Consider the following 72,089-nt stretch of genomic DNA (forward strand, 5'->3'; position numbering starts at 1 on the left):
TCAGAAGACTTACAACCATGCCAAATTATCGCTCGCGTTGCCTTCTGCTTGGCCTACAGACGCTCGAACACCGTTTTAAGATCAACCAATGTGTATTAGTAGCCAAAATAAAAAAAAAACAGATTAGATGTCCTTTATTTACTAGAGAAGATCAATATCTACGCGCCATCGAGACCTCGTTCTCGCTCTCGTAACTTACTTGTCGGCCAGAACAGGCGTACCTTATATGGATACAACGAACCGTTACTAGCTATGACAAGGCAATTCAATACATGATCCCATTACTTTGATTTTAGTTGTGTCATAACGCCTGACAGATTGACCCTACCTGGCTGTAGTTGATAAATGTCATTGCTTACATCTTATTAACTCAATTTGTTACTTTCCTTTGCATCAACTCCTTAAAAACCTCGTGTAAACTTTTGGGACTAAGTAAAGAGAACTCAATACATAATAGCATATTTTCGCTCGCCTTGACTATAATTCAGGATAATTGACGACGGTAAAAAGTACCTATAACGCAGGAAGAACGCAATTGCCAAACTTGCATGAAAAATACCTGAAAATTTCGGCAGATGTTGACCACGAATATCGAATAACTGTTTATATAATGTTCAATCGTTTTAATTTTAATCTACTCAGTATAATCTATTTAATTTTAATCGTCCTGGACGACTCCAGACTGCCTAGGACGACTCCGGACGGCTTCGGACCATTCCTACTAACAAAGTAATAAGGCACACAGAGTGAGGACATGCTAATTTCACTCCGAGGACATGAAGCGCCACGTATGTCGTGATAATTGTGATCATAAAATTCACAAAATGTCATCTTCAAATTCAAAAGGTCATAATATGACCAACATCTTGTCGAAAAAAGTCATTAACTTGATCACACGTCACATTGTCTAAGTGACTCACACCTGTGATCATTACAGTAGAGTACGCGACGCTGTCACAGATTTTGTTTCAGTCATGAGATTTGATGGTAGTGACATTTTGCAGCTTTGGTCAAAGTCAGAAAAGGTGCTGGCAAAGTAAGTGACAGTGATTTGTTGTAAATGTCTACCTAGTTTTGCCACTAATCACGCGAACAATGTGAGTATCTGATCATCACAATGAGTGCGTAATACTGACATAAATTTAGTTGCAGTCAGAGTTTTTTATGATATTGAAGGTGATATTTTGAGACATTGGTTCCTTAGAGGTAAATTCCTAGTTTCTCGAAGCGTTTTCTTCAAATACCTTAAATAAGGTTATTCCGATGCTATAAACCAATCACCAACTAGAGAAAGTATATAAATAAGCGAGAACACCGGTCAAAATAGTAGCCATTCGTTATGCTATTTTCGATCGGCGCTAATGAGGCACTTCGCGAACCCCAATATCTTGCCAATAGTTGGACATCTTTAATCAACAAAAAGTGGAAACACTGATATGACATCGTTCAGGAATAGATGAGATATTCTATGGAATTACAAATATCAATTGTTGAATGGAAAATGGCTTAAACTATTAACTAGTCCCTCAAAAAATACTGGGGTCGTGGACTATTCGCGGAGTAATTTCCTAAAAGGAAGTTCTAGACTGTTGTTCTGTAAGCTGGAGCAACGTCAGCTGTTAGTGCGTGATATTTCAATAATGCTTTAGATGCTGCATTCTACGATAGATTACAAGCGCCGCTTACAATTTGTAAATTCATGGCTGAAAGAACTGTCGTTATATTTGGCCTAGAATTGGTTTATGTACGTACCATGATGTGGAAAGCATCAGGATATGTTAAAATACTATAAACCTCTTCAATTTACAACGTTTTTTATAGGTATCTATCTTATCTTTCATGGTGTCCATCTTTCCCATATCAAAACACCTTCCAAAACTGGAAAATCATGTTTTTCATTCTTGAAAAAAAAACGCAAAAATTTATGAAAACTTAAAAGTTTCAACACATTTAACGATAAAACATGAGTGAAAGATAATGTATGAACATTTTTATAATCGTTGCACTTATATATACTTATATATACCATTTCCTATAACGTGTCCGTCTTTACCTACCTTCCCCTATGTCTTTTTTCAGATAACTTAATACAATACATCGCGCTTCATCTCCTAACCTTTACGATGATCCTAGTTTGGATGTACTGCCTGATGGTCTTACTGGCAGCACACACCAGTGCCTATGACCAGTGCACCGCAACAAAAAAGAATGAAGCTATCTCGATTTGGGAATGTCCAAGAATGAAAATTAAGCTTACGTATGCGAACGTAATCCAGCACCTGTCAGTGGCATGTTCCGATCAGCCCAATTTTGAGCTGCTTCGGGACTATCCTGAACTACGCCGGCTCACGTTCAAGATACTGGTCTATAGGTACTGCCCCCTTCCAGTCGGCAATCAGTCGCTTGTGGAGCTGCTTTCGGTCTTTCTCAACCGCACCCAACTGTCATCCATCAGATCGATAGCTTTCGATGGCAATGCGAAACATTCCGACAAAATGACGCTTGATCCGCATCTATTTTCCGGACTTCAAAATCTAAAGCTTCTAAACATCAATAAACTAACTACGAACGCGTTCGATAATCCACACCTGTTCAAGCACTTTCTTCATCTAAAGAAACTACAATTTACGGGTAACAATCGTATTCCTGGAAAATGTTCACACCAACTAAAGCAACTCGAGACATTTTCCATAGAAGATTCTGAAATATCAATACTTCCAATCGAATTGGTTTCCAATCTGACTCATCTTGAAAGTTTGAGTGTTCGCAATAATAGCCTCAAGCAAGTCGAACGGTTTGCCATGCTATCGAGTTTGACTCATCTCAACTTCGGTTATAACCAACTGGTATCACTACACAATGACGTGTTCTATGGATTGCCAAAACTCAAAGAACTCGACCTGTCATCAAATAAACTAACCAGACTATCCGCCGAGTTGTTCGGAAAGAACAAGAACCTGATGGACTTTCTGGCAGATAATCAGCATGGTTCCGGACTTGTACTACAAGATAAACTTTTCGCAGGGCTAATAATGCTTCAGAAAGTGTCTCTATCTAACTGTAACATAACAGTGCTACCAGAAAAACTCTTCGCTGGAGCCAACGAGATTAAAATTATCAATCTCAGTAACAACAAGCTTCGAAGTCTGCCAGAGAATTTGTTTCGTAATTTGTCCAACTTGGTGGAACTTAATTTACAGAAAAACAAATTAAAAAGCATGCTGCCAGATACCTTGCTGGCAGATGCCACTCAGCTACAAACTCTTAATCTTTGCCATAACAAACTAACCACGGTGAACAAGTAAGTTCAATGAATACTCCCTTACTGACCATACATCTAATTAATTTAATTATATCTCGTCCGTTTCTTTCAGGCATCTACTGCAATCTTTAGGCAATTTGAGAACGTTACAGCTCGGCTATAACCTGTTGTATTTGATTGATGTGGATGCGTTCAAGTCTCAGTCGAAGTCTCTAACATCGCTAAAGCTCGATCACAACCGACTTACATTGCATGAAGAGAACAAGAATGCCTCTTTTGGCAATACAGAAATCAACAGTTCATCCTGGATCCTTTTTAGCACTTTGAACAAAGTTAGACGTCTGGATCTTTCTTACAATGCAATCGACCACATATTTGTACCGTTTCAAAATTTCATGGAAAGCCTCCGCACGCTTATCCTGTCGCATAACTTGATCACACATATTGGCTATGCAGAACTCTCATTTCTTTTTAACATTGAGGATGTCAACTTGAAGTCAAATAAGATAGCCCATCTCGACTTCAACCTTACCTCCATTCCATCGCATCATCTCTTCAATGGTCCAATCCAGCTAAATGATAATCCATTCAATTGTGACTGCATGTCCTACCCGCTAGTAACATATCTTAAAGCAGAATCGTACTCCAGTAAATTCGACATGCTAGAGGGACTTCAATGCGCTCAGCCGTTAAAACTGCTTGGACTCCAACCGCATGAAGTGCAACTGGAGGATCTTATTTGTGCCATGGATACTTCCTCTGGATTCTGTCCAACTGAGTGTAAATGCTCCAAACGGGCCGTGGATCAATGTGCCATTGTAAATTGCACCGCGTCTAACCTTACCCGCGTGCCCGTCATCCACAGTCCCTCGATCATGGAGTGCAATTTTATCGAGCTGCATCTGACACAGAATAATATCCGTTACCTATCCAACGAGGGTGAAGGATGGAATTCCGTTCGTTGGCTTAACGTATCAAACAACAGGCTTATCGCTCTGTCTGCAGAAAGTCTGCCCAAAAACCTTGAGCTACTCGATGTATCTGGCAACCAATTAACTGAGATTGATGCGGTCTTCATACAGAAGCTGAAGTCTTTCACCCTGCTTAACATCACCCTGTCGTCAAATCCTTGGAAGTGTGACTGTGCAAACCCACTGCTTACATTTGCTGTTGATAACGCAGCACGCATTACCGATTACGTTGCCCTTCAGTGCACCGACGGGCAACCGATCAACTCGGCTACACTGAAAGAGTTGTGTGCGTGGTTAACATTGTTTCGTTTGTATATCGTTAGCGCAGCAGTTGCGGTGGCGTTCGTTGGCTGCATACTCACCATATGGTTGTACGTTAAATATAACCTAGAGATCAAAGTGTGGCTCTTCAAGCATAACTTGCTACAGTGGTTTGCCACGGAGGAACAAATTGATATGAATAAGAGGTACGACGCATTCATCTCGTACTCACACAAGGATGAGGAGTTCGTCACAAAGGAACTGTTGCCGAAGCTTGAGAGCAAAGAGCTCAACTTCAAAATCTGCTGGCACGTGCGTGACTTTATGCCGGGGGAGATGATCGCCAACGAGGTTAGTAACGATCGGCGTTTTCTATTCACTTGTGACTGTAATGTGACTTCTTCTAGATTACAAAAGCTGTTGAAGAATCGCGACGCACCATTATCATCCTCTCGCTCAATTACCTTGAGTCCGTTTGGGGCCAAATTGAGTTTACCACCGCGTACTTACAGTCGTTGGCGGACAAATGCAACCGCGTCATTCCCATCATTTATCAAGATATTGGCGACATCGAACAACTTGATCCACAGCTCCAGGCGTACCTAAAGACCAACACGTACGTCCGCTGGGACGATCCGTGGTTCTGGGACAAGTTGCACTACGCCATGCCTCATAAGCGTCGATCGAAGGGTGTGCAGGGAACCAACAACATGTGCATGGAATCCGTGGACAAACGAAATTCACTAAAAACACCAACTACCACTGCAGCGCTCAGCAACGTGGTTGAAAAAGACGATGCCAACGGTGTAGAGACGGGATCGATTTCGGATCTTTCAAGTGAAAGAGAATGAACTGAGCTGTTCATCGCTGATCTTTTGTAGTTTAACAAATAGCGATACTTGGAGAGAGGCGGATTATCTGGGACCTAGGTGTAAGAGTTGAGGCCCCTTGTGTTCGTCTAGTCATACTCGATAATCTGGAAACAGTAAACATACTCGATAAACGATCCCCGGAGCCCGCCTAGTCCACCCAGATCCACCATTGCATAAAAAGTTTGTGAATCGGTACAGTATTCGAAAAAATCGGTAGAACTACAGATCAGGTGGCTTAGTCGCCTGAACAACAAGCCAAGATTGATTATTGGAGCCAATATCTATTATTTGACGCTAGAACGCATCGAGCTTACAGGGTTTCTCACTTTATCTCAAGATCGCGGGACCCCTTCCCGAATCTGTCTTAGCCAATGCCAAGACTACGGTATGATGATTGAAACCGTTGATGATACCTGAATTCATCGGATGCAATGCTGAATCTGCGGCACACTTCTCGAACACACTGTTCCGCGCCGAGGTCATGCGGTCGAACAATTTTTTACATGTATAACTTTTGTTTACATCAGTGTATTGGAAACACCCAATTATTCTTTTGTGTTTCTACCAAAAAAGAGTATTTAAACAGTTGATACTACTCACTTAACACCTTTAAATATTTATTTATAATTATTGAAATATGCATTCATTAATTTAATTAAATTGTCTTTTGTGGTAAAAACATAAAGTATAGTTGGGTGTTACCAGTACACTGATGTACACAAAGATTATACATGTGAAAAATTGTTCGACCGTATGTCTTCGGCGCGGCACATTGTGTTCGAGAAATGTACCACAGATTCAGATATCATCAACGTTTTCAAGCATCATACCGCAGTCTTGGCATTGGCTAAGACAGATTCGGGAAGGGGTCCCGCGGTCTTGAGTGAAACCCTGTAAAATCTCCCATTTCTTGTTTTACATACTGTTATGGAGGCGTTTAGGGCGAAATGCGATAAGTGAGCCAACCTGCGCAAACAGTTCGGCTCCGACTGGCTGGTCACTCAGCGAGCCGAGAGGCCACTCAGCACGATCGAAAGGACGATCGTGCTCTCTTGGATTAAGGCGGCCGAGCGGGACGGTCACACACAAAAAGGGCTTAGGATTAATAAATTATATATTATTGTATTGTTTTAAATAAGTACAGCGTCCTTTTAGACAAGCCCCACAAATATCACAAAAGTGGCGACGAGAAAAGTTAATGTGATCGTTTCGTGTTGTAAAGTGCTGACCAAATTTTAATTCGTTTTTGTTCGTTTTCTTCCGTGTCCCGCTCACACACATACACCCACACAATTGCGCCACCACGTCCCAAGAAGCGCAAGATGAACCCCGCTGATGCAACGATGGATTTACCGACGGAGGAGGAGCAGCGACGTGCATCCTTAGGCCGGCCGGGATTTTTCAACCCGGCGGTGATGCAGCAACCCGGAGCATCGCAGCCGCACGTTCCCTCCGTGCACGAAGTAGCGTTCCATCATCAGGTGTCCCCAAACGGGCACCTCTATCCGCCATCGCAATTGAGACCTGCATCAGCGCAGCCGGTATCAGCGCCATCGCAATTTGTGCAACCGCCATCGCAAACGGGCTCAGCTGTAGTGGATAACGCCATACTCCTGCAAACGCTGAAAATGATGCAGCAACAAATGACCCAGCAACAGCAGCTTATTAGTAAAATAATGTCCCAGCAAATAAGCCAGCCCGCATTTACGCCAAATTTCAATCCAGAGCAAGCAACGGAAGCATTAGCCAATACTATTATGGAATTTCGGTTCGATCCTGAAGCTGGCATCACCTTCAGAACATGGTTTTCCCGGTACGAGGAGCTGTTCAACGAGGATGCTTGTCGGCTGAGTCATGCAGCAAAAGTGCGACTGCTTTTAAGGAAACTAGGTGCAGCCGAGCATGATCGGTATTTGTCGTTTATCCTGCCCCTACGTTCAAGTGAATTTTCATTCAAGGAGACGATCGCAAAGCTCGCTGTGCTGTTCGACGTGCAGGAATCTTTGATAAGCAAAAGGTACAAGTGTTTGCAGCTTACAAGGAAACCTGAAGAGGATCTGCTTACCTACGCATGTCGTGTAAATAAATCATGCGTAGAGTTCGAGCTCAGCAAGCTCGACGAGCAGCAGCTAAAGTGCCTCTTATTCGTTTGTGGATTAAGAGAAGAACGAGACGTCGAAGTGCGAACTAGATTGTTGGCGAAAATCGAGGATCGAGAGCAGATTACGTTGCAGCAACTGTCAGAGGAATGTAGTCGCATTGCCGCGCTAAAAAGAGACAGCGCAATGATTCAAGAAAATGAACGGCAAGTACTCGCATTGCATAACAATAACATAAAAAAAATATTTAACAATCATACTAAAGCTAAAAATTCGAGTTTTCAGCACCGGCAATTCCCCAGAAGAAATAATGTCCAAAGATATGATAAGCAGCGTCCTCCAGCACGGAACACCCATCCCAGTCGACCATGCTGGCTTTGTGGCGACAGACATTGGGTGCAATATTGTGGCTATAAATCGCACAAGTGCCAAGATTGCGGACGAATAGGACATCGGGAAGGCCACTGCAATACCGCGAACCAAAAAGGAAAATTTCGTCAGAGCCCATCGGTGGAGACACGTATCGTCACGGTGAATGCATGTGCCGTCGCGGTAAACCGTAAGTACGTTAACGTACTAATAAATGGGAAAAATGCCAGGTTACAACTCGATACGGGGTCCGATATTACGATCATAAATAGATCTCTGTGGCAAAGCTTAGGCGAACCTCCTCTAAATGCATGCGAGATACGAGCAAAAACAGTTTCAGGGGCTAGCCTTCACTTAGACGGGAAATTCGAAGGAATTGTTACGGTTGGAGAGAAAACAAAAGCAGCTACCATCTGCGTAGCTTGCGTAAATCTCTTATTATTGGGTGCAGATATCATCGACGCATTTGATCTCGGATCGTTACCGATGAATGCATATTGTGGAGCTGTTTCGACAGCGACACCAATTGCAAAACAATTAGAAACCAAGTTTCCCAGTGTTTTTAGGGGATCAAGCTTATGCACCAAGGCACGTATAAAAGTGCAAGTTAAAGAGAACACCCAACCAACCTTTTGTCCAAAGCGCCCAGTCGCTTATGCTATGCAAGAAGCTGTGAATAAGGAACTCGACAGATTAGAGCAACTTGGAGTTATTACGCCGGTAGACTATTCGGAATGGGCGGCTCCAATAGTGGTTGTTAGAAAGGCAAATGGAACTATATGTGAAATATATTCACTAAAGTACTGGATTGTGATATTAACTTGTGTAAATTTGATGAGAATGAAAAGAATATTCCTTAATCGCCGGTCTGTTTGCAACTGTGTATTCGTTTGTCCTATAGTTCATTACATAATTCATTACAAAGTTCTTTCGTGTAGTTCGAGCAGTTCATTTCGTGCAGTCCTAATTAGTCAAGTAGTTCTATCTATATCCTATGGTTTAGTTTCTTCTAATTCCTGCGTGTTTTCCTATTTGAATTCATATTTGAAATATTAATAATAATCCAAAATCCAACATTACCGGCCACCAAAGAAGGAACTTCTTTAAAATTCAAGACTAATTGAAAAATGAAAATAATAAGCAAACTGCTAACCAAGCGTAGAGCGAACGCGTTGATTCTAGCTTCCGTTTCGTATGTACGTGTGTGTATGTGTGTATGTACGTATCCTGTTCTGCTATCACTGACAAGTGTCAAACGTAAACAAGTGCGGAATAAAGTGTGGTGTGTACAAAAACAATGTAGTGTAGTTCACGGCAGTTTACGTTACTCAGTGCCAGTGTCTCCTTTCTTCTCCAAATTGTTGAGTACGTCGGGGTTTGGTAGAATTGCCAAACGATTAGCTGCGCGTACGATTTGTTTTCCGGCAGCTGTGCGCAGTGTAACCACGTGAACGACTCCGTCCTTGCCTGGGTGAACTGCAACGATGCGACCCATCGGCCACGAGGTAGGATGCATGTTGTCTTCCTTGATGATCACAAGCTGGTTTTCTTGCAGTGACACCGATTGCCCGTTGCAATGTTTGGCTCGCGCTTGCAGTTGTTGCAGATACTCCGGATACCATCTAGCCCAAATGTTTTGCATGTGTTTCTGCACCAACTGGTACTCTTTCAATCGATTGTCTGGCGTTCCGGTGTGATCGACGTCTGGTACCGCTTGCATGTTAGAGCCGATGAGAAAGTGTCCCGGCGTCAACGGTTCTAAATCAGAAGGCTCATCAGATAAAGGCGTTAATGGTCGAGAATTTAAACATTGTTCCACTTGTGCCAGCAGGGTAAGCATATTCTCCTGTGTTATGCTTATCGTTCCAATGGTTCTTATTATGTGTTTTTTAGCTGCCTTCACCGCTGCCTCCCATAAACCTCCGAAGTGTGGTGCCCGTGGAGGGATAAATTACCATTGGATTTCGTTCGTCGCGCACCAATTAAAAATAGTAATACGATCATTCTCATCGCATTTGAGCATTTTGTAAATGCGGTTCAGCTCGTGCGATGCTCCCTTAAATGTAGTGGCATTATCTGAGTGTAGCTCACTAATTTGTCCGCGACGTGCAACTAAACGGCGTAGTGCATTTAAAAATGATGTGGTGGTGAGATCGGCTACGAGTTCAATATGAACGGCTCTTGTAGAAAAGCATACAAATATCGCAATATATGCCTTGATTGGACTCTTGTTGCGTATGGTTGCCTTTAGGTATATTGGTCCACAATAGTCTACCCCGCATACCGAAAAAGGCCTCGTTGGAGTGACTCTTGACGTTGGTAGATCAGCAATGCATTGTTTGACGAGGGTAGGTTTAGCTTTAAAACAAGAGTGACAACTGTGGTAGACCAATTTGCACAAATTGCGACCTCCTATGAGCCAAAATCGTTGGCGTAGCGTTGTAAGAAGCATTTGAGGCCCGGTGTGTAACTTCTTTAGATGCAGTGAAACTGCCAGTAGTGCTGATAATGGATGCTTTGCAGATAATATAATGGGATGCTTAGTTGAATCTGCCAGCTGTGCGTTGCTGAGCCGGCCACCAATGCGTAGGATACTTTGACTATCGATGAACGGTGATAGCCATTTCAGTTTAGACTGTTTAGGGATCTCTTTGCTTTTTTGTAGACAATGTCTTTCTTCGGAAAACGAGTCTAATTGTGACAAATAGCACAATTTCAATTCTGCCTGTGTGAGCTCTTCGACCGTGAGTAGTGGAACAGATTTAGCATTTGATTTAGTTTGCTGGCGGTGTTTTGTGTTATGAATGAAGCGCAGGCAATATGCAACAACCCGTTGAAGCTTGTGGTAAACCGAATACCGTGAAAACAATCCGTTGCGAAACTCGCAGATTGTTGATGTTGTTGCAATCCGTGATGCCAACCTCTCCTCTTCCGCGTTCGCTGACTCATTTAGTGATGGTGGATCTTGTGGCCATTCTTCCATGCCTCGCGATAACCAATGTGGCCCGTGCCACCAGCGCTCACACACTAATAGTTTTTCCGGCGTCAGACCGCGCGAAATATCATCAGCTGGATTATCGATGCCAGGAACATGTTTCCAGCACTGTATGTTAGCTGTCTGTTGTATTTTAGCGACCCTATTCACTATGAATGGCTTCCATCGATTGGGGGCAGAGTTTAGCCAGTGTAGTACCGTCATAGAGTCCGTCCAGCAGATAGTAGTAGCAGAAATTTTAAGTGATTGTTGCACCTTCTGATGAAGGACTGTTGCCAATCGTGCTGCACACAATTCCAATCGAGCGATCGAATGTGAATTAGATAAAGCTACTACCTTTGATTTGGCCGTTAGCAATCGAACACTGACTCCCTTTATGCTTTTAGCACGAATATAGCAACAAGCACCATATGCTAATTGTGAAGCGTCTGCGAATATATGTATTTGCACGTTTGTAGCTGTGCATTGGGAAATATAACGTTGAATGCGTATATCACGGAGTGATCCCAAGGTTGAATGAAATTTTAACCATTCACGTTGTAGGTGCGGTGGTAGCTCGCTATCCCAGTCAAATGACTTTCCATCCTTTTTTAGCGCCCATAACTGTTGCATAAACCAGGGTGGCCACTCAACCGGGAAAACCGGGAAAACCGGGAATCAGCCGGGAATTTTATTTATCCGGGAAAAACCGGAAAAAACCGGGAATTTCGTTAAAAAAAACGGGAATATATCACAGCTCTCGTGTACCAAGTGTATTTTCAGCCACCTGCTTTCTTATGTGTTTTCTTCCCAACCTACCGCGGGCTTACCTACATCGTCGCACCAATGTCTATGGAAAACACAGTCTGTTTCATCGTCATATGGTACGAATTGATTGTACTTCTCATTCGCACTGGTGCAAACTTTACGTTCGCCGAATCGGGTACACGCTATTCCGTGCGTCTGTATTTTGTTCAACACACCGTAGGTTGTGGCAGTGGCGGATTTAACGGTGGGTGGAGTGGGCGATCCACATTACGCCCCGTATTTGTCCAGGCGATATGTATTATTTTTTGGGAACTTGTTATCCTCCCTCCCCCCTTAAACAATTTCAACGTACCAACCACATATCACCAGTACATTGGAATTTTACGTTTCGGTTTGGATGGTCTTTACCATCATTCCGCCCGATTGTGTGGAGTCCCAGAAATCGTGCGCGCACGTTGATCTGTCTTTTCTCCCACAGTCCAATTGTTGCTCTTTTGTTTTCACGGGGTTTTGCTCTAGCCTATGCAGAATGGGTGCTCTAGTAGTATGGATGAGTCTTACGTCGTTTCCGTTCCCGAGAATCGAAGAACAACCGTTTCAACAGCGCAGCCGTGATCGTGTAATGGTATGTGTATAGAATGATATCAAAAGCTTAAGCTGCAACAGAATAAATGATGGAGTAAGTAAGAGTGGGTGGGGGGGGGGGGGTTGTCGTGGTTGTGGACACTTTTAGTTCATTTTGCAGTTTGAGTTGAACAGAACAGCATCGAATGTGATGTGATAAGATTTAAAATTGGATTCTCGAAGTGCAAGTGCAAATCACGGTATCGTTTGAATTGGTTGATATTCAGTTTATTGAAGTGTGTTTTTCAAATTACTTAATTTGCTATCAGGTAAGTTTTATACAGCACTGGCTGCAAATTGGTTGATTTATTAATTATTAATAATAGTCTCCCATAGATTGTCTGCTATGCCTACCACATACAATCCAAACTATGAAAATTCATTTCCATGGTGTTCTCCTGACCCGAAGGACGTATATGCAGCGGTTTGCAAATGGTGTAACAAAAAAATAAAAATCAACACTATGGGTAGAGTGGCTTTGTTAAGTCATGAAAAAAGCAAAGCACATCATCATCAAGTGTTGGTTCGAAAAACTAACCTTCCAATCAGCCATTTTTTACCAAGTAAGTAAATAACCGTTTGGCGGTAGTTACATTTTTAATGTTTGGTTTTTGGTATGTGTAAAAGTTATAACGTGTTTATAATTTTAAAGTAGCAAAGTTAGGATGGTGTTCTATATAGAAGTATTAAAAAGAGTGTTTGTAGTAGATTAACCCTTTCCGACCGATGCTGATTTTTATTAACTTTCCGTTCCGCTGGCATCACCAACGCAAGCAGTTGATTTTGAACCAAATATGCTGCAGCAAAATTGAGTTTTTTTTTGTATTACGATTTAAACTCTTCAAAGTACATCAATACTGTTATGTGTGCGATGAGATTTTGGCCAACCGCAATAATTCTTAGAAAAACATTCTTTGATCTGCGCTTCGCTGCTATTCTTGTGAGTAGAGTACAGTTCTTGACGATGATTGTTGTTACTCCCGCAAAACGCTAATGCCGGTCACCAAGGAAAGGACCACCAGTAATCATTTCCGTATGCCGTTGGCATTCTTGGAAGTTTTGATTGTTTTGAGAATAAAAACCAAAATGTGCAAAAAGGTTTTCAAATTTTTTTTAAAAACTGCCTAACAGCCTTACCCATAAAGTGAATATAGATTCAAAGCTAATCCGATGAGACAAAAGCTAGATCAGATCACAAAAACCTCAACAACGTAATGATTTTAATCATAACCTGATTTTTTTTTCATCTCACTACCCACTTCATCTAGACCGCTATAAAGACGCCCACAGCCGGCCGTTTTTAAAGTTTCTTTGTGTATGAGTATAAATAATAGCTGGATGTTGGTGATATTTTATTTACAAGTATTAATAAAGTATTTGTGATATTGGTTGTAGTACTGATATGCGGCATAAAATATTCTGCAAATCATATAGTTACAGCAGTGCTCTCCAACTATTTTAGGATCGCTGACCACTTGGCTTTGGAAATATATTTGATGCGGCCCACATCTTATTTTATATACTTAGTTCAACGTTTTTAAGCATTTGTGTAAAATCATAAGAACGAATTAGACTTTGCGTGAAAGTAATGTGCAATTTTAGATATTTTGCTATATTTCATTTAATATTCATGAGAATATGGCCTATCACACACCAAAAGAAAGAATATTCAATTCCCCAACTTTTTCGACTGTTAAATATTAAAATGTAGAATTAAATACATTTCGTTATGATTCTCCGCTGACCATTATTGTTTCACCGTGAACAAATCTGGGAGTTACAATGAAAAGCATTAGATTATTAATTCAATATGATTTCTAGTCTAGATACTTGGGGAATTTAATTTCCTTTCTTTTGGTGTAGAATAAGCCATATTCTAATAAAAAAATATGCAATATAGTCGAAAACCCCAAAATTTCACGTTCAATTTCACTTTATTCTATACGTAACTGTTGTAAATTTTATCTTGATGGTGTGAAAACAATTGCACTATGTGTATGGTAATAAGCTATTCTTAGAAAAACATTTTTTTTCGCGAACCGTTAATGCAGCGGATCACAGGTTGGAGATCACTAATTTACAGTTATGGTAGTTGGTGTATAACCCGATAACTAGCAATTAATTTACACTTTCACGAATTCTGTAACTTCAGCTTAATGATTAAATTTATGTAGTGTTATATAATGGTAGTGCTATGCACGCAAAAATATGGTTATTGATTTTTAAGAGAGTTCCTTTCTTCTTTTTTATAGATCAAATCGTTGGTAATAACCTGTTGTCGTCATCTCCGTCACTTTCTTCAATTTCCACTGCAATGGCTACCCAAATCTCAGCTTCAGATTCTTCCACGAACACTGATAATCAACACTCTAAGGCTTCCAACGTCTTGAATAGATTCATGCTAAACGAGCAAGTTACAAGTGCTGAAATTGTGTGAGCTCTGGAAACTATTGCCACTCATAACTCCTATCGCAGTGCTGGGGCTAACACTAATTTGTTCAAAACTATGTTTCCGGACAGCCAAATTGCCGCCAAGCTCGAGATGGGACGCACAAAACTTGCGTATCTAATAACTTTTGGTCTGACACCTTATTTCACAAACGAAATATTTAAGCAACTTGATGTATGTTCCGAAATAGTAATTGGTTTCGATGAAACATTGAACAAAGTTTCACAACGCCAACAGATGGATGTTAGTGTGAGATTTTGGAATGAAAATAAGGAACAGGTAGAATGTCGATACATTGGATCAGCGTTTTTAGATTCTTCTCGTGCAGTTGATCTCCTTAACGGATTGAAACAGTGCACAGAAAGAAAGCCTGCTCTACTGAATAACGTGATTCATCTAAGCATGGACGGACCGAATGTAAATTGGCGTTTAATGAAGGACTTATGCGAAGAACTTCGAAATCTGCGTGGGGTACCATCTTTTGATTTATTAAACATAGGTAGTTGCGGCTTACATGCTATTCATAATGCTTTTAAAAATGGTATGAAGCACACTGAATGGAACATTGACGAGTTTTTGACATCCCTCTATTATTTGTTCAAAGACTTTCCGTTGCGCCGTGCAGATTATAAAGAAACTACCGGATCCAATTTATTCCCACTGAAATTTTGTCCTATTCGATGGGTTGAAAATTTGAATGTGGCTGAGCGTGCATCTAAAATGATTCCTTATTTGAAAGTCTATGTGGCTGCGGTCAAAAACCAACGTGACAAAAAACTCAAGGAAGGTCACCATTCTTTCAAAAGGAGTTTTGCTGCAGTTGCTCAGTCTAGGCCATTCGCTTTAATAGAAAAGACCATTTCTGATGAAATGTTGAGCCCAAAACTTGCCTTTTTTATTTCCTCAGCTGGATGTGTGGAACCCTTTTTGCGAGAATTTCAATGTGATGCTCCTATGGCGCCATTTTTGTTTGATGAGTTATCTTCAATTACCCATTCTATAATGAGTAAGGTTTTAAAATCGGAATACTTAAATGTAAAAGCTAAAGCGATTACCAATATTGAGCTCAAAGATAACAACACACTACCGACATCGCAAGTTGATATAGGCTTTGGAGTCAAAGCGGCAATTAAAACAATAATGACAAGTGGAAAAATATCTGAAAAGGTGATCCTTCAGTTTAAGAACGATTGTAAAGCTTATTATATTGCATTTTTAACAAAAAATTGTGACCGTTCTCCACTGTGAGACCATCACAAAATCGCTTGATATTGCCTTGAAAAGGTTGGAGTACTGCCTAGATTACATGGTCCAAAGAGACCATTTAGGGGGTAATGTAGCGGACAAAGTTCGTCAGGAATTCACAAATGCGGTAGAAATTTTTAGCATAAAGTCATCTCTAGCTGCCTACAAGCGACATGAATGTCGACTAGATAATTTTTGGTTTAAAGTTCTTGCGGATTCGAGAAAAGAATTCTCAAACTTAAGAATTTTTTTTAAAAAATTTTAATTCTATCACATGGCAATGCAACACTGGAGCGAGGATTTTATATAAACAAAGAGTGTCTGATAGTTAATTTAATCGACGAAAGCTTAGTGGCGCAGCGAATAGTATACGACGCTATTTTGAACGCCGGTGGTGTTTTAGGGGTAGACATAAATAAATCACTCATCCAGTACGCCCGAAACGCGCATGGACGATACGTCGAGAGCCTGGAGCAAAAGAAGAAGGAAAGGGCACAAAAGGACGATGCCAGTGCTAGAAAAAAGACAACGAATCAAGCACTTAAGGAATTAGAATTAGTTAAAGCCAAAATTCTCGCAGATGCTCAGAAAGAAGTAGCCTTGATCGAAGAGAAAATGAGTAATTTGAATAAATAAGCTGTTTCAGCAATCTTATAAAAAACGTTTATAATGCTTAATAGTTTTATTTTTAAATAATAGTTTAAGGTTATTTTATTTAATTCTTGTTACATCGATAACAAGCAGCTTTGCACTGTCATACTAATTATAGACGAAGTTATAAATACTATTAGAGTTACCTATAACATTGTCAAAAAATGCTTTGAAATTTTAGTATCGCATAAGGCAATCAACTACGGGCAAATGAAGTGTAATAAACCGGGAAAACCCCTAAAAAATCCGGGAAAAACCGGGAAAAAACCGGGAATTTCAAATCCTGATTCGAGTGGCCACCCTGATAAACATTTTCGCTATGATGATAATAGGACCAAGCAAGCCAAGAGGGTCGAAAATTTTAGCAATGTAGGATAAAACTAGCCTTTTGGTAATTACGGTTGTGATAGGAGGCATATCAATACGGAACCGAAACGTGTCTGCTGTTGGTTCCCAAACGATGCCAAGTGTGGATACATGGTTTGATTCTTGCCACTCATGCGTTGGTTGGATTGCTATGTCTTCGGCAGGAATGTTTACTAGTGCTTCTGACCGATTCGATGCCCATTTTTTTAGTGAGAATCCTGCTGATTCCAGCATTTGTGAAATTTGTGTGCGCATTTCAATGGCTTCGTTAATGTCGTTTGATCCCGTTAACAAATCATCCACATAAAAATCATTTAAAGCACCGTTTACAGCTTGTGGGTATGTGTCGCTGTTATCGATAGCAATCTGCCGTAGAGTTCTAGTTGCCAAAAATGGAGCAGATGCTGTACCGTACGTGACTGTGTGTAGCTCGAAGGTGGATATCTCGTCTGTAGGACTCTCTCTGTATCGGATACGTAGCAGGTTTCTATCGTCAGGATGATGTAGAATTTGACGGTACATTTTCTCCACGTCGGCAGTCAGGGCGATGGAATGTGAACGGAACCGAAGAATGACGGAGAAAAGATCGTCCTGAACGACTGGACCGACCAACAGCTTGTCATTCAACGAATAGCCGCTGGACGTCTTGCACGACGCGTCAAAAACGACCCGAACCTTCGTTGTAGTACTCGACTCCTTTACCACGGCATGATGAGGAAGGTAATAATGCTGAGTCGAATCGTCTACCGGACCGGTAAGTCTCTTCATGTGACCCAACTGTTCATATTCCCGCATGAACTTAACATATTCGTCTCTCATTGTAGGATTATTCACCAAACGACGTTCCATACAACGGAGTCTACGATCGGCTGTTGCTTTAGATTCCCCTAAAACGACATTTGGATTAGGATTAAAAGGGAAACTAACAACATACCTTCCCGCTGAATTGCGAACGGTTGTCGATGAGTAGTGTTTCTCGCAGGCATCCTCTTCGACCGATAGCACAGAATCCTCGGCTATGGTTTCGCTTTCCCAAAAGCGCTGCATAATTTCCTCCAAGGGGATGTCGTGTGTTGCGAGATGGCACACCCGCGGACCACTTGATGAGTGCTGCGTGTTGCCGGATACCACCCAGCCGAAGTGCGTCTCCACCAGCCACGGTTTGCCTCTGCCAATAGAGCGCTTGCGACCGGTGTGAAGCTCCCAGAAAGTATCGCCTCCGATGACGATGTCGATATGCCCAGGCAAATTAAAGTTGGTGTCAGCTAAAGCCACGTCCGGCATTTTCCACGATGAGATGTCCGTAGGTGAAGTGGGGATGTGAGCTGATGGCGTTTCCAATACCAGAAAAGCCATCTCCGTAGCAAAGGATTGAGTTTTCGACTGCACCGTTGCGACGATCGAACCCTTCACTTGCTGTACTGCATTTCCAATGCCCGATACAGCGACGTTAACCTTGTTGCGACTGGTCAACAATTTCCGAGCGAACTCATCGGATATGAAATTCGACATGGAACCGGAGTCGAGTAAGGCCCTTGCCTCGAAAATATTGCCGTAATCGTCCTTGACCTGGACGTTTGCTGTTTCCAAGAAAACTTTGTCGTCGTCCGAATGTGCTGCCATTGTGACCGTTCTAGGTGGCGTGTGATGCAGGAGAGTGTGATGGCGTTCACGACACGTACGACACGAATAGTCAGATTTGCACGCTCTGACTTGATGTGTGCTGCTTAGGCAGTTCCAGCACAACCGCTTCGATGAGACGACGTCCCGTCGATGCTGAACCTCCTTGCCGATGAAAACTGGACAGCTGCGTAATGGATGATCTTCTGCGCACTCTAACGGACACTTGGGCTGCTGAATCGAACCAGATGAAACAGCAGGAGTAGGGCACGATGCAGCTGCATTTGCGACGAACCTCCGTTGCACTGCGTGACGATGAATGCCGGCCACCTTAATGCCACTAGCGCTTTGATCACTCACAAAGTTGTTGGTCGATTTAAGGATCTGGATTCTATCTTGCACGAACGCAATCACATCCTTGTACGTATCCTTGGTGAAGTGCACGGAGTGTTTTTCCCAAGCTAATAACGTTTCACGATCCAGTTTCATGAGGAGCATGTTGGATAGTGGTGTGTCCCATGAATCGACCGGTTCCTTGAGCTTCACCAGTCCGTTGACGAAACGGGTGAACTCATCCACCAAGTGGGTTAGCTTGTCCACGCACACCGATTGCACTCCGGGAAGATAGTGCAATTTACGATAATACTCACGTATTAGCAGACGAGAATTATCGTACCGTTTTAAAAGTGCTGCCCACGTCACTGAATAATTGTCTGCCGTTAGAGGTGTGTGTTCGAAGGTTAATGCTGCATCCCCCTTGAACGAAGAAAGCAGGTATTGCAGTTTGGCGATAGACGGTAGCTCGGCAGAAGCGTCGATCATGGCTATAAACCGATCACGGAACGAGAGCCATTTTGTGTGGTCTCCATCGAACGTTGGCAGCTCAATTTTTGGCAGGCGTAGGTTTGGCGCGTGAGGTCGACCAAACGCAAGCGTAGATGATGCCAAACCTGTCGTCTCGTTAAGGGAACCTTCTTCCTTCGGTTGATGCTCTCGAAGAAAGGATTTCAGCTTGCGGCAGCGTTCCTCGATGTCGATCCTTTCCATGATGCAAGCTTCAATCATTGTGTCACTGTCGTCGAGCTCTTCCAGTTTGGAAACCGCGGCGAAGAACCCTTCCTTATGTTTCTCTAAATCCTCTAACGCCTCTGGAATCTGCTTGGCATCATCGGTAGAGTATTCTGCCTGGAACCGTTCCAGCGACTTTATATTTTCCACGGCGATCCTCTTCTTCAGCTGCACTGCCTTGATTTTCTTTTCCATTTTCCGGAACTCAGATATCACACACAAACACGATGGCGCGAAATTCGAATGATGGCGCGAAAACGACCGTTGCCCTTGATGCGGGGCGAAATGCGATGGCGGGAAAATGTCACGTAATGACTTGCACTCTTGAAGCCGTAAAAACCGTTGTTCACTCTTGATGCGGAATGAACTGAATTTACACTCACTAAATCACGGATCCGGCTCGAAGGACCAAAAATGTGAAATATATTCACTAAAGTACTGGATTGTGATATTAACTTGTGTAAATTTGATGAGAATGAAAAGAATGTTCCTTAATCGCCGGTCTGTTTGCAACTGTGTATTCGTTTGTCCTATAGTTCATTACAAAGTTCATTCGTGTAGTTCGAGCAGTTCATTTCGTGCAGTCCTAATTAGTCAAGTAGTTCTATCTATATCCTATGGTTTAGTTCCTTCTAATTCCTGCGTGTTTTCCTATTTGAATTCATATTTGAAATATTAATAATAACCCAAAATCCACCACTATAAGAATATGTGGAGACTACTCCACCGGCCTAAATTCAGCATTACGGGCGCATAAATACCCTTTACCATTACCCGAAGACATTTTTGCCAAACTTGCCGGTTGCAAATATTTTAGCACAATCGATCTATCGGATGCATTTCTTCAGGTGGCCACATAATTGATCATCAAGGAATTAAACCAAATCCAGAAAAGATAGCGACAATTCTCAACTTACCAGCACCAACCGATTTAAGTGGCGTAAGATCATTCTTAGGTGCCATTAATTACTATGGCAAGTTTGTGCCCAACATGCGCGAGTTAAGGTATCCTTTAGACATGCTCTTAAAAAAGGACGGACGATTCGAGTGGACCCTTGAGTGTGAAAAAGCTTTTAAAAAGTTTAAAGAAATTTTATCATCAAATTTGCTTCTCACACATTACGATCCCCGAGCCAAAATTGTTGTTTCTGCAGATGCCTCTTCTATAGGGGTCGGAGCAACCATTAGCCATGTTTTCTCTGATGGATCCGTTAAAGTAATACAGCACGCATCTAGAGCGCTAACCAAAGCAGAAACAGGTTACAGCCAAATCGATAGAGAGGGATTGGCCATAGTATACGCTGTAACCAAATTTCATAAAATGCTGTTTGGGAGACACTTTATTTTACAAACAGATCATAGACCACTGCTTAGAATATTTGGTTCAAAAAAGGGGATTCCGATCTATACAGCAAATCGTCTTCAAAGATTCGCGCTGACGATACAGCTTTATGATTTTGAAATGGAATACATACAATCAGACAAGTTTGGAAATGCGGATGTCCTGTCTCGTCTTATACAAAATCATGCAAAGCCAGAGCCAGAATATGTGATCGCGAGCGCTAGCCTAGAAGAAGACTTGGAGGCAGTAGTTATCAATGCGATTAGTTCGTTCCCCCTCACGTTCAGAGACGTTGAGATAAAAACCCAGAGCGATCCCGTACTACGACAGGTTTACACACATATAAAAAAGGGCTGGCCAACAAACGTATCGTATGGATCAGAGCTTGCACGTTACCATGATAGAAGAGAGTCCTTGTCAGCAGTAAACAACTGTATCCTATTTGGAGAGAGTGTAGTGATCCCCAAACTGCTACAAAAACAATGCCTGAGTCAGATCCATCATGGTCATCCGGGGATTCAAAGGATGAAGGCCTTAGCTAGAAGCTACATGTACTGGCCATCTATGGATCGTGATATTACTGAATGGGTTAATTCGTGTCATGCCTGCCAGGCAGCCGCCAAATCACCTCCATGCACCGATAAAACCAGCTGGCCAAAATCTTCAGCTCCTTGGCAACGCCTTCATATCGATTATGCTGGTCCATTGAAGGGAGAGTGGTATCTTATATTAGTGGATTCTTTTTCAAAATGGCCTGAAATAGTTCAAACTAGCAACACGTCATCAGCGGCTACAATTGCTATTCTTCGTAGTATTTTCGCACGTTTTGGTATGCCGATGACGCTAGTGTCTGATAATGGGACACAATTCTGCAGTATTGAATTTGAACGATTTTGTAAGAAAAGCGGTATTATACACGTTAGAACGGCGCCTTACCATCCACAATCAAACGGCCAGACAGAGCGATTTGTGGACACTTTTAAGCGAGCTATGAGGAAAATCGAAGTTGATGGTTACACGGTTCGGGAGAGTTTGGACATATTCTTACAAACTTACAGGTCTACCCCAAACGCTTGTCTGGAAGGATCAAAGTCTCCCGCGGAGATCATGTTGAGTAGACGCCCAAGAATACCGCTGGATTTATTAACACCATTACAAAACCCACCACAGATAAGCCCTACTGTAGAAGAAAGAGAATTTTGCCCTAATCAAAACGTTTATGCTAAACATTATTCCCAGAATGAATGGAGATGGATAACCGGTACGGTTCTGAAGCGACAAGGTAGAGTCATGTACGTGGTCAGGACGGCTGATGGAAAGATCATTCGACGGCATATTCATCAGGTACGTCGGCGGACGCAAGAAGAATCTTCAACAGTATTTCAGCCTCGCTTACCTCTAGATGTTTTGCTTGAAGCTTGGAATTTGGATCGCGTACAAAGTCCACCTGCACCTGCACCGTCACCACCAGCAGACTTACCGTTACCTTCAAGCATCAGCGACCACCAAACGGTACCGGTGCTTCCTCCTGCTGCGTCCACACAAACATTTGGAAAAACAACAACTGCACGTCCCAGAAGGCTGTATCAGGTACAGGAACCACGACGCTCTTCTCGCAATAGAAGATTGCCCAGTCGGTTCGATGTGTACCGTATATTTTAAGAGAGGGAGATGTTATGGAGGCGTTTAGGGCGAAATGCAATAAGTGAGCCAACCTGCGCAAACAGTTCGGCTCCGACTGGCTGGTCACTCAGCGAGCCGAGAGGCCACTCAGCACGATCGAAAGGACGATTGTGCTCTCTTGGATTAAGGCGGCCGAGCGGGACGGTCACACACAAAAAGGGCTTAGGATTAATAAATTATATATTATTGTATTGTTTTAAATAAGTACAGCGTCCTTTTAGCCAAGCCCCACAAATATCACAAAACATATAAATTTACGAATATTTAAAGATTTTTTTTTTCATGACACAAACGAACAAGAATAAGATACACTAAAGCAGTGGCGTCTAGCTTGTGGCGCGCGGGCCACGGATAATCCGTGACGTTAAAAGACGAGGTCCGGAAAAGTTTTTTTTTTTAATATTATCTTAAAATAATAAACATCATATTATCAACAGGCATATCTAGAAGAAGATTTAAGCATGTTTTTTTAAATAATTTTAAACCATGTCTACAAAATATTTTTACAAAGCTTCGTTTCTCGTGATTCTAAAACGGTAGAAGAGCTCTGCATTGAAAAGGCAAGAAATCAACATGGCCGAACGTAAAAACCGAGGAGAACTAAAAAACAAATGATTAAGAGCTCAACAGGTAGAACTGCACTTACACTTAACGGGTAGAATTATACTTATTTGGCTTCCGGCAAAACAGCCAAGCATCGGTAGCCATAATTTAAATCCAGGCGAAAGAATCGCTTGTTTTGCACGAGTACACAGGTAATACAAATCAGTAACGATGCTTTGGTATAAATTAGCTCGCAACAAGCCAAGACAAGTCAGATTCTGTTGAACCGTTAGGACAGGACCATGTCCATCCTTAGTTCGTCATCTCATTTTTCGAGCTTCGGAGGGTCTATCATCCAAAGTAAATTGTTGATAGTTTCAACTTGGAAGATGTCTTGCGAAGATATTTAAGATAACCCGAATGTTCCTATCCTGGCTTACATGCGATCGAATGGACGGAATAGCCAAACACAAAGTGAAGTGCCAATGAAAATAGTGCAAGAGTACAGAAACAGAACAACTGTAATAATGTGCCAACTCTATATTCAAAGACGTTCAAGTGTAGTTCGCAATCAAAATAATCAAAAACCAGCGAAAACCCTGAAGGAAATTTCGTGCTACATCTTCATAGAGAATACAAGTCGTTTTGCTGAGCTCACTGTCCAATATGGATTGACAGGCGAGAATGGACTGGAGTCCCAACCGAATCTCTGGATCGACAGCGGCTGATCAAGCAGTGAGATCTACGTATATTCAAAAGTGAAAATTGTGATCTAAACTTCTGGCTATTCAGTACTTTAAAATTGAAGTTCTCATTAACTCCTGCTGTGAAGCAGCATTTGCTCAATTTACAACAACCACTTAAGTCGACACAAACTTTGAGTCGTTTTCAATCAACTGTTGTTGTACCACTCTTCTGCGGTTATTTTAAAGTCCCATTCAATGCAATTTTCATTATTCTGGTATCATTACCAAAATGATTTCCAAAACGGGAAAGTGAACGATGTCAATACTTACTACTCGGTATCTAGTAATTAATGTTTTGAACAACTTTGCTTTAAATCAATATTTGTTCCATTCTCAACAACCACTTACATTTTTGGTCTTTTAAATTGTCAATAACTTCTTCATCCGTCATGTTACTAAGATCAGAAGAGGAAATCATGCATTGGACGGTATTAAGAGTAGTGTGGGGTGCGATCGTGATAAGTGTTCCATTCCTAGCTTAGAGTTTGTATTTTTTGTAGTGAGACAATGATCGGGGTTTCAAAAGGTGTTTGGAATTATTATTAATTAGGTTACCTTCTACCGGTCGTCCAACATGTTGTTCTAAACTTTTGCCTACGATGAACGGGTATGGTAGCGGTTTTCCTTCGGTAGCGTACGTTGAACCATTCCGGGTAAGGCCTAGCCCAGGAACTCGCATCAGGAGATGGATTATCTAGCATTGGCACTTGAAAAACAGTCTGACAATTTAAAACGACTTGACATTGATTTCTTGATGGTTTTAAATTGGAATATTCTTTTGGTGGAGATTTTGACCTACTTTTTTGAGACCTACTCAATTCAGCGTAGTTTAGCGTTTCAATTGGCAGCATCAGAATATTTATTGCTCTACCTCCCTTCAAGGTGTATCCTTTTTTGGCCGCCCGCTTGATTCTCACTTGTACGCATTGGCTGTCCTCATGGTCGGTCTGGCTTCTGATTCCAAACTTTGCTTGATTTAAATACTTTGTGATATTCAGCTCTTTTTCTAAAATTTGTTGTTGTTGTTTGCAATGATACATTATTCATGCAGCGCCCAATAAGTTTTTATTAATATTAATATTCCATATTTAATAAATTTTTTAATTTTTGCCCCACCTCAATTGTGGTTATACACCACGAGTTCAATTTTGCTGAATCTTAATAATGTAGCAGCTGTCACTTTTGTCTTTCCCGCTAAGTATTCGATGTCGATGTCGGTTGCTTTGAGGACTAACCTCATTGGTGTGAGTATTGACGTAGGATTTTTCAATTTAAACATGTACACCATGGTCTGTTCTAAATAAAAACTTTCTTCCATATACGTATGGTTTAAAATAATTGATAGCACAGTGTATAGCAGTTAGTTCTTTTTCTTTTATAAATTTATTTTTATTTCCCGGTTTAAAGTTTTTACTAGCAAAAACTTTTGGATAGTCATTTTCTGCCGTTCATTGTGATAGGAAACCTCCACATGCTACATCTGAAGCTTCTGCAGTTATTGTTTTGTGAAATCTGGATGTATTAATATAGTAGGAGATACTTTTTTTTCCCGAAGTGTATCCAACGTTCCTTGACATTCATTTATGCAATCAAATTTTTATATGTTTGCATTATATTTTAGTAAGATTATTTTGCATTTTGCTATTATTGCAAATTTTCTTCCGCTTTTGAGCTTGTCCATTCTCCATTCAATCCATTCTCGCCTGCCAACCTAGATTGGGCAGTGAGCTCACCTTGACCATTTCCACTTATGGTTTAGTCTTCTGCGTTGGATACAGGTGTCCCATTGAGAAATTTTCCTCTGTTTCCTTTTATTTCTAGTGATGTTTAATGAACTTTATTAATGAGCTCTTTGAACATGGTAAAATTACACGAGGATCCGTGTGTGGTATGTGCAGCAGATTTTTTTTATTATTGATTTTTATACAGACTTTGAGCCTTTTGGCTTATTCGCCTCTTAACTACTTTACTACTTAAAACCCGACATCTTCTTACGCAAAGCATTTTTTTCGTAAGGACGGCCTAGTTGGCCGTATCATTTAGGCAAAGCATTTCCTCCTTGCGTAAACCTTAATCTGAGTTTGCTCGATTAAAACTAAGCTAAAAACTAAAAGAAAAATCGATTTATTTTACACTATGCTTGGTAGTGTATCCATGGCAATCAGTGAGAATGTGACGAACCGTAATGTTTACGTAAAAAAAGTTGCATAACGGTGGGTTGAACTTTTCTTGGAGATAGGAGTGAGTAAGACGGTCGTGGCCGATCCTAAGACGCGATAGCACTTGTTGGTGGCGGCTGGAGTGTGTGTCTTTCCAAGCTAATGTTGATGGTTTGATGGTTCGAAGAATATAAGGATAGAAAAAGATTCATTTTTTCTAGAGATTCATTCTTTTTCTCGAGTTCTTCAATTTGGGTGTCTTTTTCATCTACTGTGTGTGTGTGCAGTGGCGGATTAAGGGTATCGGGGGTCCTAGGCGGTAAGACGAGCTGAGGCCCCCTGTAAATGGTAAATAGTGTTCGGGAGGGGGGGGGGGGTTGGTGGTGGTAGCGGCATTAAACTGGCTATTGGGAGATGAAACGCCATCGGGGGGCCCTACGATTATCAGATTACTAAAATTTCCCGTCGGGGGGCCCTACGATTACTAAAATTTTTGCCGACGGGGGGGGGAATGGATTCGTCCATCCTTCCGGGTGCCCTTGGCACTAGTACTCTGTCCATACAGCATACTATAGAATGGCGATCTACGGGGCCCCAGACGACCGCCTAGTCCACCTACCGTTAGATCCGCCACTGTGTGTGTGTTGTGCGTGATGCGGTTTTGAATGGGACTAGAATTTGTGGATAGGGTATCATTAAGGAGAGCTTTACGTGCCTCACCGTAAGAACAGTTGTTGTCGATTTTGTACTTGATGACCTGCTCTTCATGAAGGTAGCGGGGACAGGTACGAGACGTGGTGCTGTGGTTGTCCTTGCAGTTGATGCACACGGGGTCTACGGTGCACTCTCCATGCGCAGGGGTACCACAGCTAGTGCAGGTAGGCGACAGTTTACAGTGAATCTGTGTATGTCCAAACTGTCAACACTTAAAACACTGGATTTGTTTCGAGGAAATAGGCTCTAGTTCTTACTTGTAAAGCGCCAAGGCGAATAAATTCGGTACTAGCGGTAGTATTGATTCACAGCAGAAAAATGTTTGTTAGCACAATTTTACCATTCACTTTACGTGTAAAGAGCCGAACATTCATCACTTTTTCATCACTCAAGTTCTCAAGAATCTTTTCATCACTTAATCTTTTTAGATCTGGGGCAAAAATAGCACACTGAACACTATTGACGGTCACATGAGGAGCAATTTTCACAAAGGTTCCATCGATTAACTTTATAACTTTTTGTAGCTTCTCGAAGTGAATTTGGTTCCTAGTTTTCAGCAAAAGCTTCTTTCCAATGTCGATTTTACGGCCAAACTCACTAAGATCACTGCCAACGGCGTCCTTGATGGTTTTACCGATGATAACGGGTTTACGGGAAAGGCAGAATAGTTTGCCATTTGAAGCACCAAATACTTCAGATGACCCGCTGTTCTCGCTGTTTTTGTCCTTCCACGGGGGCATAGGTCACACCATACGAAAGGTCTCAGGATGGAGAAAATTTCCCCCTAAGGTTGGAGGGCCTGACATAGTGTCGGCCCAATGCAATGTCTCTTTTACCAACATGCTCCGTTAGTGAACTGCAAAATAATAAATGTAATGTTAACAAATATATATAGTTGGAATTTACCAGCCAATGGGATTTCTCATCTGGGCACTGGAAGGTGTTGTACTGGTTGCACACGTTGAGGCGTTGTAATAATTTGCCTCCCTATCTGGACCCGTGAAAATCCAACACTAACATCATTTGATTGATTCAACTTTATAAAACAGTGTCCCGCGATCCTTCGGATCATAAAGCGCGCCTATCCAATTGTTTCAGACTAGATCACCTGTAGAAAGTTGGATTTTGGATACGGTCCCGATGTAATAACTTTGATCTCGCGCTTACCAGGGCGGCCTTCAAACATCGTTAAGGACATCATTTTGCTGAAATAGACAAAACTGAGGTGGATTCTGCATTGAAGCGGACTTATCGACTATTCGTTCAGGCAATCATAGAAATCCTGAAAAGACTTTCGTTTCTGGAATCGTTAGAGTTTAGAGTCCATACCTTGGGTAGGGGGACATAACTAAACTCTTTAAATGAGAAGTCGATAGATGCACGAGGGGCATAGTCCTATCCTGGCAGACCGAAAAATGTGAATTGCCATGATCGGTGGTGGTTTTATTTATAAACATCGAAGGGTTGTGGTTTTCTTACATCTGGTTCCGGGGTTGAACGTTATTGATTTTACCAAGTAAGTTCTGTTTATCTTTTGATGACAAGAACGATGGTTTTTGCCACTTAGTTCCTGTTTTGGGTTTTAATGTATACATTGTTCCTGCTTTGGGTTAAAATGCATATGCTGTTCCTGCTTATGGTTATGATGTATAAACGATTTCAATTGTTAAATGTTCGTCTATGTTTAGCTACGCTGCGCTTTTGGTGTAAGTTGCATGCGTTCCCGATTCACCTATTTCTTAATTGCTTTGTATGAATGGTGCGGCCGGTTGTGTTGCTATAGTGTGATATGATTTGCTGAGTGTGTTATAATGAATGTGTTGCAATGGTGTGATTTGGCTTTCCAAAATGTATTGCAATGTGTCTATACTTTATAGTGTGTATATAGCAGATATGTTACACATTATCTTTTCAGCCTGTCGAATGAGGCCAATTGGTTCAAAGTCTCTATAAAAATAAAGAAAAATCTTTACAGCCGCACTTTAGCTTCGGTTCCAATACGATTTTCATAATCTCCTTCTTGTTCAACTTATACATACCTTCTTGATATTCCATATATCAAATTTCTGGTGGTTAAGCAACTCAATCTAATCACTCACTTTTTTGTGTTTGCGACATATAGTTATGTGGCATTGGACACCAGCTCGTGGCACGACACAATGCTTTACCATATTGCAGCGCGACACATTCCATCTCTTCTAGTTCCCACGGGCGCGCATCATCGGACACCAGCCGGGCCGACAACGCAGACAGCACGGTCGCGCGACATCGGACACCAGCCGGACGCAGACAGCTCCCACAAACATACACCGCCAACCGAGGTAGAATTAATGTGAGGGTTTAGTTTTAGTTTAGAACTCATTGGAGTAACATTTAATCTTTTTTAATAAAAAGCCGAATAATAAATGTACACCGCATAATTATATATCAACCAATAACGATAACTTAGAAACCCTTCCCTTTTGTACGGTATGATGATGTGCAAGCATATTGCACCCGATTCGTACCTTATGCTCGTCGAACTTATCGACTACTGTGTACGGGTCTCTTCAAATATATACAACACCTCTCTTCAATATAGGAATAAGACCAGAAAATTGTTCACGGAGTTGAGAAATTAAACACAAAACAATAAACAAGAAACTGAACTTTAATTAACTACTGCCGATCTAATCGTAAACAAAACCAATCCACTTAAACAGCACGAAACATTTTTAATTGCTAAAAGCCATTATTGTTAAAGCTGCCTCTGCATAATCAAACAAAATCAAGTACAAAGTATGTTACACCTTCATTTGGCATTCGTAAATGCCAAAGATATAGGAGCGTCTGGTCGTTTTGAAGGTGCGTATTGGAACGATTAGTGTAAAGTTCGACATCGACAGTTTAGTTAATGTTTAGCCATATGTGTAATTAGCAACCAAATTGCTTATATTTTTTTCGTAGTTATTCGACGTACAGCAGAAACAGTGACCATTTACTTTCTTCCTTCGTGTTACCTTCTTCTTCAATGATCACGAAACGGTTGTACTGTGTGTGCCTGCTGGTTTTAATGACGACACGCGCCAGCGGCAATAGTTGCACCGTTAAAAAGCTTTCGAGCGTCCAAGCAGTAGCTGCATGTCCAGGATTCAATGTTCAACTTACGCTGTATACAAACCAGCTGGAAGTGACTTGTTCTGACAAACCCAATTTTGAACTGCTTCGTAATCTTGCCAATCTACAAAGCTTCGCGTTCAAAGAGCTGGCCTATCGGGACTGTCCACTCCCGGTCGGCAATCACTCGCTTGTGGAACTGCTCTCAGTATTTCTCAACCTCACCGAACTATCCTCTATCCAAAGGTTATTCTTCGTCGATAATACGAAATTTTCCGACCAAATTTCACTTGATCCACAGCTCTTTGCCAGCCTGCCCAAACTGCAGGTGCTGTCGATGAAAAATTCCTCCCGTATGCCGCTCGACAATCCACAGCTGTTCAAGCACTTGCCCAGCTTAACGTGGCTCGATCTGCGCCAAGGTGACGGTGGTAGTCGTACCAATAAGGCACTGTTACACCCACTGAGTCAACTGATCACGCTCGAGTTGATGGAAAATGAACTGACCACCCTATCTGCTGAGTTTGTCTCCGATTTGCCCAGCCTTGAATCATTGACGTTGTACCACAATCAGTTGAAGCATATCGAACAGTTTGCTAAGCTGCCGAGCCTGACTTCATTAGACCTAACCTATAACCAGCTGATGACACTGCAGGAGGACGTGTTCGATAGGTTGCCTAGCCTTGCAAACCTCTACCTGGAGTGGAACATGCTAACAGGCCTACCAACCGGACTGTTCAAACATAACAGCAAGCTTACTGTATTTCATGCAGACAATCAGTATAGTTCCGGACTAGTGCTGGGTGATAAACTGTTCGCAGGACTAACGATGCTTCAAAATGTGTCTGTATCGAACTGTAAAATAACCATGCTTCCGGAAGGACTCTTTATTGGAGCTACCAAGTTAAGCAAAGTTGACCTCAGCGGCAACCTGCTGCAAAGTGTTCCAGAGAATCTATTTCGTGATTCACCTAACTTGAAGGAGCTCAATTTACAAAACAACGAGTTATTGAAGATGCTGCCTGACACGCTATTGCGGGGTACCACTCAACTGCGCATTCTTATCCTTGGCCCTAACCAAACTAACAACTATACTAACCATATCAACTACAATGATTGAATCCAATAATTGATTTTTTACCATTTTCTTTTTTTCCGTCCCACATCTATCTTGAACGGTTTTGGAGCTATCTCGAGGATAATCTGTGTATGAAAAATAGTAAAGCGATCGTGTCTCAAGCCGAGTCACTTAAAACATTCAATCTCAGTGACAACCAACATAGGGCAAATGAGGTAGATTGGCTCAAAGTTTCTATAAAAATAAACAAAAAAAAAGTGACAACCAAGTCGAACAGATGTGGAAAGAACCAAATGGAAGCAACAGTTATATTCTACCTCGACAATTGAACAAACCATATATGCCCGACTCTCTGTATACTATTAGTTTGGTGATCACTCTCAACCTTTCTTACAACGCTATCATGAAAATCTTTAGGGAATAGGAAACCTTCAATTTTTCCATTTTTCACTCAACTTGATCACAATCGTAAGTTATACACACTTCCCATTCCTATCACGCAGTGCTAAACATACTAATGCAAGCGAACACGCTTACTAACTACATCTCAACAAATTGATAGTACTATCTGCATACTATGCTGCTTGTTAGTAATCCGTACAAAGTAGATTACTGATTTTTATTTTTGTTCCGTCTATTGTTAAGACATATGATCATCTAGCTATTATATAACATTTCACAGTTGATAATTATCTCTGATCAACTTTGAACCTTATTAAATTAACATCATATGTAACAAGACAAGACCATATTACAAACAGGCTGTTGTATTTTGTGTTTAATAATTCAGTTCCAGTTTTATTCACGTTAAGTTTGGTTGCAAGATAGAGCGGGAGTGCGTAAAAAGCGAAGCTTAAGGGCGGTGGCAACGCTCATCGGATGCGATTTTATCGGACGTAATTTATATGGGATTTGACAGATAACGTCGGACGTGCGATTTCGTCGTCCGACGTTATCTGTCAAATCCCATATAAATCTCGTCCGACAAAATCGCATCCGATTAGCGTTGCCACCGCCCTAACTCGAAGGCGCGCCCGAAATTGACAGACGTCAAAAACGCGGTTGGCCAGGTAGCGCAATAATTTCCAACAGCAGGTTGGACCATACATAACATTTCCTCCCTTCTTAAAGAGGAACTATGGCGAGTACCTCAGAGGTGGGCGGCGTGCCCTGTCGCTGCGACGTAGTACTGGTGGAGTGTTTCTAGCAATTGGTTCGGGGCTGCTAATCGGTGTTGCGTACTCTGTACTGGATGACTCGGTTCCATCGGAGGACATGTCTGGGGAATCTACTCCGCTGGATCGTAGTTGTGTCGGTTGGGTGTCGCCGTAGTAGTGCCTGTGTTGATTTTCTCTACCTGCTCGGGTTGTCTCCGGTTCGTTCGTTACTTTGGTGGACTGATTGTTGCTCAGGAAAGATCTGATCTGGTCTACATGTCGCTTCAGATGTTTTCCTTGATATAAAACATCGTAATGTAGGTCTCCTAAGCGAGCATGCACCGTTGCCGGTATCCATTTATCCATTTGCGAGTTACCAGATAAGCAATAGATTTGTTGTCCCGACAAGAAAGAGCGATAATTTGCTTTGAATTCCATATGTTGCTTTTCAGTGAGTCTAGCGTGTGTGTTTTGCGGTCGAACTAGATCTAAGCGTGTTCTGATGTTTCGACCCAGGAACAGATTCGCTGGTCATTCTCCTGTTTCGTTATGAGGTGCTTTGCGATATTGTTGTAAGAAGAGATTGAGGTTTGCCTGTAGGTTATGGCTTGATGTTCCCATCGCTTTCAATGCACGCTTCACTGTCTGGACGTAGCATTCAGCTTGTCCATTCGTCGCCGGGTGGTACGGTGCGGATAGTTTATGGAATTTTACACCACTTCTTTGAAGGAACGATTTAAACTCGGCGGATGTAAATTGGGTTCCGTTATCCGACACTACTGTTACTGGCGCACCATACGTAGCAAACAGTCCATCTAGCAGATCAATGGTGGCGGCAGATGTTGTGGAGTGCGTTATTTTTACTTCGACCCACTTGCTGTACGCGTCCACCACCAGCAATAACATCGCTCCTGATACGGGTCCAGCGTAGTCGATGTGTATTCTCTCCCAAGGGTTGGATGGGTACTCCCAATGGTGACTACTGAACTTCGGTGGTGCTGTCGCTTGTTGTGCGCATTGTACACACGATTTGGCGGTTCGCTCGATTTCCATATCTATCCCTGGCCAGTAGACATAGAAACGTGCCATCGATTTCATTTTTACGATACCAATGTGCCCAGTATGTAGGTCGTTCAGGATCGCTGGGCGGAGGATTGTTGGGATAACCACCCGGTGTTCAAATAGCAGGCAGCCAGCTACCAATGTATACTTTGCTTCTGGTGCTTTGTATCCAGCGTGTGCAAGACTTCGGCCCATTTCGAGCTCCTGTAAGATTTTCCCGAGGTTAGGATCTTTGCGTGTCTCGTGCGCGATGTGTTCTACTCGTACTGGTAGCTGTTGGATCTGGTGCAAGACAAAGCTCTCAAACTCGTCTTGGGCATTTCCTCCCTCATGAAGAGAAAGGCAATTGACATCAGATAGCGTAGATGTACTTGGGATACGGGAACAATAGTCGGCATTGGTATTTTGGTTTGTTGGTCTGTATTCAATTGTAAAATTGAAGTGTGACAAATAGTCGGCATAATTCGCCATCCGACTGATGCATAGGGTTGGTAATGATTTTTCCGGATGAAAAATTTGAGTCAGCGGTTTATGGTCTGTGATCAGTATGAACTTGCGTGCGTACAAGTAGTGAAAGAATTTCTTAATGGCCCACACGATTGCCAAAGCTTCTTTATCAATGACCGGATAGCGTTGCTCGGTTGATGACAAACTGCAGCTAGCGTAGGCGATTGGACGTTCTGTTCCGTTACTCAGACGGTGAGAAAGAACTGCACCTAAGCCGGTTTTGCTCGCATCTGTAGCTAGAATTAGCGGTAAGGTTGGGTCGTATTGCATGAGGACCTGTGGTGATATTAATGTTTCTTTCACGTCTTGGTATGATTCGTCTGCTTCTGGTGACCATTCAAAATTGCTTGTTTGTAACATGTCACGCAGGACTTTCGTTCTCGCAGAGAGATTCGGAATGAATGCCGAATAATAGGTTGCTTTGCCTAAAAAAAGTTGCAACTCTTCTGGTGTTGATGGTCTTGGTGCATCTCGTATGGCTTCAACATGTTTTGAGGACTTGTGCAAACCTTCTTGGTCGATGCAGTGTCCCAAACACTCAAGGGATCGTACCGCAAACACGCATTTTGATCGATTTAGTTTTAGACCACTCTGTTGCAATCGACTTAATGTGGAATCGAGGGCTACTAGCAGTGCTTCGAAATCGGCAGCGAAAACAATAATGTCATCATAAAAACTCACTACGTTGGTTAAGCCGTGTAGTACTGTTTCCATTCGGCGCTGCCAAATAGCAGGGATATTTGCCGCGCCATACACAGCTCGTGTCGGACGTATGAGTCCATGCGTGGTGGTATTTGAGGATTTTACGAAACTCTTCATCGATTGTCAAGTGCGTGTACGCATCGGTTATGTCTAAGTGGCAGAAAAATGTGGCTCCCTTCATGCGGTTGAAAATGGTTTCCACTCTGGGTATAGGATGTTCGTCAATAATCATTCTTGGGTTTACTGTGGGCTTATAGTTGCCAGTAATTCGGATATTACCATTTTTCTTAGCCACAACGTGGGTCGGCGAAGCCCACTCGGAAAATTCCACCTTTTCGTAAAACCCTGATTTGAGTTTTTTTTCGATTTCTGCTGCGTACTTATCGCGTAACGCCAATGGCACATCTCGGGCTTTAGCAAAAATTGGCGTTGCATCAGGTTTGAGATGCACTGATGCTGGTGGTCCGGTCAATTTACCTGGAACGTCGCTAAACACGGAACGGAAACTGTCGAGCAACGAATTCAACTGGGTTTCGTGTTCTATCGTGAGCTTCGAGCTAGTAACAGCGTTGACATGTGTGTTTGGAGCTATCATTTTGCCAAGGTCTATCTGATCAACGAATTGGGCGATCCACTCACGACCGAAGAGGGCGTCTGTTTGTCCCGCTACTATGTACAGGTTTAACCGACGGGTTACCGTTCCAACAGACACGTTTACGGGCAATCGGCCCAGACAAAGGATGCGGTGACCGGTGTAGCTGGTAAACTGCCTATCTGTAGGAAGAAAAGAATAGTTTGTTTTTAGTGACCGTAACGTGGTCTCCCCCATAATCCCACACGGTGCTCCCGTGTCGAGTTCCATGCTGGTGCGTTTTCCATCAATTTTTATATCGATCATCAATTTGGCGGCGGGAGCTGAGTTGCGTATCGTATTAATGGATTGTACGGGATCGATGTTGAAATCCGCAACCTGATCAATATTCGATCGTTCGCGTGGTGTGTTTCCTGCTCGGCAAACCTGCGAAATGTGACCTTTTGTATTACATGTATGGCATAGGGCGTTGCGAAAGCGGCAAAGGCTTCTTGGATGCGGCCCACCACAGCCGTTGCAGGGCGTAGCTGCAGTGTTGTTGCTTTGTTCGTGTGTCCATCTGGAATGTGAAGCGAACGTTTTGGTAGGAGGTTCTGCTCGACGGAATGGTTGTTGCTTTTTAGTCTGAGGGTTTTCATAACCCAACTTATTGGTAGCTTCTGCTGACGCCGACGGTGTCGACGTGGAGATATCACGAACTGTATTCCGTGTGGCTTCGAGCGTTAATGCGATATCAAAAGCTTCTTTAAACGTGCTGGGGTTTTTTGCGATGATTTCGTCACAAATGTCGCGTGCTTCCATGCCGTGGAGCATTTGTTCAATCAACATTCTGTCGAGAAAATCGTCATACTCACAGTAGGCAGCCCCTTGTTTGAGTCGCAGAACAAATTATGAAATCGTTTCGCCCCTTTGTTGCAAAATGTTACGGAATTTGACACTCTCAACAAACTTGTTCTTCTTCTGGTCGAAGTGGTTCTCGAGTGTTTTTCGAAGCTCTTCGTAGGGAATTTCCTCTGGCCGCTTTGGGGTGACGAGAAATTTAAGAGCATTGTTTAATTCTGTTCCCATGTGCACGCGCGCATATTCCGCGTATTTATCGGTGGGGATATTGCTCAGTTTTAGCGCCCACTCCAGTCTGTTAAAATAGTCTTCGACTGTTGATTCATCCGACGCATGAAAAGCCGGGTGCGAGAATGTTGGCACTTTTGGTTGGGGAGCAGCGTCGTCTCTATTCACCTGCGCGTTGGGTGTACCTATTGCCGATTTTATCGCTTGGGCGATCATTGTTGAAAGCTGTGTCATAGATTCGTGATCAAGCTGAGCCATTGTGTTTTCAATCCGTTTCACTTTGCGAGGAATCCCACTTCTGACACCAAAATGTTGTATTTTGTGTTTAATAATTCAGTTCCAGTTTTATTCACGTTAAGTTCGGTTACAAGATAGAGCGGGAGTGCGTAAAAAGCGAAGCTTAACCCGAAGGCGCGCCCGAAATTGACAGACGTCAAAAACGCGGTTGGCCAGGTAGCGCAATAATTTCCAACAGCAGGTGGACCATACATAACACAGGCTGTACTGGCAAACGAATAAATAAATAAGCAAGTAAACAACATAAAGCACCTGATCCTCAAACTTCAATGCAAGATAAACTTAAGACTACTTTTACTAACTGAGTAAGTAAGTAAGTTGACAGAAACACCATGAGGCCTCCGCTGACAGTCGGTATATTATGATATGCCAAGTGACGTTTTGAGATCAGTTCAAAATCGGGTGAAACTCTTTTATCAAACAACAGATGGCGCTATGTAAGCAGAAGAAAGGGACAGGTGACGAAAACGGCAGAGGAGTACAACGGTATATACACCAATTCTTGGCCAATTGCAACGATGGTTCATTCAGCTGTTAATTTATGTTTTGTAAGCGCCACTTTTAATGCCTCAAAGAATCCACAATCGAAAGCATTATTGAAATATCGCACACTAACAGCTGACGTTGCACCAACTTACAGAACAACAGTCTAAAGGCCGGGCTACATTGATCGTACTCGCAAGTGTAATTTCGATTTTCACTAGCGCATCTGGCGGCGGCTGGTGGAAGCTTTTTTGGTCGTCGAGGGAATGGCCATGGCGGATCTCAAATTTAAGTTGTTTTTTCATCGTTTTTCGATGCGAAAATGGCTGAAATACTTGCACAACATATTTATCTACCAATTGCATAGCTCTACCAGACTAGTTTAAGTAAAAAACATGGAAAAATAACATATTTTCTGAAGCGGCTACAAATTGTTTGGCAAAATGCTTCAGTCAACCGCCGCCAGATGCGCTAGTGAAAATCGAAATTACGCTATGGAGTACGATCAATGTAGCCCGGCCTTAAAACTTCTCTTTAAGACCAGGGGACATTGTCCGTACTCGCTAGTGTAATTTCTATTTTCACTAGCGCATCTGGGGCGGCGGCTGACCGAAGCATTTTGCTCAACAATTTGGAACCGCCTCAGAAAATATGTTATTTTTCCATGTTTTTCGCTTAAATCAGACCAGAAAATTTTTGTAAAAGGTAGATACATATGTTCTGCACGCATTGCATCTATTTTCACACAGAAAAACGATGTAATTAGTACTTTATTTTGGAGTCCGGCATCGTACGCTCGGTTATCAAAAAAGCTGCTACTATCCGCCGCCAGATGCGTTAGTAAAAATCGAAATTACATTAGCGATTACGGATAATGTCACCCGGCCTTTAGGAAATCACTCTGCGGAAATTCTGCGACAACAGCATGTTTGAGGGACAACTTGTTAATAGGTACTAAATAAGTTAATAGCCATTTTTTCCATTGAAGATTGAACTTTTTGATATTTGTAATCATATAGAATCTCTCATCTATTTCTGATCGATATCATATCAGTGCTTCTTCTTTTTGTCAATTAAAGTTGTCGAAATCATGGTAAGATATTTGGCTTCCTGAAGTGAATCACCAGCGTTGAGCGAGTAATAGCATAACGTATGGCTGCTATTTTGACTAGTGTTTCATTTCTCCCTTATTTCAATACTTTGTAGCAGATTTACTGCTAACCAGACAACATAACATTTAAGAGTTGAACCAACTCAAAAAGCCACCTTAACATAATTGTTAATTGCTAGCTGAAACCATCCAGCTAAAAACATCACATTAACAGCAATCAAAATAGGTCAGATAGAAAACTTACCATGCAATAAATGCTTAGCATACACAAACCGTAGGACAGGAAGCGCGAACCGACCGCTTATAAACATACATTGTGTCATCACTGTTTGAGAATTGGTTATAAATAAAGCTTATTCGAAACAGTGAGACAGATCACAATTGACAGACACGTATATCACTCGTGTTCTAATGTATCTCCCCAAGGCTCTGCCCAACTTGGTAACCTTGTTTGGTTATCAGCTGTTTAGTCGGTTGACTGATCAGCATAACCCTTTCTTCAGCAGTAGTACAAGTTTGCACCTTAAACGATTAATACTCCCGCAGCGTTTTTACGCCGCCTGGAATCCGATACGTCGCGCAAAGTAAAGTTCCGTAATTCCACCCGTCCGTCCACAGGGGCCGGTCTGTCGTCAACTGGAACGACTTAACATCATGCCCGTCATGGGTTCAAGCCTCAAATAGATCGTGCCCCCATACGTTGGACTTACTATCCTGCTACGGTAACAAAATTTTACTGAAAGCCAAGCTCACTTCACTTGTGAGTACAGGCAGGCCTTAACCGACAGCGGTTGTTGTGCCAAAAAGAAGAAGCAGAAGTTCCACCCGTCCGTTGCATATGTGTAATCTTACCATCTTCCTAACGTAGTGAGCGAACGAAACGATTCATCCACAATTGAACCAACTTACGGTACATTCTCATCTCGATACTTCGGTTCGATCTGCACTTTTCCTCTGCATTCCGCGCATCGACGTACCGCACACAGTTCTGGTATGCAAAGGTCCGCGCCGAACCTACCACAACATTCTGTAGTTGCTGGATGGTTTATATCTTCAGAAAACCTTTATTTAAGGTGCATTATCAAATATATTCATCATTTATTGATAGAAAAAGCAAAATAAATAAATAAAGACTTTTTCCATCTTTCCCTTCAAGTGTACGTCTTAATCGCTTTGGTGTCAGGATTCATAAACCACCAAAAAACAAGATTTTTATTACTGTCATTCTCATTCTTTCGCCATTTTATAGCTGAATAATCACGACAACTCAATCATCTAATAAAACGTCTGAAAATATAAACAATGCAAATTACAGAGCTTAAGATCCGCAGTAGTCAAATTAGATCCACACGGGTGCGCACGATTGAAAATTTGTTTTGTTGATGAATTTAACCAATTTTGCATATATTTTGCCAAAAATGTTCTAAAATTTTGTTGTTTTATTTTAATTTTGGATGTTACATTATTGAATTATTCAAAAATTACCTTTTTCATGCATTTATGCGAAGTGTCCATTTTACCCGCAGTGTCCGTCTTTACCTACCTTCCTCTAAATCTGGCGCTACAACCAATTTGCGCAATTCTTTACAACGGCACGGTACTCTCTCGAAAATTATTGTAAAAATCTCTATCTACCCTAGAATTTAAACATTTTGCCGTCCTCACGAATCGTACCGTTTAGTTTTTGTGATGCCGGCAGCACAGAATAGAAACGCTACAGGTGTAGTTGGCTATTTGTTTTTGCATGTCAGTCAGATTTACAGTTTATTTAGCATCCAGATAAAACACTTTTTTTTTTCAACAGAACTGATCGAAGAACTTTCTGATGGTGAAACTCACATCGCAGCGACGTGTCACCACAGCCACCACAGCGATGAAGCCGACTTGCAAAACGATGATTTGTGACAGTCACTGCTGTAGTGTGGTGTCAACGTTTTCTAATTCAACGTAGGAATTCAGCGTAGAAATTAAGCTTAATTTGTACAGTTATGTCAAACTTTAAATTCTGATCAACAGCAAAGAAGTGAGCGAGAAATGATCAATTATTGGTGGTGTTAATTAACATGTATCGCATCACACGACAGTTTTAGTGGAGAAGTAGAGCCACCGCGGGCGGATGTAGAAGCACCCAGGGTAGCGTATATAAGTTGAATAGCTTGATCGAAGGGTTTCGTTGGTGGGTTTGTTCAGAATGAACACTACTTTTAATGGTAATATGTGAATATGTTCATAGTTATAACATGTTAATATGTTCATTCATCAAGAGACTGCAACGCCCTATTTTTTTAACGCATTAAACAGATATAATAAACAATCCAGCTCCATACAAACCCAATTCGTTTCAAACAAATCGGAGATGGTGTTGATGTTGTCAGTCGTTTTTTTAGCAGTCAGAGTTGATCGTTGATCGTAATTTTACGGATACATCGAAATTTCAGCCAAAACTCTTGCAAACATCATCAATTTTGGTCTTAACTTGTAGGATATGCGTAAAATATTAAACATCACTTGTTATATGAAATAGAATGATCTATTTGATGATTATACAACTTCTAAAGCCAAAGAAACATTTCTGGAATGATAGGATATTTATGGGGGACCAGGAAGATCGCTGGATGAAAAACGCTTCTGCTAATGGTCATGCAAGAACATTGCAAACCGTGCTGAGGATCCAAATATCAGAATCTTTTTGAATTTGATTGCTGTATGGGACAACTTTTCTTTGTATAAAAAATCAGGTTTCTTTTTGGGTAATTTTAAAAAATGTGAATATACCAGAATAAAGTAAATAAAACTAAAACTCACAAAAATCATGATTTTATTCAGTAAACTAAGCTATTTCAGGGGGGTGGGGACCATTTGTTTCGTAATTTGGGGGAGGGGGGGGGGTGTTCCAACGTTATAGGTTGTTACGCTAGCAATTTTAGCGTTACGTAATTGATGGATGATGCCTTATATAATGTTTAATTAGCCGTGCAAGGCTAAATCGTTGGCAATAAAGAGCAATATGTTTACATTGTAGATATTTTAGAAGTAGATTTTCTTCGTTGGTTTCTTTTCATTTTACCTATATTTGAAAAAACCATCAAACATACCGATAGTCTAACTGCTGATCGATTCGGAGTGGCAGTGAGAACTGGAAAGTGCGTCGACAAAGATCGCATCATGTTCTACAGCTCGGGACTGTGGCAAGTTGCTGGTCTGTTTGTGATACTGTTACGTTACAGTTTTGCACAAGATGAATTAGAAATTTACGATTATAATGATAACGAGTGTGGTGAACGGTTGGTCAAACGTCAAGAGCTAGTGAAGGGTGGCTATTCTACGCATCCGGGCGACTGGCCGTGGCATGCGGCGCTCTATCATCGGGGCTTCAATAGTCGTGATTTTGATTATGCATGTGGGAGCACCATTGTCCACCGATATCTGGTGATAATGGCTGCACACTGCGTCACGTTTGCAACCAGCCGTAGAAAACTTCCGACAGAAAATATGCAGCTGAGGCTGGGCCGGTTTAATCTCATGAACAATGAGGAGGAGTATGCCGAAGAGTTCAGTGTGATCGACACGATAGTGCATGAGGGCTATCGGCCAACAACGCTGGAGAACGACATCGCCATCTTACGGGTGGAAATTCCAATCATTTTTAATGATTACATTCAACCAGTGTGCCTTTGGAAGCGAGACGATGGGCTTGACCTGCCGAATGTTTACAACCAACCGGGCACGGTAGTTGGATGGGGTCTTTCGGAAAATAATAGGATAGGCACGACCCTGAATGAAGCACGCATGCCGGTAGTCAATTCTGGACGTGTTTAGCGAGCGATCGAGCGTTTTTCGGAAGATTCCTGCAGTCAAAAGCATTCTGCGTAGGATACAAAAATGGTGAGCTATTTTATGATGCCGTACGTAGGACACATGTTCACATTTGCTAACACACACTTCCTTAACAGGGACTGGTGTTTGCAATGGAGACAGCAGTGGTGGCATGTTTTTCCAGTTTCAAAATCGTTGGTACCTTAAGGGAATAGTGTCGTTTAGCAGCGTACACGATTATTCTGGATGGTGCAATTTGAGACAATACATAGGATTTACTGACGCATCGCAGTACATCGATTGGGTGTACGAAAATACGCCAACCAGTGGAAACGACGATCCGATACTGGGCCACCCCAACATGCGACTTATCAACCAGGGTAACTGTGGACGGAATGAGCATATGCCAGAGATGGATGAGGATCGCAAACCCATCTTAAACCAGTATCCTTGGATGGTGGTTCTACAAGCCAAAACAACTACTGAATATTTCCTTGCAATGGAGTGTTACTGAATCGAAACTACGTTTTCATGGCCGAATGTTATGATTTACAGTAAGTATAAAGCGGCACTATAAATAATTTAAAATCTTAATCAACGCGCATTATGCACCTATTTTGCTGCAGATATGAGATCACTGTGACCCTAGGTGATTACGATACGAACAGAACAAAGGATTGCGGCAAAGTGTACGGAAACATGCAGTGTCTTTCCGCCGTCCAAACGGTGTCCGTCAGTCAATTTATCCGTAAAGATGATCTGGTGCTATTCCGGTTATCCGATCCCGCTGATATCGACGGACGTCAAAATATTGAGGCAATCTGTCTCCCGGTGACTCCCGATCAGCGCATACGTCTGTACAATCGCTACATGACAGGTTGGAAGGAGAGTGGTTCTGACGCGACAATACTACAACGTGCGCTGTTGGAGGCAATCGATTTGAACAAGTGGCGAGCCGAATTTAAGGGGCGTATCGATAGCAAAACCATTTGCGTTTGGAATTTGGAAGATCCTAATCGATCAGTGGCATGCAATGATTATACGCCAGGTTCGGCTTTACAAGCAATAGATCAAAAGTCTAAACGATACTTACTCTACGGCGTGCTTAGGTATATTAGCTATTGCAGTGTTCCGGAACAGTACATTGCCATCAGTGAATATTTACTATGGATTTTGAATAATATACGTAGGTAGGAAAGAAGTGCCAGCTTGTTTCTTGTTACATGAAAACTCAACATAAAAGCTAGTATTTTATTATGTATATGCAAACATGGCATTTCTACAGCATTCTAATAAATTCTTCCTTTAAAAGAATTAAGGCTGCGCGGTGCCGTCTTCTAGGCCTTGAACCTCTTTCGGCTAGAAGACGCAATGGACAGTGCTCTTTCATCACTGGTTTGCTAAATGGCTCTATCGATTCATCGCCCTTGTTGCATCAGATAGATATCTATGCACCATCCCGAACACTTTATGTTTATTTGTCTATCGATGGACAATAATGCCTTCTCGAACCATTTTAGCAATGTTTTACAATGAGTGTTTTACAATGGATTACAATAACATAGAACATAAAAATGTGCACTATGGAACCAAATTTAACACAGAAACACGATCATTAAACTCAGTTGGCGAAATCCTCGGCTCAAAAGCGTTGCTGACGGCGTTGAAAGCACGGCACATGAGTAGGAACGGGTCAGAGGAGCCAATGTGCGTTCTACGGTCGTCGAGGGCCAACATTGCCCGAGTCCGGAGCGGCCTGGCCGGAACGTACAGGTTGATGGCAGCCAGTAGTGACGGAGAGCCAATACGGCCGTCGAGAAGTCCCGTGATGAACGACAACCTGGCTTTTCGTCTTTCGACTTAGGTCTAGAGAGACTCTACTGCTCAACCCCGTTCCAGCGCTGGTCGGTCGGACCCTATGTTCCGCATGTCGGCTGTTTTCAACACTGTTTCGGATTGCTTCGACTTCGACATCTCAACTCAGTGCTTCAAGGAACGTGGCCATTTGCCGTAGCCGCAGTGAATTGCGATACAAACCTTGTTGATGCTATGTATTGTTTTTAATGTACTGTTACTTATCTTAATTAGGCCATTCGGCCCGTTGAAGATGAAACAATAAATAATAATAATAATAATTATTATTATTATTATTATTAAATCAATTTTGCGAAGCATCCTTTTTGAGGTAGGAGGATTTTTTTTTCATTTTTCAATCTTAAAAACTAACTTTAACTTGGTTCTATGATCAATCTCCATGAAATAACCACTTTGCATACTGTTACTCATTTAGATTCTGAACATATCCGTGTTGCGTTTGATGCTTTTATTTTTAACATCAATAATAAAAAAAACCCACACAATTTGGCTGGGAGCTGTACCAATTTAATTAAACCATGGATGATAAGATTTGTGATTCCAATCTATATTTAAAAATCATAAGCCGTCATAATCATAATCATAATCATAATCATAATCATTATCATAATCATCATCTCAAGTTGACCCATTTTTAAAATGCCTAACTAATTTAGTAAGGCTCCAATAAACCTGCTTCTTCTTTGGCACAACAACCGTTTTCGGCCAAGGCCTGCCTGTGCCACTTGTGGGCTTGGCTTTAAGTGACTTATTGACTAAACATAGCAGGATAGTCAGTCCTGAGTATGAGGGCACAGTCTATTCGAGGCTTGAACCCATGACGGGCATGTTATTAAGTCGTACGAGTTGACGACTAAATCCCCTAATGTAAAACAAAGTGTATAGTTTTAAGAAACGCGTTAAAATTTACGTCCCAAATGATCGTAAGATACGAGTAAGATCTCATTTTCTTAGCTTACCTTACATTTACTCATTTACTTTTTATTTTTAGATTTACTTTACAGGGTATTCATTAACATTTTCATAATTGAAAAAGATAAAACAATGTTTCCATTATCATCATTACAAGCTGTGCCTTATCTCTTTATAAAGGCCAGAGGACACTGTTCGTAATCGCTAGTGTAATTTCTATTTTCACTGTCGCATCTGGTGGCGGCTAGTGGACTCTTTTTCGTCATCCAGGGAATAGTCGTGCCGGATCTCAAATTTAAGTTGGTTTTTCACCGTTTTTAATGCGAAAACGGCTGAAATACTTGTACAACATCATTTATCTATCAATTACAATGCTTGTCTAGTCCAATTTAAGTGAAAAACATAGAAAAATAATATATTTTCTGAAGCAGCTCCAAATTGTTTGTCAAAATGCCTATCAGTCGCCGCCAGATGCATTAGTAAAAATCGAAATTACACTAGCGAGTACGGACAATGTCACCCTGCCTTTAGATTGAGAAATTCAGTGGTCTTCTACCTGTGGTCCGTGGCGTTATGAAAGCTTATTTCAATACATATCGTGCAGTTTATTTCCCACAGTCAAGATAAAATTTTCATCAGGGAGGTCTAGAATAACATTTAAATATATTTTTGATTAAAAACTTTGAACGAAGTCTATAAAATGTATGCCTTCAATAAATCTGGGCCGCTACAAATGTATTTTCAAAGCCAAGTGATCTGCAATATTTAAAAGGTTGGTGAGCACTATTTTGCGCACATGGTTCCTATAATTAGTCACATACTTCTGGTATTTTTTATCCGTCTCCGTTCTACAAACGCATCGGGTGCGTATAAAGGGTTGTTACTACGAATGAAACAATTAGTGAGTATCTTTGTTCGACTTTTTTTCAAACTGTCGCTGACGTATTATTAAGTTTCATTTCGATTAGTTTTGTTTGTAAGTTTTCGTAAGTTCTCTCGATTAATTTTTGTTAGCACCTTCGATGGCGCTTATTACTCCAAAGCTTGTATGCCTTGAACCTATCTGACCCAGACCATGGCCGAACTTAGCATAATTATTTCCCTAATTTCCCCTAATTTTATCCTATTCTCCTTCCGTTGCACCATCTGGTGTCAGCTGTTGTATTTGTAATTGTAAAGAAAGCTTGTTTCCTGTAAAACTCTTTAATTGACGCCTTTACTTATCGTACTAAGTTTGCATTGATTGTGTTGTTACGCCTGGTAACAATTTGGTGAGTAGCTGGATAGACTTTCTTAGAACTGGCTTGTTTGTATATAATATGTATTTGCTCAGTTTAAAAATTAGTCTTTCTTCGGTCGATTGACTTTTGCTACTGGCCTAACTTTCTCGATGGCGCCTATTTTTACGAACAGCTGATCAGTCTTGACCGCATTTGACCCTATTTCGCGACCGCTGCCGAACTTTATCCTAATTGGCCCTATTTTTGATAATCTAGCTGTTTCGCCTTTGGTCGAAGATCTTTTTGTCCTTATCTGTTTTACAGCGCCATCTGGTGCTTTATTCGTATATTATTCAAGCTGTCCTTGACAGCTCGTTGTTTTATAAACATTACGGCTGCTGATCTACACGAGGTAGATATCGTGCCAACAGATTGAGATGAGGGAAGATATAAAATGTACCATGTTTGTATAGTTGTTCGAAAACATTTGTTAAATCGAAAAATTATTGTTTATAGTTGCATTATATTGTATAAATTTCCTTAGAAGTGTTATATTTTCAGAGAGGAATACGTAATCGAAAGTTTTCCAACCGAAAAGCTCATCTTTTATATTGATTGTATCTTCGGAGTAATTTTCTGAAAACTACTAGCTGCAGGACTGTTGTAAAGTACATCAATTACTTTCCCGTATAACCATTTGATCGAAGAAGTCTCGCATTCGAGAAAATTTGCCCGTCCAGTTTGAGCTAGATCGAAAAAAGGCTCCTTTCGGATCGGAAAAGGAAAATCGATCCTTATGATCAAACATCCAACAAGCTGCAAAGTACTCCGCAAATATGTCATGACAGAACTGAGGAATACCATCTCTAACTCCATGTACTATTCCCGTGAGCCCAGACACTTTAGCAATATCCTGTAAGCATTGATCACTATCGCGTAGTTCATCCGAAGTAAGCAGCTCAGATCTCGTTGGTTTGTCAAACAAAACAAACATCGCCATCAAACAGACTTGTGATTTGGTTATAATATTCTTATACTGGCTGTGTTGATCAGGAGAAAGGCTACCAAACTTGTTTGGATCGAACATACTTGTCAATAGACCTAACCAATCCACTTGATAAGCTTCCATAATGTATTCCAATAATTTGAATTTTCGCTGGTTTCCAGCATATGTGTCATCCTTAAAGAAAGCAACGTAATGAAATGCATTCCATCCATTTCTTGAATTCACTTCCGACAGATCAAAACCGTTGGCAATCAAGCAATGCAACATGAAAACACAACCGTTTTGAGCCGTCCAATGAAGAAGGTTGCGCCCTTCATTGTCGATACTGTGCAGATCGATTGATTGATGCAGGAGGTATTTGAATGTAGGTATTAATCTTTTATGAGAAATGGTTCTCTTCAACTTCACTAACCATTGCATGATGTACCGAATAAGCTCGTTCTGGATGATGGTATTAGTTTTACGAACAATGTACCTGATTACCTGTAAATTACCTCCTTTAGTGCGTAAATTAGTAGACGTTTGATTACATCTCGTTCAGGGCGCGGTTCATCTTCAAAACATAGGGAATGATTTGGAATACAGCAGTTAGAGGGATAGTGATTTACATCCACAAACGACAAGTCACAATCATTTTCCACATCACAGTGCATCGACTCTTCCATATCTTCTACTGTGTGAATATTTAGATTAATGCAGAGTTGTTGAAAGAGTACGATCAATGCTTTCATATTTGTATTTTTAATAGCACATTTAACAGTATCAATAAGTGTTTCATTATCCACTTCTTTAAGCAGAGAATCGTTTAACTCACTTGCAATAATCGTTGCAATATTGATAGCTCGATACTTTAATGCTACTTCAAAAACCGCAATTAATGTTTCTTGCGGAATTTTATCACTTAATTGTAATACTATTTGTTCAAATAATACATATATATTACACCTTACGATTTCGTGTAAGACCGATACATTTTGCAAATCAGGCAGGGGCGAAAATATGTCAACACGTTTTTCGTCGATCAAATACTTTGCTAAGCTAGTTTGAAAGCGATCTGAAGCCAGTTTGGTATAATCATGTGTCTCTAAACATTTGAAGCAGATATGTGCATGGTTCAATAAATCTCTTAAGTCATTTGCCACTGTTTGTTCGACCAAGACATTCTCATCTACAGTAGCTTGAAGATCTAATAGAATGTCAATCGATTCATTATTTTCATAGGCAAAAGCATAATGCATAATGAAAAGCACATCAAGCACCTTTTCTTCCGATTGGTTGAGTACCGCCATGTGAAGTTCACAGTAAATGCTTTCCTTTAAAACCATTCGATCGAAAAAGTCTCGCATTCGAGAAAATTGGTCCGTCCAGTAGGAGCTGGATCGGAAAAAGGATCCTTTTCTGAATCGATCCTTGTTATCAAACAGCCAACAAGCAGCAAAGTACTCCGCAAAAATTCTATGACAGAACTGAGGAATCCCATCTCGAACTCCTTGTACTATTCCTGTAAGATCTGAAGCCTTTTCAATGTCCTGCAAGCATTGATCACCATCGCGTAGTTCGTCCGAAGTAAGCAGCTCAGATCTCGTTGGTTTGTCAAACAAAACAAACATCGCCATCAAACAGACTTGTGATTCGGTCACAATATTCTTATACTGGCTGTGTTGATTAGGAGAAAGGCTCACAGCGAGGCTGCCAAACTTGTTTGGATCGAACATACTTGTCAAGAGACCGAACCAATCCACTTGATAAGCTTCCATAATGTATTCCAATAATTTGTATTTTCGCTGGTTTCCAGCCCATGTGTCATCCCTAAAGAAAGCAACGTAATGAAATGCATTCCATCCGTTAGTTGAATTCATTTCCGACAAATCAAATCCTTTGTCAATCAAGCAGTGCAACATGAAAACACAACCGTTTTGAGCCGTCCAATGAAGAAGGTTGCTCCCTTCATTGTCGATGGAGTGCAGATCGATTGATTGATGCAGGAGGTATTTGAATGCAGGTATACATCTTTCATGAGAAAGGTTTCTCTTCAACTTCACTAACCAGTGCATGATGGTTCGAATAAGCTCGTTCTGGATGATGGTGTTAGTCTTGCAAGCAATGTACCTGATTACGTGTAGGTTACCTTCTCGCACTGCGTAAATTAGTAGACTTTCGATTACATCTCCTTGAGCAACAGTTTCATCTCCGGATTGATTGATACAACAGAAAGAGGAACATATATCTACAATCATAGGTGGTAAATTACTTTCTTCTTCAGCAACACTGGGTATGTCTTCCATATCTTCAACTGTGTGAATATTTAGATTAAAGCAGAGTTGTTTGAAAAGTAAAATAAAGGAGTTCATGTTTTTTCTCTCAATGGCAAACTTCAGAGTACCAATTATTGCTTCATTATCAACTGCCTTTGGAAGAGAAACGTTTAACTCACTCGCAATAATCATTGTCGTATCGTGTGTTCGATATATGCCTGGCTTTTCCAACAATGCTATGAATTTGGCTTCCTCAATCTTTCCTCTCGATTGAATGACGAATTGTTTAAATAAATCTTGCATGTTATCTACTATCATTGCCTCTACGATCGATGCGTCGTGTAGATCAACCTGAGGATGGAATATGTCAACACGTTTTTCGTTGAGCAAATACTCGACCACTCTTCGATGAAAGCTTTCTGCGAACATTTTGGTATGTTCATAAGCGTTCAAACATTGTCCACATAGATCTGCATGGGTTAATAGACCACCTAATTTACTTGCAACTGTTAGTTCAAGTAAGGTTTGCTCATGCACTATCGCCTTATGTTTTAACAGCGTGAGAATCATTCTGATTTTCCCAAAAACAAACGCATAATCTAATGCACTCCAGCCTAAAAGCCCATCCTTCACATTGATTGATTCTTCTGATAAGTTTTCCAGTAACTGTTCGATGGTGTCTAAACGTTTATCCACAACAGCCAAGTGTAATGGTAAACGTCCAAGAGCATCCTTCTTCTCGACTGCTACAGGACTGTTGTGAAGTATATCATCCACCTGTGCGTTCGATCGGTTGAGCACAGCCATGTGCAGTTCACAACCAATGCTTTCCCTTAAAACCATTCGATCGAAAAAGTCTCGCAGTAGAGAAAATTCGTCCGTCCAGTAGGATCTCGATCGGAAAAAATCTACTTCCCTGAATCGATCCTTATTGCCAAACAACCAACAAGCGGCGAAGTACTCTGCAAATATTCGATGGCCGAACTGCGGAATGTCATCTAGGACACCTAAAACAATTCCAGTCTTTTCACTTCCCTGAAGTATTTCCTTTATGTAGCTGGTGACTAACAGTTGTTCTTCGTTTGACAACAGCCGTTTTCGTTCTTCCTCATCAAAAAGGGTAAGAATCGCAAACAGCTTTAGCTTTTCTTTGCGATCCTTGTTAGCTGACAAAGTTAGTTGCTGCAGAGCAGGAATGAGTAGCGCTGTATCGGTTGTGCCACATTTATCTGCGTTCAATATTTGTAGCTTTTGTTCGACAAAATTTGTTACTAATTGAAGTTGATCTATGTACTGTTGGTCGCTTATCGCTCTTTCAACAGTTCGGCTAGAAAAATCGACATACCGCTCCAGTATTGGTAACAGCATCGCACATCTCATGTGTAAAAACAAGGGTGTAGACATTAATTTGCTCATACTTCTGAAGTTTAGAACATACAAAAGATACAACACACGATAACGGTCGTTTTTGTTGCATTTTTTCCAATCAGCTGACATGCGCCAAAGATAATTGTATAAGAGATTTAGTTGATCTGTCATTGAGAACGGGCTTAGCTGGTATATCTCACAGTTATGGAATGTTTTCTTCAATTCCGCTATGAAATTGTATGGCCTTGAGGAGATATACAACTTATAAATTCCAGCAAAAGTCGCCAGTCTGCCCAAATACGACATCACAAAATCCTTATAATGTGGGGCAATTTCATCAAATCCATCAAAAATGATAACAAATTGCGATGAGTTGAGCTTTTCCACAAACAACCGGACCACTAGCAATTGTTCTACACTCAGCGACAACGTGGTGGCCGTACCATCGTCAAGCGCTACTTTTCCGCCCGAAACTGCTAAAATTTGAGCCGTTTGCTTGGCCTGGTTTCTAATTTCATTCGATTCATAGGCAGATAGAATGCTTACAGTAGTTGCAAACAGCGTCAGTTGAAATAGACGTAACAGGATCCTTATTGTGGTTGTATCATCCAAAGATGTGAGGTGTGCTTTCTGCAATTCGTTGAAATCCGCAGAATACTTAAAAGCATGCATACGAATCACACACAAAGAGGGATCGTTGCGCGATAAGTGTGACGCAAGCCAGGTAAAATAGGAGGTCTTTCCACACCCCGCATCATCTAGAATGATGTGCACTTTCGATTGGTCACTAAACTTGTACGGCATTTGGCAGATGAGACTTGCTTGTGATGTGATGGCCAAATCCAACCTTTCAACTGTATCTTGTCCAGGAAGTATTAAACTATCAAAAGATGGTTTCTCAGAATAGTTTCCATGAAAGCCATCAAATCGAAGTTTCGATTCTACGACACTATTTTCTGACTTTGTTTCATCATCATTATATGGCTGTAGAGTACGCGGAATGAACCATGAGCTGATCGTTTGAAAGTTCCGTTGATTTATGTTTTTAACCTCATTTTGATCGATTTGATGACCATATCTATCCAGAACTTTGCATAACATGCTCAACGAATCCGTTTTTCGCACAATCTGATTGAGAGCGATTGTTGTTTCAAAGAGAAACAACTGTTTATATCGCTCAAAAAGCTGTTCCCTTGACTCCTTGGTAAGATCACTAACTAATAAACAATCTTCTGGTGGATCATTTTCAGCAACTTGTTCAATGACGATGAGTTTAATTATATCGGCTCTTGCATAATTCTCAATATTGGCAAATAGCTCTTCGTCCAATGCGCCAAGAATCGTTATAATAGTATAAGTAGATAGTCCGACCTCAGAAATAAACTTCATCACATCTGAAAGAACAGTACACAAGTTGTCTTTGAATTGACCACCTGTACTATCTACAATTAGACAGTTGTAGTCAAGCAGCTGTGCCGTTTGTTGCACAATCACTGAACTCATTTTCATGTTAGCTGTGGTATAATATCGATGAATACGATCGCATGAATTTTCATTAAAGAAATTATGAATTTTAAGACTCCTGAGAGAGCAAGGTTCTAAAGCAATGGTTGAATACAAATTGCTTTCGCTGTCTAAATATCGCTTGGTAAACTCTTCAATCTTACAGTAACTATCGTTTACTTTTAGTTCTATGAACTTCTTTTTAATGTTTTCGAGATTTATATCATCACGTGGATTTTCTCTCAGAGCGTGAAGGAGTATGTTTTGTAGATTTTCAAACTTATCTTTCTTATCATTGACCCACGGTGGCATCAGCTCAAGCGCTTGTTCCAGCAGCTCTGTATCATTTTTTGTACCGCACACTAACAAGAACTTGTCACTAAATTGTTGAATCATAGCGTCAACTTTTCCATACGGCTCATCAACTCGTGAGTTGGAAAACAGTTTCTCAAAACTGCTTGCTATCAAAATGTTTGCCACTTCGGGTTTCTCTTTCGGTGCATTTGATTTGTCTTTTTTACTTCCTAGAGAAGTCTGAAGCATCCCTGCAAGGGTTTTTCCTGCAGTACTTTGTGGCTGTTCGATCAACTTGTATACGCCCGGCTTAACCTTTTCAACGCAGGCTGCAATTAAATCACTGTACAGTTGAAAGATATAGCAATCTTCCCCATTAATTTCCTTTTTGTCTTTGATGCAAGATGCAAGCATCTTTCCTAGCTCTTCCAAACTGGTTTTTCTTAGCCTATTTTGTATGGTATTGTTTTGCTGATTTATGATGTAACTTTTTCCACCGATACTTTCTAGCAAAGGTGAGATGCCGTCAGCAGATGGTTGTGCTAGAGGTACAATTATCGTAACCTTATCATCTACCTTTACGTTAGTACACAGGACGTACCTATGGGGCGCTTTCAAGGCGTTAGCATTGTGCTCAGATGCATCCTCACGGCGGTGTTGAAGCTCCAGATATGACGCAAAGTAGGTAGGGATGGAATAGGGACCCTTTGAAGTAGGTCCACTAAGTAAATCATGATGTGTAATACACTTCAACTTTCCCACTGGAACTTTATGTTTAGCTTGAATGTAAACAGTACCCTTGGGTACAGTTGCATTTTCGTAGTGCAGGACTATGTCGTCGAACTTGCCACCATCCTTGTTTTCCATCGTGATCTCGAATTTTGATAGTTGTCGTTCACAGTGTAGATTGAAAGCTCGAAGAAGTATAATCATTCCTAGTTGTAGGTGGTAAAACATACCATGATAGGAAGACGTTCCCTTGGCTTCGTTTTCATCCGATGGTCTTGAGATTTTGCTGGCTGACGGTATCGAGCCATTGTTTTCAGCTGTTGCACTATGGTCAAATGACGCTTTCCGTTTTTGCGCTTGTCCATTCATGATTTGGGTTCCTGTAAATAGACATGCAATAAACCCACCTATATCGTGTAATAATTGGCGGCCGATAGAAATATAAGGCGCAATGAGTACCTGCTTCAAATTGCCGATGAATCGAAACTGTACAAATTAAACTGGGATTGAGTTGGTGTTTTCAACGATGATTTTAACTGTAACAACAGAAATATGTAGAGAAATTTAAATCAATTCATAGCTCTTGTCTTCTTACACTTTTGATGAGAGAAAGCAGACTATGGTATTGAGCCGTGTTGTTTGAATAATGCCGTACACTAAAAGTGTCTTAATTTAGGTTGCTCAATAAATCGATGGTAGACACAACATTTTCGTATTTTTTGCAAATATCTTGTCCAGTACTTAAGCCAGATTTAAAATGTTGATACCATTTGATAAATTAGCCTTTCTTAGCTTTGTTTTCAAAACTATAGTTCGTCAGACTGATCCCGTGGTATAGTCGTCAACTAGTACGACTTAACAACATGACATGGGTACAAGTTCCACTTGAACCGTGCCACTAAGTGCTGACTACATTCAACTACATGTACAGGTAATTACAAGGTTTCTCACAATTTATTGGTCAGTTCCCATGATTTTTCGACCTATCTCATAGATTTTTGGTTCTTTCTCAAAATTTATTGGTATTTTCCGATTGGATATCAATACAATTGGACCAAAACATTTTGAAAACGGCCAAAAAATCGTGGGAACGCACCAAAAAAATATGGGAACCAACCAAAAATTGATGGGAACCAACCAATAAATCGTGGGAAACCCTGTAATTACTCACTGATAGCCAAGCCCAGCTGTAGTAAAGGCAAGCCTAGAGCGATTACGCGTCAAATAAAAAGGGGAAGGTTATCATACTTTATCTGTTCAATTTCAGCCAAAGTTTACAAAAACACCATAACTTGAAGTAATACAAAAAAATGTACACCTTTGACTACATGGGCGAATGTGTCATCTTTGAGTCCGTAATCTTATTTTTCATGAGCAAAAGGAGCTTTTTTGGATGTCTGTTTTGGTTAATTCTGCAGTTCTGCAATTGTCATACCACTATGAATCTATAGGATCTTATGGGTATTGCCCGTACACTTGGACCATATTTTGATACACCTCATTTACTATTTACCTTGAAACATCTATTATTAGCTGTGTTAAATAATAAATGAAAAAAATGCAAATAACGACATACCTGTCACCCAAATGGTAGGGCGGTTCGAATAAATTTAACTTCACGAAGTTTAAAAGCTGTCCTAATATTTTAGATTTTTGCTGCTGTTCGTTAGCCACTGTAAATTAATGAAACCTGCAAAAAAATTTATCTAAGATCCGTACGCAGTCTTATCATTATACAATGAAATTTGACTGCGATTGTGTGCAATTTGCAATGACTACACCATTCAATTAAACATAATACTGCGCGTCCGAGGTTTTATTTTAATACACAATTTTTGGAATGATAGTAATCCATTAAAGATGATTTCCGTGCTAGAGTCTTCAAGCGTACGGACTTGTGCACCATTGGTTAAACTCATAGGCACATCAGAATTGAGTAATTACGATTCTATCATATCAAATTGGGTGGACAAAATGTTGAAGTCTGCGCGATAAAATTGAGAGCGATTAATCATTGATGAACCAGTCGTTCATCGAAATACAAGTCTACACGAATAGTGAAAGAATGATCGGTTCTAGCAGCAAATGAGCCACACTTACACTTACACGACAAACACCACACTTTACAAACTGAAAAGGACCGTATTGCTTGTGCAAACTTTGATGGTGGTCTATTTCTCTCTAACTTACCCAGGTGGCTTAACCCTGTCCAATCAACACACTGTGAGAAGTTGAATGATTGAACTGCAGAGGTCTGTAATCGTTAAACGAAGAAATAAAATTGGCGGGTAATCTTATCGTGTGAAGCATATGTTATTACCTTCTATTCCAAGCTCTTTTTTATGAGAATAATGATAAGGAAACGATATCTGAAGAATCCCCACCCTCCTCATCATATATGCAAGTGTACATGTTAGTCGATTGCAAACCATCGGAGTATCAAAATTTTCAACTTCACGCACTTTACTGCATATGGTCATATCATCCATCATTATAAAACCTTATCAATGTTTTTGCCTTCCTTCTTTTTTCCATGCATGCGAAAAAAAAATCTTCTAGATGTACTCGATTTGGAAACGATTCGTTCCTTAGAATTCGATCGGCTTTCAATAATTCGTATCATTTGTTTGACTACAATCTATCTGTGTCTCGTTGCCGTTTACCTCTTCTTGACTCCGTAAGCTTTTCTGCTTGGTCGCTACTTTATAAGCCTTCCGTAGGCGTTATCCAACAATTACGTAACGCTAAATGGGGTGGGGAGGTGTCGTCAAACGTTACGATTTGTTACATGGGGAAGAGGGGGAATTTAACTTTTGTTACGTAACGCAAAATAAAATGATTGAATTACGAATAACAAATGAGTTAAAAACGAGGATTCTTCTTGATAACTTCATAACCTTCGCGGTTATGCCGGTCTAAAAAGAGTCTCGCTTAGTTACTACGGTAAAAACTTAACACAAGATCATGCAGTTACGTTGCATTCCGTTACTGCCACGACCACAGTTTTTTTTTTTTTTTTTTTTTTTTTTGTCAAAGTTGATCATTCGTCGTAATTTTATAAATATATCGAAAATGTAGCCCAAACTCTTAATAACATTGACGATTTTGCTGATTGTTTGTAGGACATGCGTACCTTATTAAACATCACATGTTATGTAAAATATAATAATCAATTTGATGATGATACAACATCGAAAGCCAAAGAAACATTTCTGGAAAGATGGACAAATTTATGGGGGATCAGGAAGATGGCTGGATTAAAAAACGATTCTGACGATGGCCATGAAAGTAAATTGCAAACCATACTAAGGGTCCCATTACAAGAATCTTTTTGAATTTCGTTGCTGCATGGGACAACTTTTTTACATAAGATAGAATGTAAATTTTAAATGGTTGATATGAAAAAATGTAAATATACCAGATTAAAGTTATAAAAAAGTAGAATAAATACTCCCAAAAAATCTGATTTGGTGTCCATCTGTTACGTAATTTGGTCGATGGGGGGGGGAGGAAGGGGGGGCTTCTTCCAACGTTATTACAAACGCGTTATTACATTTGCAATATATTTCAATGAAGCTTTTGCATTTTCCCCTTTTTATAAAACGTCAAAATCTAAATTTGCATCTTTCAACAACTTAAAAATTGGAAACAAAACCCAATCGTCTTTAACACCATACATTGTTTGAAAACACCAATTGGATTCCAAAAGAACCTATATGTTTGCGCCTAAATGTATGCATTAGTGAATTCACAGCATATGATCTAGATCAGTTAGAAATGAATATTAGCGATATTAGTATTAGTGTTAGGGATAGCGTAAGAAACAAATTTGTAAATAAAGAACCAATAGAGAAACCAAGCTATCTGGACGTGCCCCTGAGTGAACACCTGAGCCATCCAAACACTATCCAAAAAGGGTGCCATCGAGTCCACATCCCGCCACATAAAGTTCCCTTCAGAAAGAATCAATGTCAAGTGTTCCAACACTATCAGAACCTTTGAAGAATCCTTTATAGCATGATTTATATGTTTCGCAATCCATCGTTATTAAATTATTCCAATTCCAAATGAAGATTGTTTACATTTTTCAATATATTACAAACAAACGAAACAAGAGTTTTTACGTTTCAAATTTAAATTTACCTTCAATGATGGTTGTGCATACGTTTTGCTTCAAATTGCGAACTGTAGTCAATAACGCACACCGCATGTCAAACTCATATAATCATTTGGATAAGAATGGCAGTAAATTTGTTCAACAGTTCCCGCAACATTGCGATATTAATCGATGAACGCAACCTACTCCTAGGACGCATTGGAATAATTCAATACTCGAAAGAAACAAAAAACACGATCGAGCCCGGTGTTGGAGTGTAGCATAACTGATATACAGTACTTATTATAAACCACACTATCAGCTATAGACACATTTTAACACACTTCGGCCAAGTCACACTAATTAAACTCATTCATTATAACACTCTCAGCTAATCAGATCACACTTTACCGACATACCGGGAAGAGTTCAGGCCACATCGTTCATATAAAAACAATTGTTACACACTTATTGAAAACACCCAGAACATACATAATAAGCATATCAGGCGTTACTACACCAAACTAGGTGAACTGATAACGCACAGCAACTTACAACCTCAGCGACGAAAACATCCCTTCTTTAGCAGCAACAAAAGAAGTGAAACTTCCTTTTGCAATACATTCTAACCACAGCTTAGGCACACATCGAAAAACACCTCGCACCAATTCAATTTATAAATTGTTACCAAACGTTGGCAGTAAGAGAAATTTCTTTAAGGTTTCTATGATCGCCTGGACGATCAAGTGTTGAAAAGTGCACTTCGAACTAAGTTTACTTCCACCTCGGCTCAAGTCAGCAAAATACTGGCCTACCACGACGGTGCTCGACGCCCAGTTGTGTATGGACGATCAGCACATTAAATGGCGACTGTGACCTTAATCTGCAACAGACGGGCAGATGTTTATGTAAATTCAAGCAAAATGTAAAGCGTAAGTGACGTATTAACGCGCGGAATGCCATGGGAAGCGTATGAACAAGAAGTGTGAAATGTGAATTTACGGAAAATGAATCAGTGAAGATAGCCCAAGTGACCTATAATAACGGTTTACAAACAGCCAGAAGCAAGTGCAGTGCAGTGCAAAATGAAAAATAAAAACCATTTACTGCAGTGTACTGCAGAATGAATGATTAATTGATGAACAAACATTACCCGTACACAGTGTTGTGAAAACCTATCCCAATGTGTAAAAACGTATTAACGCTCATGCGATCGATTTAACAGTAGAGTAAAGTCAAAACGCCGGTCTCGTAGTACAGTCGTCAACTCGTACGACTCAACAACATGCCCGTCATGGGTTCAAACCCCAAATGGACCGTGCCGCCATACGTAGGACTGACTATCCTGCTATGGGGGGAAATCAATTAGTCACTGAAAGCCAAGCCCACAAGTGGAACAGGCAGGCCTTGACCGACAACGGTTGTTGTGCCAAAGAAGAAGAAGAAAGTCAAAACGAGAAACGATGGAAGCTTAAAAAATGTTAACTTTTCACAATTTCACATAGCATAGTAGAGAGTTATAAAATGGGTAACGACACGTCAAACCCTAAAGCTAATGTTGAGGGCGATGATGACCTTACCTTTGTTTTAATGTTCAACAAAATGTTCACTCAGAAAAACATGAAACCCACGAGTTAAAACTAAACATTATGCTGATAAATCGTGCCATCATACTCATGCAAAAAGTAATTAAAACCATTTTCAAAATATTGAAAACTCGAGCAAAACGTGATGCAATGAAAAACATGCATCTGCCTACATAATAACTCATTTTGGCAATCTATCCGATTCTCGGAGCAAGTAATAAGGAACAATTAGGTGCATTGCAAAACTACGGTCTACGAGTTGTGGACAGCGTGATGGTCAGATTGGTTATAGAACAACCCTTGCCAACATAGAAGACGAAAAGACAATCTTGATTGGCATGCGAGAATGGAGTGTCCCAACCCCGACAAGACATCGAGCGACGACTGACGACATCTTAGAACTTCTCATCAAACATCGATGTCGAGCCAACCCTGACTTCCCCTACCAAACACAGATTAAACAGCAAGCACCGGTATAGATGTAGCGTATAATCATCATCAGCAGCAACAATATTCCATTAAGGTATTGCAACTTTAGAATACAGGCGTCCCCCGAGTTACGACCCCCTCGAGTTACGACGATTCGCAGATACGACGATTTTGATTTTGATAGTTGAAAGTTGTCATTGACAAGAAATTGATGTATTTTTTTGAATATCTGGGCTGATAACCGCTATACACACATTTCCAAAGATTCCACAACTTTTCTTCTTCTTGTTCTTTTGGCTCAACAACCGTTGTCGGTCAAGGCCTACCTGTACCACTTGTGGGCTTGGCTTTCAGTGACTTATTGATTCCCCCCCATAGCAGGATAGTCAGTCCTACATATGGCGGCGCGGTCTATTTGGGAATCGAACCCATGACGGGCATGTTGTTAAGTCGTACGAGTTGACGACTGTACTACGAGACCGGCTAAGATTCCACAACTACCTTGTTAAATATCTATATTGTGTACAGTTTTTAAAATATAAGTATTACATTATCGAACATTATTTTAAATAAAATACAGGCGGTCCCCGAGATACACGGTACCTCTTCTACGCGGATTCAGAGATACGCGGTTTCCTAAATTTGACAGTTCTTTGAGCAAATTGTACTGATTTGACACATCTATTGTAAAATGCCAAATAGTTTCTGTTTTGATCGGATGTTAAAAACTATTTCAAAAGGTTTGAAACTGTTATTTCATTCAGAATCATATCAAATAATCGATTAAGTGGCTAAAACCACCCCCTAGTTGCAAATTTACACGAAAATTAGTGATATTTTGGCTAAAAATCACGAGATTCGACTTACGCGGAAATTCGAGATACGCGGTTTTTTGCGGCCGTTTACGGTCCCTATTTACCGTGTATCTCGGGGACCGCCTGTACACGATATCATAAATTCCAACTCTTCAACTTCGGCTATAAACTTTAAATTCATAGATATTCGACACACGACTTTTTCGACTTATGCCTTGCTTTGAGACATTTTTTCGGTTCCAAATACAGTCGTATCTCGGGGGACACCTGTATAATCAAACGGGGTTTCAAGCTAGGAAAAGTGTTCTGTTAATATATCATAAAAGTAAACAAAAGCAATACGAAAAAGGAATGTTTACTATACACGTAACTAAAGAAAGTATAAGTTAGTAACTATGTACGACAAAATCGAAAGATTGAAATAAAGCATTGAAAAAAAAATAAAAAAGTTTAAACCACGTTTTTTAGTGCACTAAACAATCGGCCGTACTGGTGAACTCTTTTGTCGAAAAACATTCGTCGCTCATGAGTGGACAGGGTTGTAGCAGTGGGTTACACAAAAACATACAAAACCTACACGGTTTTCAAAATTTTCATCTATGTATTTTGATCTATCTAATGGATCTAATTTTGATCTATGAAGTCTATGAAATGAGTGAAATAAGAAGTGTCGCGGCGAACGTTCCCGAGAACGAACGAGTTCACCGGTACAGCTGAAAGCCTTAAAACGTGAGGCTAATTTGATTTCTCCCTTCATTCAATTTTAATTATAATGGTATGTAAATATAAGTAATGAAACAAACCTCACATTATTTACTTATTTTATTAGTCCATTTAAAAAGGTTTTTCTATTTCTTCCCTAATTGCGTTTGATATTTCGTTAATCAGACGCACCCTACTATCACCAGACACGTATCACCAGACATTGAACCGTTTACAACTTTACACTTATTGTTTCCTGAATATGGTCACATGGATGATTTCAAGTACATTTCGCAAAATTCATCGTAAAGAGAGAAAGATAAACAACAATCGAAAAAGAAGGCAAAATTCACTTTTGCAACGAATAGAAACAGGGGAGAAATCAATGTAGCGCGTAAGATGCATTTGAGAGGGTTGGTGAGAATGCTCGCAAAATACTGTGATGTGACGACCATTACATTTTCATAGCCAAAAGAAAGCGACTTCAATTAAAAAATATAAGTAATAATAATAATAATAATAATAATAATAATAATAATAATAATAATAATAATAATAATAATAATAATAATAAAAATATTAATAATAATAATAATAACAATAAGAGTAATAATAATAATAATAATGATAATAATAATAATAATAATATTAATAATAATAATCATAATAATAATATTAATAATAAAAATAAAAATAATAATAAAAATAATAAAAATAATAATAATAATAAAAATAAAAATAATAATAATAATAATAATAATAATAATAATAATAATAATAATAATAATAATAATAATAATAATAATAATAATAATAATAATAATAATAATAATAATAATAACAATAATAAAAATAATAATAGTAATAATAATAATAAGAATAATAATAATAATAATAATAATAATAATAATAATAATAATAATAATAATAATAATAATAATAATAATAATAATAATAATAATAATAATAATAATAATAATAATAATAATAATAATAATAATAATAATAATAACAACAACAATAATAATAATAATAATAATAATAATAATAATAATAATAATAATAATAATAATAATAATAGTTAAAGAAGATCGATTATAGCAAATAATGAACCATAAATATTACTAATTGATACAGGAACAACAATATATTTATGCAAAGCAAGCATGTTGGAAAAAAAATCATGACCCAATACGTTCAGACTCAATATCATTAACAGGGATATCTAATACACCAATTTATTAAAAAAGAAGTACAATATCCCCTATATATTTCAACAATCTAGAATTGGAACACGATTTTGTATTAGTTCCAGATGAATTCAATATAGAAGCAGATGGTATATTAGGCACAGACTTTTACAAACTATACAGATTTGAAATAAATTATCATTTAGAAAGGATTACATTCACGTGCCAAGGAGAAAAAAATCAGAATAGCATCGAAGAAGATGATGAAAAAGTAATTAAAGTATTTAAGTACTTAATATTTTTTATATAAAATTCCCACTTCAGAAATTTATAATGTGAAGAAAATTGTAACAGAATATAACGATATATTTTGCATACAGAATGATCCAATTCCTGCAAATAGCGTTTACACTTAGAAAATTGAATGATATTCCTACGTATATACCAACATTTACACAAATCTTCTCACAGGCTGATGAAATACAAGGCAGGTAAAATGCTAGACAAGTAGGCAAAATGCTTAAGAATTCAATAATTGAATACTCAATCTTCCCATATAACTCACCTATTTTACTGATTCGAAAGAAATCAACAGATGATAACAAACATAGAGACTTGTAGTAGATTTCAGGCAGCTGAAAAAACAGGTTATACCAGATAAATTGCCATTGCCAAGAATAGATTCTATTAGATATTAGATCAGCAAAATATATTAACACCCTTGATCTCAAAAATAAAATTTGCAACTCTAGATAATATTAATGATACATTTGACCCATTAAAAAATCTAATACCAAAACCAAACCCATAGTGGTCCAGAAACCCAATTTATTATCCATTTTGGTTCAGGAACTGATGCCATGCTCACCTCATGCCAGTCTTGTACCTGTTACCGAATCTATACCAATTCAGGAACCGATACTGAACCCACACCGGTTCTGGAATCAATAATGATAACATACTCGTTCTGGCTAACAGGCTGATCACGGTGTTCGAACGGCACTCGAATGGACCAGCAGGCTACAAATGGAACAACAAAGTATTGGAATCTTGTCAACTAACTAGATGAAGATGAACGTTTAATCGACTTTTTGAATCTTTTAAACTTTACAACACGCATCAAAATGTTAAAAATCTAATCTTTTTGGTCAAACCTTCTTTCAATTTTTAACCCCAAAGTTGACAAATTCAATCATAAACAATACAATTTGTTTAACTTCCAATTATGGTGTATTTGATTATTTTAGCCAGAACTAGACAAATAAAATTTTATAAAGTGCCTTTTAAAAAACTGTATCGATGCTCAGAAGTGTTGACTATAGAATGAGATCAAAGTTTGAAGTCTAATTTCAGAACTGGTATTGGTTCACTGGAGAACTGGAGAACTGGTCCACAGTGTTTACAAATAAACGGCGAACATAGTGAGTGCACCATCAATTTAATTAGCCACTGTATCTACTCTGCTGCTATTTTGTGATATCACTTTCAACAAGATTAAATAACCCGGAGGTAGAACAACACTAATAAAATATACCTTAAATGGTTCAACATTTTTGTGATGTATTTTTTCAATGAATTTTTATTGTTTTTTTTTTAAATATTTTTCATTTATTCCTTGCATTGGTTTAGCTCCATTTTGCTGTTGTTGTTTGGTATGCTTCTTTAGCATTCCGTTCTTTCTCGTTCCCTCTCTTTAATGTTATATATCTAGACTTTATTTTTAATCATCAATAACAATGTACAGTAAAATCAATAAGTTTTCATATCATGTTTATTTTGTTCGAGTTGTTTAAAGAACGAAACGATTTGTTGTTATTGCGCACGTAAGTTTTCCCATTTCACATTTACCTTCTTTTGCAGATGTTATGCTATTCTGCTTTCGTCCGTGTTAGTGAGGTGTTTATGTGCGGTGTTCCGTTTAAACTACACTTGTTTTACTTATTACTCAATACGGGTAGAAGTTATTTAATTCGTTTTGTGTGCAATGATACATAGTACGCAATCATCGCCCTAACGTACTAAAACCGCGAATGCAAATGGCAAATGTGAGAGGAGATCGCATGTTGTTGCCGGTTGAATGTACATCGTCTCGAAGCCATCCAGTTGTAATGTCCGAGTGTCGGTAATAGTACACCCCTTGATGCTGACTGTGCTGCAAACCGTAAACTGCCATTTTAACCAAGCTCAGATGCCTAATGTCGCAACATTGGGTTGGTATGGTTATTTTTAAAAGATTTTTCCTCTCTTTATTATCATCGTCCTCTGTATCGCTTGGTTTTGCACGTGTTGTTAGTGCTTTTTAGAACTTTTTTCACTTTCACTTCTATTTACTTTATTAACTTTTGTGTTCAAATTTCGCTAACTTTTTTTTATGGATGAATTAAATCGTTTCATATATTGTGTTTGTGTGTATTCCTTTATGAACTACTATTAGTTTAGACTAGATATAACCATTCATTCTATCTTTGTTCTCTTCGAACTCTTCGAAAGTTGTTCTTAAATTTATTTTTAGTTTTGTTTTTTTTGTCTCTTTTTTCATTTATAGTTTTGGTTCCTTTGTTTGAAGTTTGATTAAGTTTGTTAAATATTGAAAGGAATTCCTACGCTTTTAAATTTTGTAATGAGTGTTTTTTCTCAAAAACGCTCTAAAAAAGTTAAAAGAATGCACAAACTATCACGCTGAATAAAAAAACACTTCTAATTTGATAATGAAATGCAAAAAATAGGAAAGATCAAGATAGAATATGATAGTACTTCAAGAAACAAGAACATTCTAATATATGCTTTCTTGTTATTATCTTGTTACCTTTTGTACATTGTTGCAGCGCACTTTTCGCTCAACAGAACAAGAGGTAAAACGTATTCCGTTTAAAAATGTTTTTCATATAGGGTGGGTTACAATCTCTTTGTCATTTTTTCCTGTTTTTAAAGGGGGGGGGGGGTTCTATCTTACATTCCCTGGGTTTTTTGTGTAATATGTAAGTGTATGTACTGCTTACCGTTAAGTGTTGTGTATTATGTGTTTTTAGCCCTTATCCGAAACGCAGGCTAAATTGCATATTACTGTTCCCGCGTTGCTGTGTTACTAATACACTAATAAGACTCATTCTTTGCATTACTATCGCTTGCGCTTTGGTAAAGTTCGAGCAACACTTTGGCGTTTATTAAATGTTTCACCACACTTCCTCACACACGCTAAAACAAACAAGCTCTCAAGGGATGGTCTTAAGTAGAGGGGTTTATTTTAATAATGTCTGTTTTTTTTGTAAGTACATGTGTTTGTGTATATGTTTGTGTGTAAAATCCATTCGAAGATATACCACCTATATCCACTTGCATGCACAACGATCCGGCTATATAGAGAAAGGACGAGGGAAAGCAAAACATCAACATCTCCTAGGTGTGCGGACAAAGGCGCCTTGCAACAAGGCGTTTAATTCTAAGTAGATATCTTCACTCGGATTGCAATACAAACACTTACACTGACACACAAACAGGCGTGTGTGTTTCTGTTGTTGTTGTTTTTTTTTTAAATCATTCATAGCTTTATTTTGTAACAAGGTTTTTGTGTGTCCATGAGTCCATGTGTGAGTGAGTGTTATGTCACGTTTCCCTTGCTAAACCCTAACTTAATATCGTATCCGTTTTGTTTAAAGATATACATACGTTTTGAATGTGTTTTGGTTGTTTTTTTCTGTGTTTTGTTTATTTAATTTCTCTTCTATTCCTATGATACAAACTTAAATCAGAGAAAACATGTGAAATTCTTGCATGTGTTTGTTCTCGCCACGTGCGTTTTAACACATGTGTGCCTTTTGTGATGTTATTTCTGCGGTTTGATACAACTTCTGTATTACCAGCCTGTACTAACTGTGTACCGTACTGTTCTTATTACTGTTTTCCACTCTTTTTTGTGCACCAGCACCAAGGGATTGTTTTAGTTTCGAAGGCTTTTAGTGACCAGTAGCTAAATGGGAGCCCACATACACACACACGTCCTCTGTACCGCATCCCAAAAGCTAGTGGAAGGAAAAATTAACTTATTAACTTTTTTCTCTCTTTTTTATTCTAACGTAAGACACAACAAGAAAGTGAACAAGTTTTGAAGGAAGAATCGGGGATACTGAAGTGTTCGAGGACACTCCGGTGGGGAGATAGGGACTGGCGCGACTGACCGGCTAGGGAGGATATACACACATACACTAACGTACAAGAGAGATTTACAGTTCGAGAGTGTTGAGAGGAGAGCTGGGTTACTTAGTGTCTCGACTCGTTAAAGCTTGATTTTGTTTTTTTTTTATTTAACTATACATCGACAGTACGAATTTTTCTGCCACAGGGGGGGAGCACTTTCTCATTAATACCGGGAAGCAGACAGCACGGGGACAATCGAACCCAGAAGGTGGGGAAGGAAGAAAAAGGCGATGGTGGAGTAGGGTAGCGATCACTATTGCTTGTTAAAAAATCGGTCCTCTGGAAGATTTTACAACGTAAACAATTATAAGAAATTATCTGAAAACGACACAGTCGGCAGTCGTCAATAAAGGGCATGGTAAAGGCACGGTGAGCGCCAAAGGTTTGATATGAGCATTAAGCTCCTCGTAATGTATGAAATGTGTAATAGAAACTGACCTTAACCAACATTAAATCAAATACTAATATTCTCAATCTACATATCTTCAACGGTAACTAACACAGTTTGCAATCCTCATTGACATTAAGTCATGTTACAGCGAACTCCGTGTGACAACAAGGATTAATTTGCATGGTATTATGAAACAAAGGCATTAATAGAACAGCGAATGGGATATTATAATAGAGGCACATGATTAAACTCAGCAGAGTAGCCCCAATCGGTGGAATACGGTTGAGAAACTTCCTTGAAATCACTACAAAATCACAATAAATGTCACCGTGCCTCTAGAAAACCTGCGATAAATTAAAGTGTCTAACATAAGGAAGGGAATATCTGGGAATATAATACCCCGTAGAAACGCATTCACTCGCCATGATTTTGAACCCAACGGTTTGTAAGCATGTAGTGTCGCTAGGATAAAGTGTTTATAAGTCATTGTCTTAGCTCAATGAAAAGGCAAACAGGGCTACATCTAACTGAGAGGAACACCTACATATAAAGTAGTGCAATTAAAACGTACTGTTTCACTGCTTGCGGTTGTATTTGGTACGCTGGCTTATGGCTGTTGTTTTTGTCAGTTGCTTTTTTCGCCTCGTTAAAATCTTCCTCTGGTATGGTTTGCACCACCACTTGTGTTTGTTATTTCTACATTCGTAGATATCTTTTTTTTTTAGCCGTTTTTATCGTTTATCTCGAATTACGTCTCGTACGCACTATTGCCCCACAACTAGATACTCTAGAGCTTAGTGTTATAACTGTTATGAAGTGTTACAACTGAAAACGCATTTATGCGCGCTGGATGTGATGAGTGGTAAACGTACAGTAGTGTCCACTTTATCGACACATTGTTGTTATTTTCACCTCTACTGAACAAAACTCTAACAATGCATGCGCGAAACACAATCGTCTAAATTGTAAGAGGGCGTGAACACCGCTTCCCTTAAACATAACTAAACCAACGTAACGCATCCAAAACGGGTAACGAACAGTAACGCACCAATGTGCTAACGATTCTAAGTAAACAATGCTTTTCTCCCCTCTACCGATCGAAAGAGTACAGTGTGGCTGGGAGGGGGGAGGGATAAGCCAAGGTTGCTGTGGAACACACACGCAACAAACAAACGTCAGAAACGTCATAATAAATAGTATTACGATACAACTACTACTAATAATGTCACTAATTGCTTCTTATCGCTCCCAATCCCCGGTTGTTTTCTTGCTTGCTTCTCCAAACCCCTGGCTGAGTTCCGCTCCGTTTGATTATCTCTACCGAGACGGGTGACGCCGAGGCTCGGGCACAGGCCCGAGTTCTGCATAACAGCCCCAAGTTTTTTTTTTTCTTCATTTATCTATACTATGTAAGTAAACATGCCCCTTTAATACTTTCTTGACTAACCGCGAGTGCGAATATTTTACATTACAATCTTATTTCGTAAGAGCCATATCCCATATACTGGAAGAAGAAGTAGCAAAAACAAAAAGACATTGTACAATGCTGCCGGTTATGACGCAATGTCACAAAAATGGGAAATTGTTTTAGGGGACCATCGAAGAATCGGAACCAAAATGAGGTCAATGGGGTTTCTTTGCTTCAAAGCGAGATGTACATTTGCGCAAAAGGGAGAACACATACATTGTGAGCAGCACTTGAGGAAGAGTGAAGAAAGTGGATGCAAAAGTAACTAAATCTTTGTTCCCATTAATCCAGACCAGAATACTACAGTGCCGGAATACTCTACTGATATATTGTAAGCGACGCCATTTATAATGGGATGAAAGAAGAACAGATGCTTATAGCCCGCCCGTACAGGACACCTCACACCGGAGGATGGCGTTGTGTCGCGGTGCGGATGGGAAAGGGATGTATCATCGAGTTGGTTTAAGTTCTTTGACCTTGGTGTTACGCTTTCTTTACTTACATCATGTAAGTATTCTTATTTTTTGTATGCTTTGTTTATTTTTTTTTTATTTCTAGTACGTGCTAGTTTGCTTCCATAGTGCTTGTGTTCACTGTTACCAGAACGCTTTCGTTTTGCATGTTTTTGGTAGGTGTGCATGGGAATTAAATAGCTCCTCCGAATGTTCACATTTACGGAAACAAAGGATGGATCTACCACCTTTACAGCTGTTGCTTGTTTTAATTACAACTCCCTCCTTGTATTTCCCATCGCACAACTCCGTCTGTGTGTCGTGCGCAACACACTGGTCGCTGCCGAGTGTTATTAAACTATTGTAGATACTATCTCGGATCTAGTACTTGAAATATTTCACTTGCAACACGATAATTCACCTTGTTCATTTCCATTAGCCCCTCCTTTTCGATTTGCTAGCGTTAAAGAATCGAGAATCGAAACTAGTTGTCATTAAAATGCCTTTATTTACTGCAATTAACTACATTCAAACGATGTTGCGGTCAACTTTTCCACTGTTTGTTTGGTTGGTTGTTTTTTTTTTGCGGTAAGTTCTGGTTTTGCATTAGTTACTATTGTTTTGTTTTTTGTTTTTTTTTTTAGTTTGTTTCCACCATTCAAGTTTCGGGTGTTGTTGCCGTTGTAAGATGTTACATGATAACTTGTTAAGGGCGTGGGTGTGTTTTTGGTTTCCTTTATTGCGAAGGAGAATAACTTTACTTTTATTTTAGTTTTATTTTATTTTATCATTTGGTTGGCTCCGTTTTGGTTGTTTGTGGTATTCAACACACGTTCGCTCGTTCTAATACGCACACATTTTTGTTTTGTTTTGGTTTTCGGTGACAATTTCGACATACTGCATGGTGCGAAGCCGGTGTTGTGTCGATGCACATATGCGCAATCAACTTTTACTGGCCACGTGTGCATCGCTTTGCTTCCTTCAGTCACGTTGTATGGACTAGCTGCGATCGCGTGCGATCGATCGTTCAAATGTTTTCAAATTCAAACAAAACTCTGTGCAATTGTAATAAACGTCAACGTACGTACACGGGTTGGTTGGGTGTAGTGTGGCTGTTGTTTTATGTGATTAATTATCTTCTCTTTCGAGTTTTGCCTTCTTTTCTTGTTGGTAAGTATCCACTCCACTGTCTCAATATCGTGTGTATTGCACTAGATTGTTATAGTATGTTTGTGTGTGTGTATCTGTGTATCTTTATACTTATGCTATCACTAAGTAAAGTGCTGTATCTCTTACTTATAGAAATAGAAATTTGTCACTTTAAGTGTAACTGGTAGTGTTTGCTTCCGAACGATCCTCCCGAGCTTCCGATTCCCGCTTTCCCATCCCGCGCGCGCTCGCGCTCTCCCGTGGGGAAGCTGCGTGGGGGGTGGGACGACAGAAAGTATGCCGAGTGCGGCCGGTTTACTTTCTTAAAAGGCTACTACTGTATACTTATCGCTATTACTCTTCTCTCCTGACTACTGAACAGAACGAACCGGAGATACTCGCTCCTAATCCTAATGAAACACAAAAACCGAGAACGGGCAACGATTGTTTCGAAGAAACTGTAACTAACATGCTTTCGACGCTTACAAACTCTCTCACTCTCTCTCTCTCTCTCTCTCTCTCTCTCTCTCTCTCTCTCTCACACACACACGCACACACACGCACAATGATTCTCTCTCTCTCACACACACACACACACACACGCAGCGCTCAAGGTGTTACCACATTTGTTGCAACTCTGTCCCGAGCAATCAAAGTCGGCCGAAATATGGCGTTTGAACATAATGAACCAACTCTTCTTCCACAGACAAGGTAGTTCTCCGAACTCTGAAGTTAGAGAGGCATGAAATGTCCGATGACGTCACTGGCTCATATAGCTAAAACGACAGAATCTTTTGAGATTTGATCTCTGATCGATGCTGTCCGAAAAAGCAGAATGATAGCAACAACAGTCTAATGTTAACTAAACACCATATTTTGACGACATTAAACCATCGGCGCAGAGTTACATCCGAAATGGGATTACATGGTGGGGTCATTTCCAGCTCAATCCTCGAGAGCGTGCGATTGCACCACCATCAGACAGACGAAACGACAAAGTCATTGCAAACAAAATGGTCCAACTTTCAAACGGGGAAGCGACAAACACCCGCAATTCAACGCGCACAACTGATCACTGACATTCCAGCATGCAGACCATTTCACCTGGCAGCACCACGCACAAACTATCACAGATCTTCTCTCTTATCTCTCTCTCTCTCGTGCTAAACACGCCACAATCCACGCTGCACTTTTAACCGTTTGCTGCTATCCAGCCGTATCGCTTCCCTCTTCACCAACGGACATACACAGGAGAGGGGAAATGTGGCAGAAGGATAAAGGTCCTGATATCCAATTGTCTGGTCCAATTCCACACTCTACTATTGCACGGCCCCTCTTCTACTACCCAATCAAAAGGTATCGCTCAGGTGTGTTGTTCCTACCGTTGCTCTTGGTTGTAACACTGTGCTCACCCACATCCATTCCCGAATGTGACCCCTCACAACGCGCTTCTCCTCTTTGCCAGTGTTTGCCGATTGCTCGCGAAAGTGCTTCATTTCTTCTGCTTTCAATGCTTTGCTCGCGCCACATTAAGGTGGTAGGTGTACCAAAACTGAAAACCTTTCACCATTCACCGACCGAAACACTGGTGCCGGACCGGAACCGAAAACCGTACCTAACTTCTCAAAAACCCGTATGTGAATGTTGCGAAACGGACTCTGGCGCCTACTGCTCCTAGCTTCCTTGCCTACTATTCAATTCGTAATTCTCACCTCTCTCTTTCTATCCCAAAAACGAGTCAACTTTGATTGCTTCTTTTGTTTCCCACTGGATTTTTCCGTTCTATTCTTCTTCTTCTTCTTTTTCGCTTAACTAGTCTGTCGCATTTGAGGGGGGGGGTTTATATTTAAAATAAGTTAGTAGTGCACTAGTTTTTTTGTTTTACTAATCCTAGATAGCAAATGGGGGAAGAGTGTGTGAGGAGGGAAGGAGTGAATCTTGCTTAGCTATCAATCGATTCGATTATTGATTCATCAATGTATGTGTGTGTGTATTTGTGTATGTGCGTGTGAAAGAGTGCACATGTGTACGTGTTTTTGTGTCCTTGATTATTTCTACCGCCTGACAGAGAGTTCCTTTTTTGCGTATCAACGCTCTTCTGATCAGCATTCAAATCTTCCTCGACTGTTATATACACTCTTTCGACATTTCCCATCGTCCTTGCTTTAGTGGTTGTTCTGTGACGTTCGCGCCCCGTACCGTGACGTTTTTTTTTGTTTGTTTGTTTCATTAATAATAAGATGTGTAACATAGAACTTTACCTTTCTTGTATAATTAATTTTTCCATTAGCCTACACACGTGTTCGAACAAAAACATCAAACGGTACACAATAATACTCTCTCGATAAACTGTTCTGTGTTCTTCTTTTTCTTGCACATCTTTTGTTTCGTTTAAATTAAATTGTTATGCTCGGTGTGTTTTGTTTTTTTTTTATCTTCTTCAGCTTTGTTTTGTTTGTTTGTGATTTTTTGTTCATGCTGCTAACAATTTAATGCATCTTCTTCAAACGAATCCGTGCATTTAACTATCTCTTTTCGTACTATTTTTTTGGTTTACTTTTTCATTTTAAGTTGCTATTGCTCAACACTTTCGCTATCAAAACGATCGGTTAGGATACCTTTTGGTTTCCATACGCACTGTTTTCTATCGCAACTGCGGGCTGTTTTAACTGGAACGCGCACTGCTCTCCGTCTGTGACA

The 72,089-nt window shown here is 40.1% G+C and overlaps 5 protein-coding genes and 1 pseudogene across 33 annotated transcripts in view; 3 read left to right on the forward strand and 3 right to left on the reverse strand.

Moving 5' to 3' along the window:
• The first annotated feature begins 2,240 nt into the window (after positions 1-2,240).
• Positions 2,241-5,345, forward strand: LOC121598901 (protein toll-like). Its single transcript, XM_041926261.1, has 3 exons — positions 2,241-3,301; positions 3,375-4,845; positions 4,902-5,345. Exons 1-3 carry the CDS (start codon positions 2,241-2,243, stop codon positions 5,343-5,345), a joined length of 2,976 nt encoding a protein of 991 aa, XP_041782195.1.
• Positions 5,346-12,293: 6,948 nt separating this feature from the next.
• LOC121600425 lies at positions 12,294-16,872 on the forward strand. 2 transcript variants are annotated; one of them, XM_041929003.1, is made up of 3 exons: positions 12,294-12,469; positions 12,527-12,763; positions 14,453-16,872. In XM_041929003.1, exon 3 carries the CDS (start codon positions 14,707-14,709, stop codon positions 15,895-15,897), a length of 1,191 nt encoding a protein of 396 aa, XP_041784937.1. In that variant the 5' UTR covers positions 12,294-12,469; positions 12,527-12,763; positions 14,453-14,706; the 3' UTR covers positions 15,898-16,872. The 2 variants fall into 2 exon arrangements, with proteins under 2 accessions (XP_041784937.1, XP_041784938.1); XM_041929004.1 differs by having other exon boundaries at positions 12,537-12,763.
• Positions 16,873-17,788: 916 nt separating this feature from the next.
• Positions 17,789-19,794, reverse strand: LOC121598906. Its single transcript, XM_041926268.1, has 2 exons — positions 17,846-19,794; positions 17,789-17,798 (listed from the first exon to the last, which is right to left on the reverse strand). The coding sequence occupies exons 1-2, from the start codon at positions 19,792-19,794 to the stop codon at positions 17,789-17,791; spliced, it is 1,959 nt and encodes a 652-aa protein (XP_041782202.1).
• Positions 19,795-30,237: 10,443 nt separating this feature from the next.
• On the forward strand, positions 30,238-43,096 carry LOC121598908 (annotated as a pseudogene).
• Positions 43,097-43,711: 615 nt separating this feature from the next.
• LOC121599017 lies at positions 43,712-57,987 on the reverse strand. Of its 12 annotated transcripts, none has more exons than XM_041926482.1 (5): positions 57,569-57,987; positions 55,108-55,171; positions 54,494-54,607; positions 53,377-53,453; positions 43,712-53,297 (listed from the first exon to the last, which is right to left on the reverse strand). In XM_041926482.1, the coding sequence occupies exon 5, from the start codon at positions 53,284-53,286 to the stop codon at positions 47,248-47,250; it is 6,039 nt and encodes a 2,012-aa protein (XP_041782416.1). In that variant the 5' UTR covers positions 53,287-53,297; positions 53,377-53,453; positions 54,494-54,607; positions 55,108-55,171; positions 57,569-57,987; the 3' UTR covers positions 43,712-47,247. The 12 variants fall into 12 exon arrangements, with proteins under 12 accessions (XP_041782416.1, XP_041782415.1, XP_041782417.1 ...); XM_041926481.1 differs by having other exon boundaries at positions 57,061-57,987; XM_041926483.1 differs by lacking the exon at positions 55,108-55,171.
• A 6,670-nt stretch (positions 57,988-64,657) lies between these two features.
• LOC121599005 (plasma membrane calcium-transporting ATPase 1) overlaps positions 64,658-72,089 on the reverse strand; it is a 66,203-nt gene continuing 58,771 nt past the window's right edge. For all 17 annotated transcript variants that reach the window (XM_041926441.1, XM_041926430.1, XM_041926433.1 and 14 more), the window contains one exon: positions 64,658-72,089. This exon is cut by the window's right edge and continues 917 nt beyond it. The gene's annotated coding sequence lies outside the window, so the exon portion shown is untranslated.

The sequence above is a fragment of the Anopheles merus genome, chromosome 3L (genome assembly GCF_017562075.2).
Source record: "Anopheles merus strain MAF chromosome 3L, AmerM5.1, whole genome shotgun sequence".
NCBI lineage: Eukaryota > Metazoa > Arthropoda > Insecta > Diptera > Culicidae > Anopheles > Anopheles merus.

Excerpts from the sequence above, each read along its gene's own strand:
- LOC121598901 (XM_041926261.1), top strand. The coding sequence starts at position 2,241 with ATGAAAATTAAGCTTACGTATGCGAACGTAATCCAGCACCTGTCAGTG. Across the intron at positions 3,302-3,374 it reads AAACTAACCACGGTGAACAA|GCATCTACTGCAATCTTTAG; the intron begins GTAAGTTCAATG and ends CGTTTCTTTCAG. Across the intron at positions 4,846-4,901 it reads GGGAGATGATCGCCAACGAG|ATTACAAAAGCTGTTGAAGA; the intron begins GTTAGTAACGAT and ends GACTTCTTCTAG.
- LOC121600425 (XM_041929003.1), top strand. The coding sequence starts at position 14,707 with ATGTTTCCGGACAGCCAAATTGCCGCCAAGCTCGAGATGGGACGCACA.
- LOC121598906 (XM_041926268.1), bottom strand. The coding sequence starts at position 19,794 with ATGGAAAAGAAAATCAAGGCAGTGCAGCTGAAGAAGAGGATCGCCGTG.
- LOC121599017 (XM_041926483.1), bottom strand. The coding sequence starts at position 53,286 with ATGAATGGACAAGCGCAAAAACGGAAAGCGTCATTTGACCATAGTGCA.